Source organism: Protopterus annectens, chromosome 10.part0 (assembly GCF_019279795.1).
Source record: "Protopterus annectens isolate FY-2018-M chromosome 10.part0, PAN1.0, whole genome shotgun sequence".
Lineage (NCBI taxonomy): Eukaryota > Metazoa > Chordata > Ceratodontiformes > Protopteridae > Protopterus > Protopterus annectens.
The window spans coordinates 275,133,220-275,205,308 of record NC_056744.1 but is presented as its reverse complement, the minus strand read 5'-3'; positions in this window follow the sequence as shown (position 1 = coordinate 275,205,308).

Below are 72,089 nucleotides of genomic sequence, written 5' to 3'. Positions count from 1 at the left end.
TTGGTGACTTCAACTACCCAACCATAGACTGGGTAAACTATTCCTACACTAATGCACTCACCCAATGAATCCTTGATTTCACCAGTTCTAATGCACTAGACCAGATCGTCTCATCCCCCACAAGTGGAGAAAACATTCTGTACTTGTGACCATGATATTGCAATTTAAATCTATGTATATATGTATATAGTAACATCTTTTTTGTACATTACCTTTACTGTTTGTGTTATGCTCACTATGAGTATTGTATTTTTATTAACAACATATGTGTTGAGCTTGGACTGTTGCAACATTCTTTATTGTATTGTAAGTGTTGGAGCTTTTCTCCCCGGGCCTCTACTGAAAATGGACATGTATCCAGTTAGACTAGCCCGGTCAGCAAATGTAAACTAAATAAAAATAAATAAAATAAAATACTTGGTTCTCACCAACATGGGAGACCGTTGCACCACTTCCACAGTATGTTCTTCCTTGGTGAGATCAGACCATCGGACTGTCTCGTTCAAAGTTTCTATCTTACCCCCCCAGCTGTAATAAAGCTAAAAATCTTCTCAAAAGCTGACTACAACCTCCTAAGGGAGGGTATCTGTAGCTTCTCACCACCGGCTCCCTCAGAGGATGCAGACAACTATGCTGAGCAGCATGCTAATGCAGTATACAAGCTCCTGTACAACTGCATGGACTCAGCCATACACAGCAGAACTAAAACCTGCTCCACAAGGAAACACAAACCTGTTTGGTGGATATCCTCTATAAACAGGCTTTACAACAGAAGGAAGAAACTGCTGTCCAAGGGTAAAAAGGAATTCCAAACTGGAAAAACTCCCACCTTAGCCTCAACAAGCAAATTAGATCACTAGAGAAAATATCCAAAGCCAATTATGAATCAAAACTAGCCAACGAAACAAAGGGAAACCACAAAGCCTTCTTCAGTTACATCAGGAACCTTCATGGCAAAACCCAGGCTTGTTCTGAATTAGTACTTAACAGTTTAACTTACACTGATCCTGTTGACTTAGCCAACCTGCTAGCAGATATGTTCAGTGCAAACTTCACCCCACTATCCCCCACAAAAGCCCTTTCAACATCCCTGATACTTGTCCTGCACCTCACATCTCCATAAATCAAGTGTTAAAGGCCCTATCCAAGCCCAAGAGCACATCTTCCATGGGACCTGATAGTATCCTAGTCTGTATTCTTCACCATCTCCAGCAAGAACTGGCTTCACCATTGAGCACCCTATTCAACCACAGCCTAAGTTTAGGCTTCATTCCAGCAGAGTGGAGATCAGCCATTGTCATCCCCTTGCACAATGGTGGTGGCACTACTTACCCTGGAAAATTTCACCCTATTAGCTTGACAAGTCTGGTCTGTAAAGCCATGGAGCATATTATTATGGATCTCATAAACAAGGACATAGGCAATCTCCAAGCACTTGACCCCACCCAGTTTGGATTCATCAAGGGCAGATCTTGCCTTTTGAACCTGGTTGACTTCTTTGAGATTGTCCCCAAGGCTCTGGATGAGGGAAAGTCAGTACATACAGCTTACCTTGACTTGGCCAAGGACTTTGACACACTCTCCCACTCAGGTATCATTGAAAATCTAACACAACTTGGTGTAAATCTCTATCTCATCAGGTGACTGGCTAACTGGCTCACTGACAAAACCCTCAAGGTCAAAATAGGTGCCTCCACCTCCAATAGAAGACCTGTCACTAGTGGAGTTCCCCAGGGATCTGTCCTGGGATGCCTACTGTTTGGAATCTACTTTTCAGAGGTCCAAGTAAAGACAAATGGCCTGTGGCTGACCAAGTTTGCAGATGACTGTAAGTTGTGTGCTGTCATTGACTCCTCCGGTTATGTTAACATACTGAAAGAGGGTGTGACAGCATGTAATGACAGATTCCAAAGTCAAGACCTCAAGCTAAATGCAAAAAAATGTTTCATCATACCATTCGGCAAAAACACGGCCCCTACTGATTACCACATCAACAACAACCCCCTAAATACACAACCTGTGGTGAGAGACCTGGCTACTCAGGTTGATAACAATTTCACATTTGACCATCATGTATAGCGGCAAAGGTCAGAAAAGCCTTTTACTTGGTTCGTCTCATAAGTAAAGAGATTGCATCCAGGAAAAAAAAAGAGGTTATTACCACTGTATACTCCTCCCTCATTAGACGAATAATTGAGTATAACGCCCCATTTGGTATGCACCTCTTCAAACATCTGCACCACCTGGAAAGCCCACTGAAATACCTCACAAAGAGAATCCATGGTCTCCAACACCTGTCCAATGTGGACAGGTTCAAACACTATAACTACACTCAGAGGTGATCTGTGTCTCACCAACACGGCAATCTCAGACCCTGCCCTACTAGAGATGCTCCATAACCGTAAGTCTAACTCCTCATCCATTACCTGCTCAAAAGGCCTGAATCTAATATGTGTATCAACAAAACCTGCTGGAGAGACAGGTTTGTCTCCCAGAGACTGTCCCATCTCTGAAATAGACTTCCCATACACGTCAAACAGAGTACCTCACTGACCCTTTTCAAGCACAACCTTGATGAGTGGATGGGAAACCACAAATTTGTCCCAGGGGTTCCACCTGTGTCCCTCGCTTGACAGGGGTGACAGGTGCTTACTGAGGTTTCTTTTTGGGGATAGACTCTTGGCTAGGCTTGTAAGGGCCCCAGGGCCATTAGCTTATTAACCTCCTATGATACTATGATCCTATGTGTGAGGACCATTTATTCCTTGCTAAATTACACATTACTAGGAAAATAGATACATCGACCCTGTTCTTCATTTCAGCTGTTAGTCTGCTCATCCTAGTCCCTCAAAAATTGAGGATTATGTTGTTCTACTATTGACTTCAATACTTCATGAGAAAACAGACCTTCATAGCATTTTTGAAAAGTATACAATATTAATCAAAAAATGTCACAGATATATAACAAGATTTAGCAAGATGTCCTACCCCCACACTTGAATAGCTGATGTTCATGGAATGTCATGGATTATGAATATACTAGTAGGAATTTAAGGAATAACTGTTATTTGCAACTTTGCTCAAAATATGTGTTAATATTAATAAGTGTAATATGCTTCTATAAATAAATAGCATGGGTATATTAAAGCAAGATAACAGTTTCAGATATATGTGTCAGTGTCTGATTTGAACACACAACACAACACAAATAAATGATAGACATGTTGGCCTGGTCCTTTACCAGCTGAGCAAACAGTCACTATATGCAACTCTTAAACAAACAAGTGCTGCTCTCCAGACAGTGTTGGTCAACAGATGATGTTATCAGAACATCACTGATTAAAGTCATATTTGTACAAATTCAAATACTTTATCAGTGAGTCATTACCATGCACACCATAAACATTACTATACAGTATTGCAATATGGTTCTTGCAAAAAGTGCTATGGGTGAAGTTAACCAAGATAACAGGTACAGATATATGTTTCCCCTATGTGGTTTGGAACCCAGAACAAGCCAATATTTAGACATGTTGGCCAACTGCTTTACAGGCAGAGATAGCTGTCAGCATGTAATTCTTAAACAAACAGGAACTGCTCTACAAAACCCATTATTAGAAAGCTGATGTTATCAGAACATTACTGATCATGGCCATATTCGTAGAAATTCAATGACTATATCAGTGAGTTATTACCATGCACATAAACATTAATATAAAATATTGTGATATGAAGTTGGAACAGACAAAAGTTGTCACAAGACATTTTAGGGGAGGGGGAGGGAGCTATGATTAAGTATAGTAGATAAGTTGGCAGGGTGTTTGAGAGGAGTGGTTAAGAAAGGGTTAAACAGTCTGATGGGTGGTGGAGGAAGTGAGGTAGGTGTGTGGATTGATCTTGCAGGCTTTTGGGGGGGATTAGTTGTTGGGAGTCACATTTGATGTGATCTTGTTGCCCTCCCAGCCCTCCCTCCTTTTACTGATAGGGCATTTTGGGTGGAGAAGAAGGACAGGCTTGCCCCTCTTCTGTTTGCCCTCTGGCTGTTGATGGATGGATTTGAAGAAAAAGCTTGATGGTGGAGATGTTTGAACTGATGGTTTGTGTTGGTGGTGTACTACTGAAGGTGAGTTGGAATGCTGCCTTGTTAGTTTAATGATAAGTGAGCAAGTGGGGGGATGCTGTTTATCCAAGGGTGAGTGGGTATACTGCCCTTATTGGTTATACATTGCATTTTCATTTACAACATGTTTCATTTACAAGGATTGATTTGTTATTGTGTTCAATAAAGTTGCATGTTTATGTATTAAGTTGTGCAATAAAGGTCGTCAAAGGTCTTTGGGTGTTGTGAGTTTTATTAAAATGTAGAGTGGCAAATGGTTCTCTCAAAAAATGCTATGGGTGAAGTAATCCAAGGTAACAAGTACACTTATATGTTTCCCACTATGTTTGTTGAAACCCACAACATGCCAAAATTTAAACACACTGACCAGTTGCTTTATAGGCTGAGCAAACTTTTAGCCAGCATTTTGTTGTGGAAAGCAGGTACTACAGGCATTTATTAGAAATCCTGTTGAAAAAAAATATGGAAAATGCAAACACTTTCTGAACCTTTCATAAATAAATAAATAAATAACAACTACCCCCACATAACTAAAAGCATATGTTTAAGAAATAGGAGAGGTATTAATTTTTAATTTAAATAAACATGTCTGTGTAATTGTTTAGGAGGAATGATGCAATGAAGTTATATATGTGTTTGTATTCCAACTTGTAATAGTCTAATAGGTGATACAGTGGAACTATAATGCAAAATTATGAAATGTACAGTCATCCATGGCCTAGGCACTATAGGCATCTGTGATGCACGAGAACAGTGGCTATGTGAAATTATGTAGTCAGATGTTGTAAAACGTATATACATCCACAAAGGACATACTAATGGGTATTATACACATTATTAAATAAAGAAAATGGGCATCAAACCCATAGTTAGGAGGACAGAACTTACTAAGTCCACTTAACTATCTCCATGAGCTAATTATCACAGCAGCTAATATGTGGTTATAAAAACATGTATCTGATCTATGTGGTACAGAAACATATGAGTAAATGACTACAAATATGAGGCACACATATGGTCAGTGTGCATAACACTGGGCAGTTTAATTGTATGAGCTCAGTATATCACATGCAGTTTAACATGCATGTGTGCAACAGTACTTTACTATGCAAATACCATGAATGGGTCTCTCACATTTCTGAGACAACCATGTATATCATAGCTGTACTCACAAGTAAGACATGGATATGTACGACATCCCAGTATCTGAGCTAGCATTGTCATAGTCAGTATTGTTCAACACACGCTGCAGTAATAGTCATATGTGAGCCATCCTTTCCTGGGTGACTCAGGGGTCTGACCTCTGATCTATGTCACTGCCGACAGACCCAAATGCTATGGCCATAGGTTCTGATCAGCAGTATATCAGTACAGCAAGTCTTGTTGAGACAAATATGTTACAGTTACTATTTCCCATTCTTACATACCCCCCTACTGCAGTCCATTACATGCTTACTTGTTTGACATAGCTGTTTGTTTTATTCAAATGTAGGTGGTTATGTCTGTGATGATTGAGGAAAGATGGGTGAAGGCTGCCAGCCTAGTCAAATAGAATTTGATATATAATTCTGGCATTTGTAAATAAATGTAAACTACAGGCTCATTGCATTTTATTGTTCTGAGTTATTCATACTCAGTCCTTCATCTTTGTTCCTGTGTTGCTCAGTGCTTGGTGATTCTAAACTACAGGCATGTTTTCTTGTAAATAAATGTAAAATACAGGCATGTTTTCTTGAGTGTAAAATAACACTGTGAAATGTGGAACTGCAAAATATGTGATAGCATTGCACTCTACTGGCCCAGTGAAGCATGTTGTGACCCTTTCATATTAGAATTCGGCTCCAGTGCAGCTGGATAAAGGTTTCATGCCCATTGTTTTAAATTGCTCTATTTTCTTTTAGAATATATAAAGATTAATTAGGTATTTTTCTTTGAAATCAGACCTGTCCTTCTGTATTATTTTAGGTTTATGTGTGATCTCTGAACTCTTAGCTATCTCTGTGGTGTAGTAGTTTTGTCTTGTGTTTTAATTATTTATTATTAAATATTTTTAAAACCTTCTACCTGTGGCTGGTTTGTGTAGAGATGTTTATAGAGGTTATTGTAATAGGTCACTCTAAAGTAATCCTAGACTGAATAGTCACATTACCATTGGAATATAATATTGCACAGTAATAATTGGACACCCTTTTAAGGGCCTTTAAGTAGATGATATTATTAGTTGTTGGCAGCAGTAATTACTACTGTATAGTCTGGGTAAAGAATCTGTGTCAGCCTTTCCAAGATCTCAAAGTGTGTGTGTGGTTTGTCAGCTACTTGGCAAGGACACGAAGCACTGGTTGGACAGAGAGGGTACTGGAGGTTTTAGCTTGCCCAGCTATGCTGAGACCTGCTTAAGGGAAATTGTACTTTACTGTGTGTATTAGTTATCCTTTCCTCTCTTCTATGAGACGACCTCCCTGGTGTTACTGGTGAGGATTGAGGCTCCTTGATTGCTGGGCCAGGGCACAGTCGTTACAAGTGTTTGGCAGTGGCGGGATCTATTTCACATACTAATTGGCTTGTAGTGGTGTGGGGTAGAGTGAATTCCTGTAGCTTATGTACAGTGATCTCTGAAAGTGTTTTGTACTCTAAAAAAGCCATGCAGTGTATACTCAGAGTTCAGATCACAATTGTTTTATTTTTTTTGTTAGCTTAGTGTTAGTCAGGGTGAGCAGGCAGCATGTCAGTAGAAAAGTATGGAAAGCTGACAAGGAGCCAGCTGGTGGAGATGTGCCAGGCTAGGGGACTGGTGCATGGAAACCTGACCAAAACAGACCTGATTGCAGCCTTGGTTACAGCTGCATCAGAAAACAGCAGCCTGGAGGACAATCAGACTGACAGTGGAGATGCAATATCCTCAGAGAATGGAGAGCTCAGTCTTTCTGCAGTGGACATAAAATCCAGCTGGAGCTAAAGAGGCTTGAGTTGTAGGCTAGGCGTATGGAACTAGAAATAGACGAGAAAATGAGGAGTGTACAAGCTGAGGAAAATGCATGGCAGAGGAGGCATGAGAGGGAAATGCTGACTCTTCGTCAGAGTCATGGATGTAATGAGGAAGGGAGTAACCAGACCTCAGAAGCACAAAAGGTCAGTAAATTTCTTCCACAGTTTAAAGAGGGGGATAAAGTTGATAGCTTCATTCATATGTTTGAGCGGGTATGTAAACAGTATGAAGTTGACCAAGGGCTCTGGGTACGGTTCCTGCCCCCTTACTCCATGGTAAAGCTGTAACATCTTTAGCAAAAATGCATGACACTGACTGGTTTGATTATACTGCTGTAAAAAGACATTTATTAGAATGTTTTAGGCTAACACCGGAAATGTATAGGAAAAAGTTTTGTGAGCATAGACGCAAGACAGATGAAAATGTATGTGAATCTGTTGCTGAAGTGAGTACTTATTTTCATAGCTGGGTGAGTGGATGTCAGTTTACCACTTTTGAAGGGCTGGCAGACCTTTTGGTAAGGGAACAATTCCTTAGCACTTTGCCTGAGGACATGAGGATCTGGTTAGCTGATAGACAGTGTGCTACTTCAGAGGAGTTGGGGAAGAAGGGAGACCTATACCTGGCCAGCAGGGTAGCCCTGCACAGGAAGGGGACCCCCAGTACTGCTCATGGGTCTAAAGGAACCCATGGTGGGCAGCATAGACTGCCCCACCATAATCCGCCAGTAGCAGTGGAAGCTGCTAGTAGAGGTACATGTCCAGGAGCTAGGTTTAAATGTTTTGAATGCAACCAGTGGGCCCATGTGGCATACAGATGTCCACGGAGGCAAGGTGGGGAACTAAAGGTGAGGGAGCCAGTAAGTGGGAAAGAATGCCAACAGTGGGTTGTCTTGAGATAACAGGGGTATGGATCTACCATCCTGCAGATGTCCTGAGAGGGAAGGATTTGGATGAGGCAGTGCTATGTACTTATGCAGTAACATGCAGTGAGGCTAGGAGACAAGCATGTGGGTCTGGTAGCCTGGGGACACCCAGACAGACTGCATACTTGCAGCCAGGACTGCTGAGGTGGTTACTTCAGGGAGTGAGCTACGCTGTAGTAGTGAGACTGAATGCGAGCCACAGCTGTTTGTGGGTACTGATGTTCCCTTGGACAGGGTAACTGCAAAGGTAGAGGTGAGTAGTAGTACCCAGGCTGACAATGAGGCACCGCTGTCAGATGATGCCAAACTTCCTGTGGAAGGGGAGCTGGGAAGGATTACAATGAGAGACTTGAGACAGGCTCAGTTCTCAGACCCTACATTGCAAGGCCTGAGGTAGGTAGCTAAGGAGGCACCTGATTCTCAAGGGAAGGGGAATCTGTATACTGGAACAAAGGGTTACTTTACAGAGAGTGGATCCCCGAGGGAGGGCTAGAAGGTGAAAGAGTACAGCAGTTGGTAGTGCCTAGAGCTTACCGTCTGGCGCTTCTAGCCATAGCTCATGATATTCCCTTTGCAGGTCATATGGGCATAAAATGTACAAAGAGGTATATTATGCAAAACTTCTATTGGCCTGGAATTTCCAGAGAGGTAAAAAGGTACTGCAGGACCTTTGAGCAATGCCAAAAGGTAGGCAAGGCAGGAGACAAGGTGAGAGCTCCTTTGATGCCTTTGCCTGTGGTTGCAGAGCCATTTTAGAGGGTAGCTATGGATATTGTGGGTCATCTGAATACCCCAAGTTCCACAGGGAAAATGTATATCCTAGTAATTGTATATTATGCCACATGATACTCTGAGGCAGTGGCTTTGTCCTCCATTGCGGCAGAGAAGGTAGCAAATGCTTTGCTAGCAATTTTCAGCAGGGTAGGTTTCCCAAAGTAAATACTGTCTGATAGGGGCGCCAATTTTATGTCAGACCTGCTGGCTTGTCTGTGGAAGTCCTATGGGGTGAAACACATGAAGACCACCCCCTACCATCCCCAGACTAATGGTCTTGTTGAGAGGTTAAATCAAGTCCACGCTACGGGCATTTGCGGATCAGTTTAAAAGGGTGGGAGACAAATATTTGCACCATCTGTTGTTTGCTTACAGAGAGGTTCCCCAGGAATTCACAGGTTTTTCACCCTTTGAGTTGCTGTATGGGCATAGGGTGAGAGGACCTCTAGATTTAATTCAAGATGAGTGAGAAGGTGAGTGTGAGTCTCACAAGGAGTCAGTTGTGGCATATGTCCTGAACCTCAGGACAAGGCTCAGGGAACTCATGGGCCTTGCCCAGAAGAACCTGGCAGAAGCCCAACAACAGAAAAAGGTGTGGTATGACAGGAATGCTCGAGCTAGAGAGTATGTTGTAGGGCAGCAGGTGATGGTTCTCATTCCTGTCAGACACAACAAATTGCAGGCATCCTTGGGAGGGACCCTACAAGGTGGTAAGAAAGGTAAGTGATGTTAACTACATGGTGGAAGTGCTAGGCAAATGGCAGGGGCACAAACTGTACCATGTTAAAATGATGAAACCTTACCATAATAGGGAGGCCCTTGTGCTGAGCATTTGCAGTGGATTGCTGGAGGAGTCTGGGAGAGATCTTGTGACTGATCTCCTCAGTGATGCTTGGGCTGACACCTCGGTGGAAGGGGTAGCAATGTCCCAGCAACTATCTCCTACCCAGGTTTGAGAAATCCGAGCAGTGTTGCAGGAGTTTGGGGGCATGTTCACCGGGAAAACAGGGAGCACCCTCCTGGTGCAGCACCAGGTAGATACAGGACCTCAAAGGCCTATCAGACAGGCCCCTTATAGGGTGCCTTTGAGAGTCAAACAGACTCTGAGGGAAGAGGTACAGGAGATGTTGGAACTTGGGGTGATTCAGGAGTCCAACAGTCCCTGGTCCTCACCAGTGGTACTGGTGCCAAAGAAGAATGGCAGCACTAGGGTCTGTGTGGATTACAGGATATAAATAGTCTCACATAGTCGGATGCTTACCCCATGCCTAGGACAGTTGAGGCCCTAGAGCAGCTGGGTGGGGCTACGTATCTTACAACCATTGATCTTACCAAGGGTTACTGGCAGCAGCCCTTGACTCCCAGTGCTAGAGAGAAGTCAGACTTTGTGACTCCTTTTGGCTTGTATGAGTTCACAAAGATGTCCTTTGGGATGAAGAATGCCCCAGTGACTTTCCAGAGGCTGGTAGATAATATCCTAGCAGGAGAAGGAGGGTTTGCCCTTGCTTACATGGATGATATTGCTATCTACAACCATTCATGGAAAGAGCACCTTCAGCATGTCAGGGAGGTGCTGGGCAGACTACAGAGGGCAGGGTTGACCATTAAGCCAAGCAAATGTCAGGTGGGTATGTCAGAGGTCTCCTACCTAGGACATAGAGTTGGGAGTGGTAAGATAAGGCCAGAACCTGCCAAAGTGGAAGCCATTCAGGTATGGCCTGCAGCTGTTACAAAAAAGCAGGTGAGGGCATTCTTAAGGACAGCAGGGTACTACAGAAAGTCCGTTCCCAATTATAGAACCATAGCTGCTCCCCTCACAGACCTGACAAGGAAGAACAGGACAGATAAGGTAGTGTGGACCCCAGTATGTGAGCAGGCATTTCAGAAGCTTAAGGAAGCTTTGGGAGGACCCCCTGTGTTAGCCAGTCCAGACTATAGAAAATAATTTGTTGTGCAGGTGTATGCTTCAAACTATGGGGTGGGAGCTATACTTATCCAGATTTCTTCAGAGGGAGAAGAGCACTCAGTGGTTTATCTCAGTCATAGGCTCAAACTCAGGGAGGAATGCTATGCAGTGGTAGAAAAGGAATGTCTAGCCATAGTGTGTGCACTACAAAAACTTCAGTCTTATGTGTATGGAAGAAAATTCACTGTGATGACAGATTACAGCCCTCTAACATGGTTAAACAGAGCCAGTCAGCAAAATGCCAAGTTGCTAAGATGGAGCCTGGGGTTGCAAGCATATGATATGTCGGTGCAGCACCACAGTGGGAGTAGCAATGCCAATGCAGATGGGCTTTCAAGACAGGGAATGGGGTGAGGTGCACCTAGATAGACCTGACACTCTCAAGCAATGTTTCTCAAGGGGCACTTGAATAACTTGCTTGAGTTCCCCGAGGGGGAAAAGATGTGATGATTGGGGAGAGATGGGTGAAGGCTGCCAGCCTAGTCAAATATAATTTGATATATAATTCTGGCATTTGTAAATAAATGCAAAATACAGGCATGTTTGCTTTTAAAAAAATGTAAAATACAGGCATGTTTTCTTGAGTGTAAAAGAACACTGTGAAATGTGGAACTGCATAATATGTGACAACATTGCACTCTACTGGCCCAGTAAAGCATGGTGTGACCCTTTCATATTAGAATTTGGCTCCTGTGCGGCTGGATGAAGGTTTCATGCCCATTGTTTTAAGGCTAAAGTTTATGACCAGAATTTAGATGTGGATTGTGCTTTATTTCATTAATTTCTGTTAAAATATACATGTGAAATGTCTTCTATTGTTGCAAGTTTCTGTGCAGGTGTTAGATTGCTAAATAATGCAGTTGTGGCCTGAGAACTCATACCAGGTGTTAAGATGATGATATATGAATACTGGGAAAACCTAAGTGTCAAAAATGATGTAATTTGGGAGGGCCTTAGAGACATGTTTGTTAGTAATGTTTAAATACTATTTTTCACAAGAGACCAAGAGCATTTTGATCTTGATATCCAACTTATCAGCACTCTGCCTAAGCTCACATGTAAGTTTCTAGCACTGTGATTTCTTGTAGGAATAGTTAAAGTTAGTAAAGATTAATTAGATATTTTTCTTTGAAATCAGACCTGTGCTACTGTATTATTGTAAGTTTCTGTGTGATCTCTGAACTCTTAGATATCTCTGTGGTGTAGTAGTTTTGTCTTGTGTTTTAATTGTTTATTATTAAATATTTTTAAAACCTTCTACCTGTGGCTGGTTTGTGTAGAGATAAGCTCTAGAGTGCATTGCATATTTACAGAGTTATTGTAATAGGCCACTCTAAAGTAATCCTAGACTGAATAGTCACATTACCATTGGAATATAATATTGCACAGTAATAATTGGACACCCTTTTAAGGGCCTTTAAGTAGATGATATTATTAGTTGCGTGGTGGCAGTAATTAATCATGAAGCACTGGTTGGACAGAGAGGGTATTGGAGGTTTTAGTTTGCCCAGCTATGCTGAGACCTGGACCCTATAGCTGTGCCACTGGATAGTCTTATTGGGGACCTGGTGAGCAAGGTAACAACCAGCCCCAGACTGACTGTGATCTCTGTGTGCACTTAAAGGAAATTGTACTTTACTGTGTGTATTAGTTATCCTTTCCTCTCTTCTATGAGATGACCTCCCTGATGTTAGTGGTGATGATTGAGGCTCCTTGATTGCTGGGCCAGGGCACGGTTGTCACAATGTCCTGCTTGTTTTTTCTTTTTCTTTACACTGTTTTTCTCTCTCTCAAGGATGTAGGGTGCACATCTGCTTTGCAAAGGTAGCAGATTGCCTTTCATAGGTAATGTTCATGAGCAGGTGATGGCCTGTGCACCAGTTGGTGTCCCCCACTTGATAACTGCATGCAGGACAGCTGTGTCATTATTCATACAGCCAATGGCATGGCAACGCACTCCTATCGAGTACATCATGTGAGCACTGGTCCTTTTCCTTGCCAATGAGGAGGACTTCATGAAGGTCTGTGAACTACAGCATCACAGAGGTTATTTGGAAATACCTCTTACAACCAAAACTGTTGAGACAGGCCAACAGAATGGGGGAGAATGTTCCAGACATAGGGACAGAATGTAAGTATTGTTGTCATACATTTGGATTAATGCTAGTCTAACAGGGTTTATGTGGACATGGAGTTACTTGGTGATTTTAACTCTGACAGTGTTATGTGTTTGACATAACTCTCATCTGTAGGGATATATGCAGAATGACCAGAATTTCAACTGCTATGTTTGGTGTGTTCCTCAGACATTTTTTGTCTTTCCAAAATCAGTAGCATATTTTGGGGATTGCAGTCAGTAACTGCTAACATCAGTTTGTGTTTCTGACCTCATATCCATCAGAAAAGATATGTTACAACTAAACCTGTTACAACAGCAACATTCTCGGTTTATAACAGCAATATTTCACATATGACCCTGTTTTAGGGCATCTGTCCCACATTTATGTCAGGCGTTGTCCAGATGTCATGCCATAAGAGGTTGATAGGTATGCTAAATGATTTTTTAGTGGCTACATTCCTGACATTATCCCAGTGATGTATCAGACTGCCAAACGTTATGTGAAAGAGGTCTTATATATGAGGGGAACACCTGGACATTCTTTGGGACTCTGTACAGTTGAAAGGTCTGTGTATTTCTGGCATTTGTTGACAGACTTTCAGGACTGTGTAGCAGTGTATTGTGTCAATGTTATTTGGCCTGTGTAGGGAAGGGCATGGATGTATGTGTTATGGCTTCTTTTCTATCTGCCTGTGCATGGCTGCTCTTGTTTTGGCGGTCTATCAGCTGTATGCCTATAGTGGCAGTCTGAGACATGTCCCATACCACACTTAGGCATCATAGTACACTGTGAAGTGAGCCAGTATATGTGGGGATAGTGTGTGAGTGGCAAACATGTTGAGATATTTTTGTCCACACAGAACTTATGCTGTTCTGTTCCTTTGGCTTACTGGTATATCATTGTGACTGTGGTTGAATTGGTTGTGGGTATGCACTTTCACACTGTTGTCTGCTTTTCAGTGTTGTGACATCCCTGTAGTGCCTGATATATTTGCCAATACATATGTAATCCCCCCTAGCATATTTGGGCTAGTGCTGTGTCAGTCTGACTGTAGTTTGAACAGTGCTTGGGTACATGCTTAGCAGCTGAGTGCAGTTTCCCTAATGTGATGTTATATCCAGATATTTGTAGGATATAGTGTTGCCTGGCCTCCTTAAGTGTTGTATATTTCTGACACATCAGTAGGCTGATGTGCGGATTTTAGTCACTAACTAGTGGGAAGTAATTGAGTGTTGGACTTGTGCTATTTCAGTCAATATATGTTAGGACAGACATGAGAGTGTTACTGCATCAACTGTTTCCTCTCTACTCCAGTATTTCAGATATGTCCCTATTTCCATTGCTTACACCCCAACTTTGTCAGGCCTGGCCCAGGTTCATTGCACTACGGGGTTCTGAGCCTACCTCGGACTGTCTGGATTGTTGCAGTATGTCCAGGTTTATTGCTCATATTTCTGGTCTGTTCCACAGATGTGTTATTTTCATATCCTTGGTAAATCACTGTGAGGATCTGAAGATTTTTGACAGTAAATGATGACAAACATTTCAGTTTCAGAACTCACAACCTTCAAAGCATGCATGCTGAAACAAACCCTGTCACTCTGGCAACATTCTACATTTATAACAGCAATATTTGAAATATTTCCCTAGTTTTGTCCCATTGTCCACCCATTTATATGGGTCCCCTTCAAAACATCTAAAACCTATAACATCTAACACTACATGCCTGTAGTACAAATCACATGAAAATAACATCCCCTCCACATATGACACCAAACATACATTTTACTACGTTTCTGCGTGGTGGCTTGAAACAGTGTGTTAGGAAATTAACTTTTTCCCACTGTAGTATGATCTTGGAGTTGGTATATTTAATTTAAGGGGTGTGTGTGTGTGGGGAAGCCCCCAACATGGGGGGTGCAGGAGGCTTCCCCCCTGCTGAAAGGTAGTAAAAGAAGTGTTTGGTAGTTTGGTGTCATTATATGTGGAGAGGATGTTATTTTCTTGTGATTTGTAGTGTTAGATGTTATGAAATTCTATGTTATGGGTTTTAGATGTTTTGGGTTTTTGATGTTCTGGTCCCAATGCTATGAAATTAGATGTTATGGGTTTTAGATGTTTTGAAGTAGACCTATATATATATATATATATATATATATATATATATATATATATATATATATATATATATATATATATAAATAGGACTGTTGAACAAAATCTGAATCCACTATCACCCAACTCACTTTAGCAAAAGTGCTTTCACCAAAAAAGCGCTTTCACTAAGGTATGTTAAACAAAAAAAAACATTAAATTAACATTTTTGGGGCCAAGCCCCCCTGCACCCCCTACTTTAATATTCTCACTCCAAGATAGCACTACAGTGGGGAAAAAGGAATTTTCTGTTATCCGCACTGTAGTATGACCTCCGCAACAGGCATACTTATGCAAAGTGTTTCTTTGGTGATTCAGTGAAAATTTCATTCAGGGATTAGTATGAATCCCATATGTGTATATAGATATACATATATATATATATATATATATATATATATATATATATATATATATATATATATATACATCATATATATTTTATATGTAATGTGTATATTTTATATGTATATCACTATTTATATTATGTATATATTTGTCCATATATATGCATCTTCATACATATATACATGTGTATATGTATAAATACAAGGCCTGACTGATTCTAAAAAATCTTTTCCCTACTGCTGAATGAGCATATATTGGAAAAAGCATCAGCAATCCTTACAGCTCAAATGGCATAGTGGTACATTGCTCTGACTATGGTGTGCAGAGTCCTGGATTCAAAACCTGCTAGGGCTGGCAATTTTGTTACTCTTACTCCCACTTACTACCACTTTCTCACACTTACACCCACACTAATTTTTAACAGAAAAGAGAAAGGGGTGATAGGAAAGTGGTGGAAAAGAGGCACGCCGAGGGAAGAACAATATGGAAGATACCTGTGGATGTGCAGGATGGGTGTACAGAAGATCCATAGCTGTCCATTTCTTATACAGCAACAGCTGGGCATTTGTACAGACTTTGGAGGTGAATTTGGACACTCAACCCTCAGAGAGAGGGGTGAGGACAACAGAAATGTGTTGTTAAACCTGCTAAGCATTGCTGAGCATTGCTAACTTTTGCTCACAGTTCATTCTCATAATATACCACACTAATGACTAAATTTAGTAAGTGTATATGATTTCCCTTACATGTCATGGCTGTATGTGATTTCTTTAAAGTAGCAAGGGGTCTAACTATACTGTATGAGGCATGTGTATACATGGGTGTTTTCACATGTTATATGCACTCACAGATCCATTTTACACCAGCTACACTACCCTGGGTGACAAAAATAACTTACCGCATATTTTAATATGAACATAGCACTTTTAACACTGCTTTCGCATGTAAATTTGGATTGCTTGTTGTATTACTCAAATTGTGTACACCTGCATGCATAACTGGGACTCTGACCATTACACTATCTTGGTTTTGGGATTTGAGCCATATATATTTATTTATACCCTATTGAACATTAATATTATATTACTATATTAAATGGAGAGTATTGCTGTTTTCGGCCATGTCATTGAGGACTGCTATCATGACATTATGGCATACATTTCACTTTCAGACTTGTATCCTTCTGAACATTAATGCTAATGCATAACCTGTTTTCTATAAACTTTCTGTATGTCCTCTGTGCAGATGGAATGACACTGGTGCTCAAGCTGTGGGTGACTACACTGCAGAATGGGTCTGAGAGCCCAGGAATGGTATCAGGCCTATGGAGACTTCTATGTGTTGCCTTTGAGAGGGCATTACAGACCTGCTTCCTGATCATGATGGGAGGGGGGCAGGTGCTGTACGTGCACATGTGTGCTTATGGGGGGACAGGGGGGTGATGCTTACACTTCACCTCTCTGCAGTCTCTTGCCTATATCCATGGCATATGTCTATATGGTGTTATTAACCACCATTATAGAGCAGATATGTATGTTCCCTCTGGAATTGCAGGCACATGTCTGGAAGGCCTAGTGTTTGGCCTTGGTGGATGTCTCCAATTTGCACTCAAAGACAGCCTTAAGGTTCATCTCCTGTGACCTTATTTGCTTGTGCTGAACAAGGTGATATGGCTTCCAATGAGGCATATGTTCCTTCTTGGCCCATCCTGCAATTATTTCCACCTATGTTGGTAGTTGAGTACTGCTTCTGTCCACCACAGGTGTTCAGCCTACCTTAAGCGGGTTGATGTTGTCCTGTCAGGTATTGCTGAGACTATAAAGCTATGTAGGTGCCTACATAGTATTATGGTGTGAGCCTAGACACTGCTGCTAGTTCCAACATATGGGACACCCTTCATGTGGGGCTTGCCCATTTTCCTTGCCTGTGCAGGGGACATTATGGAGGTGTGGGGGCTGCAGCTTCACAGGCAGAAGGTGGAAATACATCACAGGACAGGACATGTGGAGACAAGCCAACAACATGGAGACAAAGCTCCAGAATTGGGTACAGATTGTATGTCATTACTGCTGTTATACACATGGAGGGTTGCTAGATTGACAGGCTTAGTCTGGACATGTATTTACTGGGTGGCATGACATCTGACAGTGATATGCCTCTGACATACCTCTCAACTGGCATGTTGTCCACAGACTGGCCAGAAGTTTGCCTGTTATGCTTGGTCTTTTCCTTGAACAACATCTGTTTTTGTGGGGTTGGTAGGATAATGTGAGGATTATAGTCAGTAACTGTTGACATCCATTGGTGTTCCAGATATCATATCCTTCAGGGATGTTATGTTGCAACAACACATGTAAAATCAGCTACTGTTTCAGTTTGTAACACCATTATGTGTGATATGTATCTCTTTCCAGCCCCCTGTCCCACAAGTACATCATGTGTTGTCCAGATGTCCTGCACTATGAGGTGCAAAGGTGTGGTATAGCATTAATTACCAACTGCACTCTAGTTATCATGCCAATGACCTGGCAGATTCCTGGCCATGGTATGCAGTGATGGCCAGGATTATGATTCCGCACCCTGGTAATTCTGTGGAAATCTGTACATATGACAGTTTGTCTGTCTGGCCATTGTGAACTGACTGCCATGATTGTGTAGCAGTGTTGTGTGTAGATGTTTGTTGGGCTGGGTAGGGAGAGTAGATGTGAGTGCCATACATCCTTTACCTATCTGACTCTGTATGTTGCTACAGCTGCTGGCAGTCTATCATGTCTGTATGCTTGTAGGGGTTGACTGTGAAATGTCCTTTAACACTTCAGGATTCCCAGTACAGTGTGAATTGGTGTAGTGTGTGACTGGCAATCAAGATATGTTTGTTCATATTTGATAATGCGTCTGTACAGCCCCAGAGCTGGACTTGGGTAGTGTTATGTCAGTCTGATTGTAGTTTGGACATTGGTCATTAGCTCAGTGTAGTTTCCCTACTGTTGTGTTATGCCCACATATTTGTAGGATGCCCAGGTGTCTGGCCAGTATCTTTGGTCTGGTCCCTATAACTGTTGTGTATTCCTGACACATCGATGGGATGATGTGAGGATTGAGGTCACTAACTAATGAGAAGCAATTAAGTCTTGAAACTGTGATATTTCAGTTGATATCTGTTAGAACATAGAGTGTTACTACATCAACTTTCTCAGCTTATCTACTGACGTACTTTGGATATGTCACTATTTTCATACCTTTGTCCTCCCACTTTGTCAGGCTTGGTCCAGATTCATTGCAATAAGAGGTTCTGAGCATACCTCTCTACTGCCAGGATTTTCACAGAATGTCCAGATGTTTGGCCCATACTTTTGTTCAGTTCCACAATTTATTTGTATTTGTCTGGTAAGTCACGATGATGATCCAAGGATTGATGTCAGTAAATAATTACATAAAATTTCAGTTTCCATCCTCATATCCTTCAGTCTTCATTTGTAACAGCAATATTTGAAATATGTCCCTATTTGTGGCCCATTCCCCCCACCTTACAGGCTTTGTACAGTTTTCTTATACTCAGAGGTTGAGAAGGATGGTTCTGAGGTATAACTGCACTGCGTGTTATATACATACATATATATCTATATATATTTTTTCCTTTATATTTTTATATATGTATATCTATATTATGACTCTACTTTTTCATATATATATATATATATATATATATATATATATATATATATATATATATATATATATATATAGATAGATAGATAGATAGATGTGTGTGTGTATATGTCTATATACAACACATGACTGGTTCCACAAAGCTTTCTCCCTAATATTGTATGCCTCTATTGCATGATACGTTTGAAAAAGCGACATCATTTCCTACAGCTCAGATGGTACATTCCTCTGACTATAGTGTTCAGGATCATGGGCTTGACACTTGGGACTATTGTTTTTTTTTTTTAATGTTAAATCACCAGAATGCATGATATGTTTGTTAAAGCACTAGAGTTTTTCACAGCTCAGATGGTGTAGTTGTATTTTGCTGTGATTGTAGAGGACAGCATCCCGGGTTTGAGACTTGGCAGGGCTGACTATTTTGTTGCTGGGCAGGACAAGGTCTGAATGATACATAGTGATTATGGCACATTTAAGCATATTATACTTATACATTTTTATTATAAAATAATATTTATATACACATTATAATTTTACATTTACCTTCCATGAATCCACCTATGTGCTTTCATTAAATTATATTCCAGTGTGACTATACTGTATGGGGCACTTGTGTTTATATGAGGGTGTCACATATTTTCTACAGTGACATCTCACTTTTGGAACTGCTACACTACCCTGGTTGACAAAAAGAAGTTGCTGCATAATTTGTTTTCACCTATTTGCATTTGGCTCCTATGGGATGTTTAAGCTATGCTAAGCAGACAGCCATAACGTGCACGCCCATTTAGATACACTTAAACATTTCTTAGGCTACTGGAAAAAAGTTATATATTATTATGATATTATTAGATTATAAGGGTGTGTATTGTGGTGTTCTGACAACAACTTTGGACTGCAATTGTGAAATACTGGCACTGATTTGGCTTTCAGGCTTTTATCCTTCAGGGACTCCTGCTAATACAAATCCTGTTATCTATAAACTTTCTAAGTGTGTGAGGGCATTTTTTAAGGCATGTCCCTAATGTAGTTCTATTCCCCCATCATTTGTGCCTTTGTTAATATGAACTGCTCTGAGGGAATGTTGATATATATTTGCTTTCAGACTTCTACCCTTATGTGATTCATGCTGCTGCATGACCTGTTCTTTATCAACTTTCTATGTTTGTTGGGATGTACTTGCGCTTTTTATCTTTTGGGGGATTTATCCCCCATTATGTATGCATTTGCACACATTTTCTGCTTTAGCAGGTTGCAAAAGTGTCATTCAGCACTTTTGCAATGCAGAGGGTGTGTCACAGAACCTGTAACACAGCCCCTGCATTGCTTTCTTATTGCCTTTTTATTTCAGTGTCCACGGACAATATGATAATTTTTTCATTTCAGTGTCTGCTGACACTGAAATACTGGCATAATATTAGATCAAAGCTCTAATATTATGCCAGTTTGGCTTAGAAGGTGCCATATGGCACTTTCTGAGTTCAGGGCAAGTGTTTAGTGTCCGTGCATTACTCGGACACACCTCCTGCACTCCTTCACAGTTTGTGTAGATTAAACAGCAGCATTCTTCATGCATATGCAAGGCACGCTGCTGTTCTAAATGGGCATGAACCGTTCTGTGCAAGAATACTCTTATTCTTGCATGAAGCTTCGTGAATCCAGCAGAGAGAGTGAGTTAGCTCTACCACTGGCAGCAGCAAAGAGGTATCTATACCTCAGGTCCCTTCAGCTGAAGAAATCTGGATAAAGCCTAAAACAAAAGGAGAACAAAGGCTCAGAAATAGGAACAGATTTAATTTACTGCCCTTACAAAATTACAAACTTGCTTAAATAAAAGGATTTGTGTTAGCATAAATTTTTTGAAGGAAATAAAATTCTGAAACTCAAATGTATGTCATTATTTAGTAACTTATGTCTCCAATGACTGGCAATAAACCAAACATTTTAGGAGTAAGGGACCAAAAAATAAAGTAAACACCTGGATTGTTTTTAAGTGTTATATTTTGGATGTAAAATTCTTCTTCCAACATCATTAACATATACTGCATCAAGTTTAAAACATTAGGCGGAACTATTTTACATAAAAAATATATATAAAAAATAATATAGTAATGAAAAACAAATAAGTAAAAATAAAGTAAATAAGTAAAATACAACATTTTTACAGAGAGCCCATTCTCTAAGCACAATAATGCTCTCCAGGATGTGTGTTAATGTGTAATTAATGCCCTTCCAGGGGCGTAGAGGCCCTCCACCTGCAGTGTTAGGCCTCATAACAGCCCTGGTTGGGCGTTAATTGCACATTAACACACAACCTGTCAGACATTATTGCTTGCATAAATCACCACAGCCAGACAGACCAGTGTACCAACCCATTCATCACAAGCACTAATCAAAGAACTTAAACTTCTATATAAAACTTCCACCTAAAAATATGTGACAAATATACCAAACCAATGGTTATTTAGTTTGTGGAGTGCATTTAAAAAGTGCATGCTGAAAAAAATGGCTCAGTGATGCACAAAATATCAACACTGTTAGACTTTGTTCACAGTTTTTAGCCCAGCTACCATGTGATGATTTCACTTACCTTACTTATGCATGATAGATATTCTTGCATTATAATCAATAATCATGTTATTGTGAAAAATGCAGGCCTGTAAACAACGGAAGATTCATTTTAGCTAATAAAATATATAAAATAATTAACATACCTCTCTTCCTCCACTGATTCTCAAGCCTGTGCACCTGCAATCTTTTGTCACCTAAAATCAAAAAATATAATGTATGAAAAATATATTTCTCAAATAACACTGATATAAATTTCTCAACACAGTTTGTAAACATTTATTTCTGAAAAGCATTATACAATCACAATACATAACTGACATTTTTACATTCAGGTGTTAACATCTTTCAGCACGTATTGGAGGACATGAAATTCAAACCTGGAAACACAATCTACATACAAACTTTAATCCTGAGAACTACCTGCCTACCTAACACATCTTAACTGAAAAAGAAGCATATTTTGCAGGCAGTAAAACAATTTTATGTTATGAAATTATCGTATTGGGGGATGATCTGCTGATACTGATCTTGGCTTAGGATTACAAAGTATGAACGTGTTGCTCATGTAGCTAAACAGTTGGAAAATACATTTATGTTATCACTGTGTTCAGATATATTAATAGCCATGCAGAGCATACATTCCTCAATAAGTGTGACGGTGTCAGGTAACATACAGCTTCTGGGAACAGAACCATACAAGTTGCTGTACATTATGCACACAGTATGGTATATGTGAGGACCATTCTTCCTTGCTAAATTGCACATCACTAGGAAAATACATACATCTTCCCTGTTCTTCATTTCAGCTATTAGTCTGCCCATTCTAGACCTTCAAAATTTGAGGATTATGTTGTTCTACTACTGACTTTAATATTTCATTAGAAACCAGATCTTCATAGCATTTTTACAAAGTATACAATATTAATCAAAGAATTTCTCAGATTTAGCTAGGCGCACAACCCCCACAGTTGAATAGCTGATGTTCATGGAATGTGATGGATTATGGATATACTAGTAGGAATTCAAGGAATAACTGCTATTTGCAACTAGGCTCAAAATATGTGTTAATATCGATAAGTGTAATATGCTTCTATAAATAAATACCATGGGTATATTAAAGCAAGATAACAGTTTTGGATATATGTGTCCTTTTCCAGATATGAACACAGAACACATCAAAATGGAAGACATGCTGGTCCTGTTCCTTACCAGCTGAGCAAACAGTCAATATACACACCTCTTAAACAAACTGGTACTGCTTTACAGATAGCGTTGGTCAACAGCTGATGCTATCAGAGCATTACAGATTAAAGTCATATTTGTACAAATTCAAAGAATTTATCAGTGAATCATTACCATGCACAACATAAACTTTGCAATATGGTTCTTGCAAAACATGGTATGGGTGAAGTTAACCAAGGCAACAGGTACAGATATATTTTTCCCCTATGTGGTTTAGAACCCACAACATGACTATTGCTTTACAGGCAGAGATAGCTGTCAGCATTTAATTCTTAAGCAAACAGGTATTGCTCTACAAACCCTACTATTAGAAAACCGATGCTATCAGAACATTACTGATCATGACCATATTCATAAAAATTCAAAGAACACATCAGTGAGTCATTACCATGCACATAAACATTAATATAAAATATTGTGATATGGTTCTCCCAAAAAATGCTATGGGTGAAGTTATCTAAGGTAACAAGTACACTTATGTGTTTCCCACTATGTTTGTTGGAACCCACAACATGCCAAAATTTAAGCACGCTGACCAGTTGCTTTACAGGCTGAGCAAACATTTAGTAAGCATTTTGTTGCAGAAAGTAGGCACTACAGGTGTTTATTAGAAATCCTGGAGAAAGCATACAGATATGGAAAATGAAAACAATTTGTGAACCTTTCATAATAAATAAATAAATAAATAAATAAATGAAAAGCAGCTACCAACACATAACTAAAACATATGTGTAAGCAACAGGACAGGCATTAATTTTTAATTTAAATAAACATGTCTGTGTAATTGTTTAGGAGGAATGATGCAATGAAGTTATATATGTGTTTGTATTCCAACTTGTAATAGTCTAATAGGTGATACAGTGGAAATATAATGCAAAATTATGAAATGTGCAGACATCCATGGCCTAGGCACTATAGGCATCTGTGATGCATGCAAACAGTGGCTATGTGAAATTATGTAGTTAGATGTTATAAAACATATGTACATCTACAAAGGACATACTAATGGGTATTATACACATAATTAAATACACAAAATGGGCATGAAACCCATAGTTAAGAGGACAGAACTTACCAAGTTCACTTAACTATCTCCATGAGCTAATTATCACAGCAACTATATGGTTATAAAAACATCTATCTGATATATATGGTACAGAGAAATATCTGCAAAATCTGTAGCAATGCCCAAGTGTACATTGAATATTGGTACTTACTGTAGGGATGTATGAGCTACCTCTACACTTCAGTGACCCTCCGTCATAGCTAAACCATGTGCTTCCAATATAGGTCATCATCGCTGTGACAAACTTGCACTCCAGTGTGGTAGATCCCCATCCTCTGTTGGTGCTCCATCACAATCCAGTTTGAAAAGTCAATCATGGTGAAGTTTCCTGGTATGGCTGTCATCCTCTTTTCCAATCTAACATACACAGTCAACATCTGAGTCATCTCCTTGTCTGTCCATTTGGGTACATGGGCATGTCCCAGTCTCCTTGAAGTAGCCATCACAATCCTGAAGATGAAGAAGTCTGGAAAATACAAAAACAGAGAAATGCTCATTGACATACCACTCAATTCAGAGTTAAATCAGTAAATGTATCAAAATCAATATCTAAAAGTGGTGCTGATATAATTTTATCAGATTATTTTAAGATAACAGGCATGTGTCATACATTTTTTAATACCTAGTGGGTGTTTACATGGTACACCTGGGTGTTTCAGCACATAACAGCAATTTATGCAAATGTGCATGAATGAGATTCCAAAAACTGAATTTTAATTAACCTCATTAATTACGTATGGCACAAATGGTACTTAAAGTTGATTGCACACTAGGTGCACTTTGATTCTGTGATTCAGATTAACAGGTACATTGGCAATTGGTAGCATCTCTTTTGTGGTGATTAGTAAATGTGTTAAAGTTAAAGTCATTATAAAAGGTATGCGTTTAAATGAATATTTACTCAAAATAAACATTTTAACAGAAGTTGTCATAAGTTACTGGAGTGATGTTGTCTTGAATCTTATGCATACCGGTGTTGTTCTTTGAAATAATTTATTGCAGCCCCATATGCAGTTGCACAGACAGACTCCTACTGCAAATGTTAACAGTATATGAAGGCTGATTTACAGATCATCTACAATTCTTACTGATAGTTCCTTTCATTCTGCGGTGTAAGTATGGAAAGCTATGGATTCTGGCACTCTCTTTTATGTGGTGTTGATATTATGGATATTTATTATCTCCTGTCGCCTAACAAGACTGTTATAAACATGTTGCTGTTGCTGTTAAGGATACCTCTTCAATGATGATTCTTAACAAAGGTGTTATCAGTACTGGTTCAATATACTAAGGATCCATACTGTCCGAGGTTTAGCTATAAATCCATAGGTTTACCCACATGTTCCGTAAGTTCTTTAGATTTGCAATATTTAAATATAGCATGTAAGCAGACCCATATGGCATAATACAGTTGTCTTTTGACTGCCATGCAATGTATATGTATGGGCAGGGTTCTACACCCACTAACGGCAGTAAATATTTTACATGTTTGTTGATTTTACCAATGTTATGTATGAAGGCATTGTTGTTACTTGTAATGTTCACATTAGTATTTATCACACACAGTGTTTTACAGATATTTTCACTGTACTGGGATGCATACTGTTTAAGGTGACATATGCTGTTCACAGAATAAAATGCATCAATGGACTCAAACATGAATATTATCATATGCATATCAATATCATTCAGATGGCCAGCTGTTCTAGGAGTGACAACTTCTCCCCAGTAAAATGACATCATAACTGATGCTCTCCATCAATATGGAAGGAGACTCCTAGTCTGTTCAGATGATACTGCTTGGAGAAATGAAATCTTGACAGATCTCACCAACATGATCAATGGAGTTGGAGGCCACAACTAATCCCACGAGATCTGTAGAAGGTGCTGCTCAGACATGATCCTTCGTGCAGCCAACAGATTGACAAATTTTGATAGACTGAGGGATACCACCAGTGGTGGACCATCAGTTACTCCCCCATGACATCATATTTGTGTTCTTACTGTATACAGCAAGAGGGAAGCCATGTATCCCTGATGGTGGGATTGAAGCTGGAGTAAAACCGAAGGGTATGTATGTATTTATTTCCATTATAGGGATAAGCATGGAGACAATTACTGCATATTGCTGTAATGTGCATATTTATGTACTGCTGTTTTTGATTTACAACTGCAGAGTTGAACCATGAACACACTTCCACACAGGTTGAGGAAGATTTGCGTAAGTCTAATTACATGTTTTGGTTCAATTGAATTACAGAGCAGTCCAAATAACATTTGTAATGCTGTTTGCATTAATATAAACAGGTCCATCTACTCCGGGATTAAAGCAGGGATTGGTGGGTAAGGGTCTCTACACAGTCACTGCTGTTTACTGTTATATTGTTGTTTCTCTACTATTGTACATTACAGCTGCATCCAGTGCAGGGTCAAGCCATGCATTTTCAAGTAGAGACAGACCAGATATATTACAGCAAAATGTCATAGCTTTCAACAATGTATAGCACATATGATCCCTGACATTGCTCACAATATTTGTCAATACAGGTCCATCTGGCGTACAGTTGCAATATCCGTCATGTGAGCATTTACAGCCAATATTACTGTTTTGTTTATGTGATGCTGTAAGCATTCTTTCTGCTAAATGCATGGCTCTGCTGTCTTTCTCTTTACTTTCCCACTGCAGGATCCACAGTGCAAAACTCAGCATCTACACAGCATCTACAAAGAACATACTAATGGGTACTATATACATTATTAATTAAATTAACAAAATGGGAATCGAACCCATAGTTAAGAAGACAGAACTTACCAAGTCTGCTTAATTAGCTCCATGAGCTAATTATAACAGCTAACATGTGGTTATAAAAATATCTGTCTGATATATATGGCACAGAGAAATATCTGCAAAATTATAGCAATGTCTGGGTATACATAGAATATTGATACTTACTGTAGGGATCTATGGGCTGCCTCCACACTTCAGTGACCTTCCTTCAAAGCTAATCAGTGGTATGATATTACGTATGTTTCATATCTGTCCTTGCTGTTAATCCTGCAGTTGACCTCCATTAACACTGTGTCCTTCTTAGCATTCCTCTGTTAGTCTGCATCAATGTCCTCATGTGCACATGAGTGGTATGTGTAGCTAAGAAACTAGGAAGGCACATAAACTAAGAAAACCAAAAAACGAGTGCAGCAACAGCCGACAAATTTATTACAGAAAATTAAAACAAGTCTTTGAAAGTGCTTTTTCGTCAGCGTTAATACCTGACTTCATCAGAAATGACATTCAATGAAGTAAAACCAACCATTTATAAATTCAAATTGAAAGCCTGTTATTACGTCAAATGCTGAACTTCAAACACATTTAAAGAGACATGCTCAGCTGTAAAACAAATCAATAAAATAATGATGATAAAACTAGACTTAAACTTAAACAAAAAACATTAAATATATATTAAATTGTAAAACAACAAGTTCAATAGATACAATAAATATGAACATTATCTTTTAAGACTTTTCAATTTCAAAAGACTGACAATAGAACAAGAGTCATTGATACCTGGATAGCTGTATGCATTAAGCCTAATTTGCCAAAGTAACTCAGCTTCCTCGAGTTTTAAAGGTCTAGGACCCCCCCTGCCGTCATAATTGACCTGATCTATAGCCATAAATTTGAAAACATGATTATGAAAAACTGAAATGTGTTTTGCTAGGGCATTATCAAGTTTAAGTTTTTTCATAGCATATGTATGTTCATAAATACGGTCTCTAAGCCTTCTTTCGGTCTTCCCGATGTAGAAGGCAGGACATGATGTACACCTAGCTAAATAAATGACAAAGGAAGAGTTACAATTCAATGTATGTCTTTTTTTGAAAGAAAAATCATTTAAATTAAAATAAGAAGCTTCTTCCACATGTCTACAGTAGTTACAATTGTAACACTTCCACATTCCAGCATTGTAAACTAACAGAGGTACACTACTTTCCAAAATAGATTTAATGTTCTTCCCCTTCTTATAAACAACCTTAGGTCTAGTGCCTAATTTTTCAAGAACTTTAGGATACAATTTAAAAAGTTCCCAATTCTTATTAATTGTGTCTATGCAAATGTTGCTACCTTTACTATATGTTGTAATAAATATAGTGGTTGCTGTATCTTCGACATGGTCTAAAGTGGGTTGCTCACTCTCTTGTACAGTATTAACATTAAGATCACATACATTGTACAGAGAACTAGGAAACCTTGTGACAGTCACAGGGAGCAATGGTTTCTATATATGCTGGCTCCTCTTGTTTGTTATTTCTTTTATTAAATTGTCCAAAAGACATTCAGGATATCCACGTAATGAAAACATTTTTTTTAAGTGCCATACATTCATCAGAAAAGTCGTCATCTAAACTGACCATCCTAGAAGCTCTAACTAGTTGGCCTTTGACTACGGACCTTTTCTGAGAAAAAGGGTGACAACTGGTGAAATGTAAGAAGGTATTAGAATATGTCTTCTTACGAAAAATCTTTGCACTGTAACAATTAAACTCAGTGTTTTTACTTAACAAAACATCAAGGTAAGCTATACTGTCAGTCGCAAAAGAATGTGTAAATTCTAAAAAATTAGTAGTATTGTTAAAGTAGTGTAAGACTAATTTACTAGTCAGCTCATCAGCATTAATCAAGATGAAAATATCGTCAAGAAACCTAGTATAAAAAAGAAACTTATCACGGTAGTGATTATTGTCAGAAAATACAAATTGGGATTCCCAGTGGGCCATAACCAAATTGGCTATGCTGCCACCACACGGGGAACCCATCGCGACTCCCACTTTCTGTAAGTAAAACTCACTAGAAGACATAAAGAAATTATAAGATAAAACAAGGTCACTAAGTAACAACACAAGGTAAATGTCTCTTTCAGAAGCATTATGTTTCTTTAACGCAAGACTTACCCATTCAAGTGCAATGTTATGTGGTATACTACTATACAGGTCCTTCACGTCAATAGTTAAAAAATTGTATTCGGCAGATCTAATGCTCTCCAGGAATGATCATGAGTCCCTACAGATCTGTTCTTCCTTAAGGACATACTTCTGAAGTATGCTATCAATGATCTTAGCACAAGAATAAGTAGGTATGCCCCTGCTGTCGACCAACAGTCTAAGTGGAGGGTTATCGATACTTTTGTGTATTTTTGGAATACCAAAAACACACGAGTATCTAGGAAAGGAAGTAGTTAAGTACGCATATGTTTTTAAGTCAATTCTACTTTCTATGAGTAGCTCCTCTATACAGTCTTTAATTATCTTATAAGCACTGTTAACTTCAGATCTTGAACTGTGTTCATAAGTGTCAGAATGTAATACTTCACTTAAACGAGCCTGATAATCAGATGTACTAAACACAACCAACCCACCTCCTTTGTCAGGTTTACAAAATCTTAAATTTGGGGATTTAAAATAGCATAAATACTCTTCCTCTGTTTTCGATACATTGAATGGTGTATTCTGAAAAGAGTTTTTAAACCATGAGTACCTATTGTCCAATTCACAACATTTTTCAAACAACTCTATGGCTGCGTGCAGTGGGGGGTTGTAAGTACTAGGTACATACAGCTGACCATATTCAGTATGTGTAGAGTTGTTACCCATTAACAAAGTAAAATTCAATTTTCTGGTAAAAAGCTTTATGTCCAAAATAGTGTCTACAATATTCAAAGACTTTGATGGAACAAATGTTAAACCCTTAGACAAAAATTCGACCATATCACTATCGAATTTAGTAGTACTAAAGTTATAAAGTTTAAAGTCCCCTGCTTTATTGCTGGCAACTTCAACATGTGTTGATTTCAAACTGTAGTCAGCATGAATAGAATCAAACTCATCTGGTTGCAATATGTCAGCAGTCACAACTTCATCCACAAGGCATTCAACAGCTGCAACCTCCACACAGGATGGAGAGTTGAAGGCAGAACTTAATAGTGACTTGTAGTGGTTTATTTGTTGTTCCTCCACTTCGTAGTTATCTGTGGTTGGTGGAAATTCCTGGTTTTCGGTCTCGCCCCCGTGAAGGGGCGCTGCTGAAAATTTGAGTGTTGGTTTGACAAGTTCTGATTGTTATGTCCACTTCTCAACCTTTCACTCCATGGTGTACCAATTGGTGCGCACACTCTCGAATCACTACCTGACGAGTCATCAATGTCCAAGTTGCACTGGGGTGAACCAACGTTAATAAGTGGAAAGTCCTGGGCCAAAGGGCTATGTTGCCCTACCCTGGTGGCAGTACACACATTAGGAGGAAGTATACCCTTTCTCCAAATTTGACCTAGTGGTGGACTAGGGTAAGCTGAACCTTGCTTGTCAGCATCAAAGTCCCTTAATAATTTCTTTGATTTTTGAGACTGTAACTTGATCATATGATCATCAATACTTACAAAAGTACATTCATATTCAAACTTGTACCTGTTGAACTCAAAATCATTGGTAATAGATTTGTCTAAATCAGTAATGTAATGGGACAATTCTTCTATCAAGAAGTTATAGTGTTTCACAATTAAAGCAATTAATTCCAAACCATGCTGGTCGAACAAGTTTACCAGTTCAATGTGAAACGCTGAACTGGCTTCAAGGCCGGTTGGATATGAAGAGCGTCTCAAACCTTTAGGAACTATCTTCAGCGAAAGACATTCATTGAAATATGCAACTTCAAGTTGCAACTTCTTTAAGTTAAGTAAACAAATGTCAGAAGTTTTTAATTTGGAAGAAATAGTGTTCAACCTATCGTTTAAACCATTGTTGTCAATAGGTGCAGTTCTGTTGTAACTACTACCAAACATAGGTTGTTTTGAAAAATTAAAACAGTTATTAATGTGGAGGTGCAATCAGTAATGTGTTATCAGAATTCACAGCATCCAATAGAGGCCAGTTGATTTGTGACATTGTGACTTTCGTGAAGTATACTTGTCAGCTGTCAACTTAATTAAAGGGCAGCACAACATTGTTAAGGGTTCAGAGCACATTGTACCTCCAGTTCACAATCTTGACGATGATGGTAAGACAACTGCGGAGTGTCTTTAATCTTCTGTTTCCACCGCCATTGATGCTAACATAGGACCAGTTCGGGAACACCCTTTGCCTATTGATGGAAGAGATCAGCAGCCGGGTAACACTCTTCTTATTACTGATGGACAAATCAACCAGCCTCTATTGGATGCTGTGAATTCTGATAAAACATTACCGATTGCACTTCCACGTTCAATTCACGGGAACGAAGGTAAAGATAGTAATACGAGTGTACCTGCTTGGCTTAATATCTGTTTTAATTTTTCAAAACAACCTATGTTTGGTACTAGTTACAACAGAACTGCACCTATTGACAACAATGGTTTAAACGATGGGTTGAACACTATTTCTTCCAAATTAAAAACTTTTGACATTTGTTTACTTAAATTAAAGAAGTTGCAACTTGAAGTTGCATACTTCAATGAATGTCTTTCGTTGAAGATAGTTCCTAAAGGTTTGAGACGCTCTTCGTATCCAACCGGCCTTGAAGCCGGTTCAGCGTTTCACATTGAACTGGTAAACTTGTTCGACCAGCATGGTTTGGAATTAATTGCTTTAATTGTGAAACACTATAACTTCTGGATAGAAGAATTGTCCCATTACATTACTGATTTAGACAAATCTATTACCAATGACTTTGAGTTCAACAGGTACAAGTTTGAATATGAACGTACTTTTGTAAGTATCGATGATCATATGATCAAGTTACAGTCTCAAAAATCAAAGAAATTATTAAGGGACTTTGATGCTTACAAGCAAGGTTCAGCTTACCCTAGTCCACCACTAGGTCAAATTTGGAGAAAGGGTATACTTCCTCCTAATGTGTGTACTGCCACCAGGGTAGGGCAACATAGCCCTTTGGCCCAGGACTTTCCACTTATTAATGTTGGTTCACCCCAGTGCAACTTGGACATTGATGACTCGTCAGGTAGTGATTCGAGAGTGTGTGCACCAATTGGTACACCATGGAGTGAAAGGTTGAGAAGTGGACATAACAATCAGAACTTGTCAAACCAACACTCAAATTTTCAGCAGCGCACCTTCACGGGGGCGAGATCGAAAACCAGGAATTTCCACCAGCCACAGATAACAACGAAGTGGAGGAACAACAAATAAACCACTACAAGTCACTATTAAGTTCTGCCTTCAACTCTCCATCCTGTGTGGAGGTTGCAGCTGTTGAATGCCTTGTGGATGAGGTTGTGACTGCTGACATATTGCAACCGGATGAGTTTGATTCTATTCATTATGACTACAGTTTGAAATCAACACATGTTGAAGTTGTCAGCAATAAAGCAGGGGACTTTAAACTTTATAACTTTAGTACTACTAAATCCGATAGTGATATGGTCGAATCTTTGTCTAAGGGTTTAACATTTGTTCCATCAAAGTCTCTGAATATTGTAGACACTATTTTGGACATAAAGCTTTTTACTAGAAAATTGAATTTTACTTTGTTAATGGGTAACAACTCTACACATATTGAATATGGGCAGCTGTATGTACCTAGTACTTACAACCCCCCACTGCACGCAGCCATAGAGTTGTTTGAAAAATGTTGCGAATTGGACATTAGGTACTCAAGGTTTAAAAACTCTTTTCAGAATACACCATTCAATGTATCGAAAACAGAGGAAGAGTATTTATGCTATTTTAAATCCCAAAATGTAAGACTTTGTAAACCTGACAAAGGAGGTGGGTTGGTTGTGTTTAGTACACCTGATTATCAGGCTCGTTTAAGTGAAGTATTACATTCTGACACTTATGAACACAGTTCAATATCTGAAGTTAACAGTGGTTATAAGATAATTAAAGACTGTATAGAAGAGCTACTCATAGAAAGTAGAATTAACTTAAAAACATATGCGTTTTTAACTACTGCCTTTCCTAGATACTCGTGTGTTTTTGGTATTCCAAAAATACACAAAAGCATCGATAACCCTCCACTTAGACTGTTGGTCGACAGCAGGGGCTCACCTACTTATTCTTGTGCTAAGATCATTGATAGTATACTTCAGAAGTATGTCCTTAAGGAAGACCAGATCTGTAGGGACTCATGATCATTCCTGGAGAGCATTAGATCTGCCGAATACAATGTCCACACGAATTTTTTAACTATTGACGTGAAGGACTTGTATAGTAGTATACCACATAACATTGCACTTGAATGGGTAAGTCTTGCGTTAAAGAAACATAATGCTTCTGACAGAGACATTTACCTTGTGACGTTACTTAGTGACCTTGTTTTATCTTATAATTTCTTTATGTCTTCTAGTGAGTTTTACTTACAGAAAGTGGGAGTCGCGATGGGTTCCCCGTGTGGTGGCAGCATAGCCAATTTGGTTATGGCCCACTGGGAATCCCAATTTGTATTTTCTGACAATAATCACTACCGTGACAAGTTTCTTTTTTATACTAGGTTTCTTGACGATATTTTCATCTTGATTAATGCTGATGAGCTGACTAGTAAATTGGTCTTACACTACTTCAACAATACTACTAATTTTTTAGAATTTACACATTCTTTTGCGACTGACAGTATAGCTTACCTTGATGTTTTGTTAAGTAAAAACACTGAGTTTAATTGTTACACTGCAAAGATTTTTCGTAAGAAGACATATTCTAATACCTTCTTACATTTCACCAGTTGTCACCCTTTTTCTCAGAAAAGGTCCGTAGTCAAAGGCCAACTAGTTAGAGCTTCTAGGATGGTCAGTTTAGACGACGACTTTTCTGATGAATGTATGGCACTTAAAAAAATGTTTTCATTACGTGGATATCCTGAATGTCTTTTGGACAATTTAATAAAAGAAATAACAAACAAGAGGAGCCAGCATATATACAAACCATTGCTCCCTGTGACTGTCACGAGGTTTCCTAGTTCTCTGTACAATGTATGTGATCTTAACGTTAATACTGTACAAGAGAGTGAGCAACCCACTTTAGACCATGTCGAAGATACAGCAACCACTATATTCATTACAACATATAGTAAAGGTAGCAACATTTGCATATACACAATTAATAAGAATTGGGAACTTTTTAAATTGTATCCTAACATTCTTGACAAATTAGGCACTAGACCTAAGGTTGTTTATAAGAAGGGGAAGAACATTAAATCTATTTTGGAAAGTAGTGTACCTCTGTCAGTTCACAATGCTGGAATGTGGAAGTGTTACAATTGTAACTACTGTAGACATGTGGAAGAAGCCTCTTATTTTAATTTATATGATTTTTCTTTCAAAAAAATACATAAATTGAATTGTAACTCTTCCTTTGTCATTTATTTAGCTAGGTGTACATCATGTCCTGCCTTCTACATCGGGAAGACCGAAAGAAGGCTTAGAGACCGTATTTATGAACATACATATGCTATGAAAAAACTTAAACTTGATAATTCCCTAGCAAAACACATTTCAGTTTTTCATAATCATGTTTTCAAATTTATGGCTATAGATCAGGTCAATTATGATGGCAGGGGGGGGGGGGTCCTAGACCTTTAAAACTCGAGGAAGCTGAGTTACTTTGGCAAATTAGGCTTAATGCATACAGCTATCCAGGTATCAATGACTCTTGTTCTATTGTCAGTCTTTTGAAATTGAAAAGTCTTAAAAGATAATGTTCATATTTATTGTATCTATTGAACTTGTTGTTTTACGTTTTAATATATATTTAATGTTTTTTGTTTAAGTTTAAGTCTAGTTTTATTATCATTATTTTATTGATTTGTTTTACAGCTGAGCATGTCTCTTTAAATGTGTTTGAAGTTCATCATTTGATGTATTAACAGGCTTTCAATTTGAATTTATAAATGGTTGGTTTTACTTCGTTGAATGTCATTTCTGATGAAGTCAGGTATTAACGCTGACGAAAAAGCGCTTTCAAAGACTTGTTTTAATTTTCTGTAATAAATTTGTCGGCTGTTGCTGCACTCATTTTTTGGTACGTGTAGCTCACAGTTTACTTTTAAAATGTCAACTGTACATAGTTAAATGGCCACACCACCAAAACATTTCTGCAAAACCCGAACCGAGGAAACTTCACAAATTCAAAAAAAACTCCAGCGCTGACATTTCCAACCATTCCACACCTACAAACAAGTGCTAACATGGTTCAAAAATATGGCGAGATTTTGCAGTTCAGAAGATCTGCATTCAAGGTTTTAAGAAGGTACAGTTCGGAGTTCACAGAAGTGGATTCAACATTCCAACCATCAACATTTTGAAGGTAAGTCGTATCTCACACATTCTGTATGTTTAACTGTGTTCACCTGGTTAATGGTGTAAACAATGTGATCAGTATATTTTTTTCCTACAGTAATTGATTTCATCCCTGTTCAACACCACCATCTTCCCATGAGCATTAGCCAGGTTTGTATTTTTTTTTTTTTTATGCATCACATATTTCATGTATGTTGGCCAGGTAAACAGATCATGTGCTTATTTTATGTACATTCCTTGAAACATACATACAGTAGACTGCAAGTGAAGTCATTAGTATATGTAACATTTCAGTGAAATATATATGCCATATGACTTTGGTGATATCTATCTTGTGATATAGGCACATTGTCCTGATCTGTGTCTTTATATCTTGTAGAACATCAGCTGTCAGTATAATCCAACAGCACATCCAATGATCATGATGTTGTTCATGATCTGTCTCAGCATGGCATGACCCTGTCACAGAAGATCTTGGGTTGTTTGGAGAGTCCAGTTATGAAGTTGACAGTGATATTGCAATAGATGTAACTTCAGATGTGGAGGTCCACTTGTCTAGACATTCAGAGGATGCTGCCACATTGGATGTTGAACTAGATGAGGCTGTTGACCAACATATCACAGCTGAGAGCACTGCTGCTGGCAGTTCCACACAACAATCAGTTACAGGGCATCAAGGTAGACATAGATGAGCAGATATTATGCATGGCCAGATGTCAGAGGGTGTCTGCTTCCTGCTGCAGGCAAATAAATGGTCACAGCAATGTCATTGGTCAGATGCCCGTGCACTTGCCTGTGCCATAGATCATGTGGCACACCAGCTATGTGTCACAAATGAAGAACAAGAGTGCAGACATGGTGAGATTATGGCTGCATTGGCTGCCCAGAAACAGAGTCTGCTAGCTGTGGTACAGTTGGTGGAAACTCTGCCCTCTACAGTACTGCAGCAGTGTCATACTACCAGCATGATTCTGCATTCCATGACTGGATCACCAGATTGCAACCTGCGAGAAGGCTACATGTCCACAGAACCACCACTGGCCATCTAGAATCACGGTTTGTGGTCAAACCTGCACAGAGTTCAACTGCTGGCTCATCTGCTGAGTTCCTGCCAGTCACAAGGCCTTCAACTTGCAGTTCATGTTCGTTCATCTCAACATGTCTGCATTATGCCCCTCGTGATTTCTTTTTTTTTCATGTTATTATATTAATATATTTATTTATTTATTTATTTATTTATTTACTTTTGTTAACCGGGATAGTCTGGCTGGGTGTTATCTCATTTAAAGTGGAGTCTCAGGAGGAAAAGCCCCAAAAATATAAAAAAAGAACAATACAAAAAGTTAGCACAATATATACACCTAAGGTAAACTAAATTTAGAGAAAAAAGAAAAAAGATGCACAGTATTTATGATAATAAATGAGAAAATAAGAGTATACTAGCAAAATAATAATTATATAATATATATAATGATATGTAGACATATGTAACATATGTATGTGTAGTACTGATGTATGTCCCTTATAGTTTACCCTACAGTGATACAACAATCTGAGTGCGTATGCATACCTGTGTCAATAGTGCCCTGAGCTGATGATGTATATTTTGACACATTTGCATATGTTCATCTTGGAATATGTTATGAGTATGTTATGCATGATGCTTAGGTGTACATCTAGTGGGCACTTGCCATTAGATGAGATCTGTGTTGTTGAGGTGAGGCAACGCCTGAACATCAATGTTCGATCTGTGTACTCATGTACATGTGGCTTGTCAGGACTTAACTATCTGGGTCAGATGCTGCCGTATTGACTGAGTCTGCACTTGTGGTCACACCCTACATTACTTACTCATGTGTCTTCTGCCCCCTATATTCTCCTGGTCCTGCTCCACCTCTAATACCGGTGAGATGTAATTTTCAGAAATCTGGGGTTCTTGGGGTAGTTCATCCACACCTATAGCTGGAAGATTGCCATGTGCTCTAGTTAGCATGTTGTGTAGTATGGCACACACTGTCATCATCTTTGCTGCCTTTTCAGGTCTGTATGGCAGTGCACCCCCAGATGTGTCCAGACATCTGAACCTTCCTTTCAGTACACCAAGCACATGCTCTATGGTGTTTCTGGTTGTTGTGTGTGCTCTATTGTAGGCCTCCTGTGCAGGGTTTGATGGTTCATGGTAGAGGGTCATTAGCCAATGCTCATGTGGATAACCACAGTCATCTGTTGTGAGGAATTAAAATATTTTTGGTTATAATGGATATTGTTGAGAGAAGTATCCTTAAATTGTATACTAGCTGTGTTTCTGTACTTACCCAATAGCAGTCCATCAGGTATTTCACCTATGTGGAATGCAGCCGTCAGTCCATTTTGCCTCCAAATGGCAGCATCATAGACACTTCCAGGGTGTGTTGTCATGATGTTTGTTGTGCTTCCATCTGCTGCACACACAACGTGCCAGTTGATGGATGGCCATCCCTTTTTGTTTATGTAACAGTCTGCTTGTGGAGGCACTGGTGTCTTGATAGGTATGTGTGTACAATCTATTACATCGAGTACATGTGGGAGGTTTGGTATGTTATAGAACCCCAGCATTACAGTTCTCCACTCCATGGGGGTGGATGGAAAGATTATATAGTCATCTACCTTGCTGCACATTTCTTCCAAGAATTTTGCCAGGATATGACTGGCAGATTTCTGTGGTACTCCCATAGCATCCCCCCACGTGTCTTCGGAATGCATCAGATGCAAGTAAACCCAGGCTGAGACACACTTTGTTTTCATGGGGATGCCATTTCCTGACAGGGTCTGCACAAACCTGTGGGGCACAGATGTTGCAAACAGCCTGCAACAGCTGTCTGTCTAGATGGTATCTGTCAATTATTTGCTGGTCTGATAACTGGTTTAGTTGCAGCCTTGCTCTGACTCTAGCTGGCTGCCTTCTAGGATGCACAGTCACAACGTCATTTATGGCTTGCATTATGGCAGCCTGTTACAGTATATTAACAGCAGGTTGCATTTTTATATATTTTTTTCCAGTTTTTTCCTTTGGATTTTAGTATATTCTGCAGTAATCAAAATCCTTAGCAACTGGAAAGCATGCTCTGAAGCCTTTAGAAATGTAGTCAAAGTGACGGTTTTGTGTGCGCACGATGTATTTTGAAATCAAGCACAGCATCCCTAATTATCCTACTCTGAATACTTAAGTACTCAATCTACCTTAGGTGTGACTTCTGGAATCGCGTCTACAGCAGGTGTGCTGAAGTCTACCTTCAGCGTGCTGTGCTGTCTGCAAACCGCTTCTGTGAATTTTACAGAATCCTGCTCAAACATTTTATCTCATGACATATTTTGAAATGAGTGACAGAATGTTGATATAGTGGTTAAACCTGTTCAACAACTACTATGTTGCCTGGAAAGAATCCCTCACCAGAGTTTCTTCCCAGCATTCCTGCAACACTTTTCTTCATATTTTCAATTCAATCATGTTAAATGTGATACATTAAATATCAGAGTCTCTTTTTGGCCAGTGTTAACAAATCTTCTGTTGCTGGTTCAAAAAAGTAATTATTGCTTCCAAATATGCTTGCAGCCAAAATTTGTGTAAATGATTCTTTTTAATATTCACATGGGAACTTTCATTCTAAGTTGCTTAGCATATACATGACTTCTTGCCATAAGATGGACAAGTGCTTTCTTTGATTCTGTAAAATGCTGAATGTGCTCTACTGGGGCTATATTATGTGGAGAAGGGAACAGCAGTTTTAATGAATGCAGCTGTCTTTTTATTAGCTTGGTGGCTCAGATTCTGCATAATAAATGTTATTTCTTAGCCAGCAGATTGTCTATGGCTAACATGTGAATATGAAAATATTATCCCCAAATCAAGCCAAAGTTACAAAGCTGAAGAACAATATTCCCTATTGATTATGTTCAGCATTTTGTATTTTAAACTGTATTTTCAGCACAGCAGTGAAATGGAAGTGAGAGGATGTTACATACAACTAGTGTCCCCAAATAAACTTCATTAGTATTTTTCCTCTAATGCACAGATATTTTCTTCTTGACCATACATCTACTATTAATGATCAGAGGGTTTAAGGTTCTCAGTGGTTGTTTTTCTTGTTTTTTTTTTGTTTTTTTTTTGCAGAAGTCACTGGCAGGTTAAAGTATGTTCATTCTGCCTGGTATTATGCATACATCATTTTAAAATGTTATGCACACATTTGCCTAAATTAATGTTATTCTTAAACATACATGCCTAGTTACCTTCTAAAATATTCTTTCCCTACAGTGCTACAGAATTCTTTCTGTTCAACACAGGCTCATGCTATAACTCAAAACTAAGTACCATTTTGGGAGTATATGATATGTTATTCATAGTTCCTCAGTGGGTGGGCTGATGGATAATCTTGGCAAGTGACTGATTTTATGGGGTACTTGTTTGTAGAAGGAAGTTATGCTTTGTGAGGACCATTGGGTGAGTACTGGTATCATAAATTTACTGTAAACACTCCCCAGGTAAACTGTTCTGAGAATAGGAGATTAGCACAGGTTAGTGAAATGTAGGACTTTCAGGAAAAAGTGATTGTGCTTTAGGACTAGTTGTCCTGATAAAATATATCATCAATCTGCATATTTCCATCAATTCTATTTATAAGAGGGCTAGTATCCACTTAATTCATTGTTAGCTAGATCTAAAGCAGGTGCAGGAGGGGAATAACTGGGGTTATAATCCTCCTTATAACTGAAATTAATGGAAATTCAATCTGCAGCTATGTAATGCAGCATCACATAACATAAACTTCTTAAGTTTTGCTATTTATTTTTTCAGGGGTAGGTATAGTAAAATAATACCCTACTGGTAGCTGCTCATATCATTGGGTATTAGCTGTATCAGTAGGAACAAGCAAGCACTCCTTGGAATTGTTCCATTAGCTTCTAAATGGAGGGAAGTGCTTTCTTTTGAGGGAAAGTGAAATAAGTCATGCTAGTTGTCTGACAATATTTTGTTTTCCTTTTAGACTATTTCTTATTAGTAAGAAATAGGTCTATATTACAAAATCGACTGCTTAGCTTGTCGAACACCCAAACATCGACAGCTAAACAAAGAAATCTTAAAACGGTGAATGGCCACTTCGATGAAGATTTTCATAGGGAAAAACTTGACTTGGCCATCGGACACAAAAACAAACTTTTAAACCCTAATGGGGCCATCCATCCATCCACAACCCCTTTTTCAGAATTTTGCACATGGGATCAGGGTTGTCACTTCAACAGTGACAATATCTATCATCTCTCTCTAGCTCTCTCTCTCTCTCTCTCTCTCTGCAAATATTTTATATATATATATATATATATATATATATATAGATATGAGTCTACCTGACCTCACCTCAGGAAATGACCAGATCGTCGTATCCATTCCCATGGTAAGTAACCTGTTGGCCAACAAGGTGGATTTTGCCATTTTCCCAACTGAAGTGCGATCTTGGAATTGATATATTTAGTTAAGGGGTGAGTGTGAGGTGCGGTCCCACACATTGGGGATACATGGGGCATAGTCCCCCCACCTTCATTGGTTGGGAATGCTATGGTTTTGTTTTCATTAGTTGTGGTACAAGTGGTTACTTACCCTGAGAATTGAATATTTGATGCTTTCGTCTCAACAATTTGGTCTTCGATATTTTGGGCTTTTGATCTTTTGAAGTAGACCTACGTGTGTGTGTGTGTGTGTGTGTGTGTGTGTGTGTGTGTGTGTGTGTGTGTGTGTGTGTGTGTGTGTGTGTGTGTGTGTGTGTGTGTGTGTGTGTGTGTGTGTGTGCATATACACACACACACACACACACACACAAATAAATAGGAATGGAAAGGAGTGTGCAGTCACATAGTTGGTATATATAATTAGTAGGAGGTGTGAGGGGAGGCAGTTTTCTATAAATGATAACATTTGAGTCCAAGCCTTTTGTTGTTGATGTTATTGATATCAATATATGCATGTTTTGATGCAATAAATATATATATATATATATATATATATATATATATATATATATATATATCTATATATATATAATATATATATATATATATATATATATATATATATATATATATATATATATATGTGTGTGTGTGTGTGTGTGTGTGTGTGTGTGTGTGTATATATATATATATATATATATATATGTAGTGTGTATAAATATGTGTGTGTGGTGTATGTTTTGTGTATACATAGAAGAACTGGAAGATTGCTGAACCTCAGAGAACGTGGAATAGTTTGAGATATAACATATTTGAACTTAGTAAACATTTCCTGGCATTCACACTTTCAGATCACAGTGACTCTCCTTCACATTTCAACATATACCTGTTATTACTAGACGTAGATCCTTTAGCATACTGCATTGGGAGACTAACTCCATTTATGGGCATTACAATTAGTTATGGAAAAAAACATCATAAAGCAACATTCATTTCAGATTATGTCATTTTAGTATTAACTAATCTGTAAACTACTTTTAATTCAAATATCAGTGATGACATTTTCTGCAATCATTCTAGTCTTTCTATTAATAAAATCAAATAGGTTCATAGGTTTATAAGTACTTACAATAGAATCATTATACCACTGGACTTGGACACTATACGTTTACTGTAGATATAAGCTGTGTGATGAAAAAGGACTTCTTTATACAAGTGGAAATGTCGTGATCAAAGGACAGTTATTGTTCACATCCTTTCTCAGATCTTTCATTATGGGATCAGCTTTCAGTATGTGTTGTCAATGTGATAGTTACAAGCAAAGTACATTTCTTGACATTTAATTTTAGTCCATGGTTTTGACACCAGTTATTTGTTTAGGAAAGGTCTTCTTGGAGGATTTTGATGTTCTCTGAATAGTTTATGACTGCACCAAATTTACAGTCATCTGCAATCATGGTCATCTTTAAATCCTTAACAAGTTTTTTGATAGCCTAGAAATAAATGCCAAAGAGAAGTGGCCCAAGGACTGAACCCTGGGGGACACTACTAGAGACAGTTCTTGTGGAGGAGGTAGAACCACTGACTCTAAGTTCCTGGGTCTTGTTAGAAATTCAGTTTGTTATCCAATGAGTTGTATATGGATTTGTATTTACCTTTTTTAATTTCTCCAAGTCTTTTGGGTTTGTAATACCATGATGGGAATGGACCCCATTCCTAAGTCAAAGTACGATTAAAGTTCATGAAATTAGTATAGGTTCACTCTTTGATGTCAGCCAGTAGTGCTCTTCACAGCACCCACAATGTCCCCAGTGATGACTCCTTTTGCAGTTCATATGGAGTTACATGTATTGGTGGCATATCTAAATACGATTGTAAATTCTTTTTTTATAACACCCATTGCTCCTACTACTACTGGAACTGTCTGGGTATCTTTCTTCTACATTGCTCTCATTTCTGCTTGTAGATCCTGATATTTTATGACTTTGTGTCTCTCTGTACGCAAGACACTGTAGTCACTGGGTGTGCAATTTCAATGATCAATGCTTCCTTTGTCGTTTTTTCTTGAACCACTATATACAGTTTTCTAACATCTATCTTTTGAAATGTTGGCAATGGATAATCCCATGTTATGTAGACTTCCTCATTTTCTATAATGCTTTGTGGCTCATGTTTCCATTGTTTTTGGCCACTTCAATGCCATTATGTTTTCACAATCCCCAGTGCAACAGTCTTGCCACATTATTATGCCTTTACAGTCCTTCTGCCATTAGTATGCTGCAACCAGCAATGATATGTGCAACTGTTTCCAATTTGGTTTTACAAAACCTACATTTGTCTGTTTCTCCATGTTTAATGGACTTTATAAACCAACGTGTATGCGCCCACTATCTTGGGCCACCAATATTAACCTTTCATCTCTTGTTTTAAATTCGCCTCTCCTTAACCATTCCTGTGTTTGTTCTTGATCAACACGGGGTTCTTCCAGAAGTTTTCTGTACTTGAAATTATATTTATGCTTTTTCCACATTTCTTGCCTTCTCATCTGATCCTTCACCTTATACTCTTTCTTTTTTTTTTTTGGCACATTCGGTTGCTGCCTGATTTTTATCTACTTCTGGTTTGATTTCCATTCCTGCTTGACACTGGTAAGGTTCTGCTAGATTAAGCAGAGAAGTCATCTTAGATTTATTCTCCTCATGTTTCAAAACTTTCACTATGTTTGGGTCTTGTGAGGTCAGCAGATATGTGTGGAGTCCCACGATTGCAGATCTATACATATAATAAATTTCAAGGAGGCCCATCCCTCCTTCATAACAGGGAATATATAATCTTGCTATGCACTGATTTTTATACATAATTTGGTGCACATGAAGCATCCTCCTTATCTTCCTAACTAATTTATCCAACACATTTTGGAGCCAGTCATTCACTCCAAAACTGTAAGTTAGAACAGAAAGAGCAAATTGGTTTATAGCTTGGATTTTGTTCCTAGACATATTTACCTGGGAGAGTTTATCAACGATACCCGAGAGTGAGATGGTGTTGAGTGTTTTTTGAGGTCTAGATATACGGTGTGCACTGATTTTCCCCTCATCCATTGCTTTTGCTGACTTCTTGAAGAAGACAACCAGGTAAGGTGGGCAGGATATGCCTTTGAAGAATCCAAACTGGCTTGAGTCAGAAGTTTACCTATGTCTTAATTTATTAATTTGTTAATCATCATTTCCATAGCCTTATGGATGAAGCTTTCCAGACCTAAGGATCCATAATAACATGGGTCCATTGACACCCTCCCTCTGTGCAAGAGGATTCTTGTTGGTGTCTTCCATTCATCCAACCAAAAGCCTGTTTGGAAGCTGGTATTCAATAACCTATGTAGCTGGTCTGACAAATCATGTTTCAGACTGACCAGTAAGTAACTTGGTTGGTTATCTGGCCTCATGGAAATATTTTTTGGTCCTGTGGAGTGCATCAAGGACTAATTCCTGAGAGATTTGAGGGTGGTGTTGATATAGTTATTTGATATGAGAACAGAGGAGAGGCTGTGGGGGGGTGAAGTTTGAACTACATTTGTGTACTAGTAGATTGGCTAGGGCCTCTTGGCCTGATTATGGGATATCCTTTAATATTAGTTTTGCACATTGTTGAGCATTTTTTTCTGAGATTTCCAGGATAGTTAAAGGCTCTTTTTTTCTATCTTTCATTTCTGTTGAACCTTTTCAAGAACTTTTAAAATTCCAAGAAAAAATGCTTTAAGGTAAAACAAAGTTTAAAATTAAACCACAATAAGTGCACACAAAGATAAATAAAATAAAAATAAAAACTAGTGGAAGAATCTAATTTTTACCTCGTATCTAGCTTTGTTTAATTTGATTAGAGTCCGGAGTTCCTAAGTTTAGGAAGAGTGCTATTGGCATCTTCAAGATTTCAGCTTATTTTTGTGTGCAATGATTTTTTTTTTCTTTTATTATAGAATCTGTTTATGTTAGGGTTCCTCCACAGTGGCTTATTTTTAAATTTGGTGTTGTATTTACTTCTGAGATGAGCAGCTGCATCTATGCACCTGTTTACATGAACATACAATTTGGCAGTAAAGGCTTCTGCATAAGAGCGGGATTGTTAGGATGGAAGAGTCTTTTGAATTTATTCAGGTCATCAATGAATTTTAGTAGATTAGCTTTGGCATAATCTCTGAATAACAAGGTATTGGGAGATGCTTATGGCTACTTCAATGTTAAGGTGAATGTGACTGATCTCTGGCCCAATTTGACCAGGGAGGATGTAACAACTGGTGAACAGCGAAACGTCTCCTTATTGGTAAGGACTGAGTACAGGATTTCATTTTGTCTCTGTTTGATGTGTGGATTAACTGGTCCACAGATTTTGTACTGATGAAGACAAAAAAATTATGTGCATACATGCCTGAGGATGTATAGCTCTCCCAGTTATTGGTGGAGTAATTGAAGTCTTGTAGGCGAATGTTGTTTGGCATAATGCATTGGGATTCCTTACTGATTAGGTAGGATGTATAGGCTGAGGGGTACACAGAGAGGTATAGTTAGCTGTGATATGATAAGGGCTTTTGTTAGTAAAAGGTTGGAGATGTCATCTTGTCTAATGAGTCTGGAGTAAAATTTAATTTAGGAATGTTTTATTTTGTTTATTTATCCTTTGTCAACTAAGTCAGTCCCGCAAGGCTATTAGCCTTTTTTAATGGAGACCCGAGGTGGTATTTATTCTATTAGTAGTAATTTGGCCAGGACATTGGGAAACTTTCCCTACTTTTTTTGATAGGTGCCATGAAATCTTTTATATCCACTTGAGCTACCACCAACTCAAGTTGATAAGACCTCAGTTTAACATCTCATCTAAAAAAATGACAAGTTCAGGAGTATCAATACCCCCTTTAATTCTGTACTGCATTATCAGCATTCTGTCTACATGGTGTGGGAATAGAATCCGCAACCTTCTGCACCAAATATGCTACCACCTTTAGTTACTTCATCTGATATGGTGGGCCTCATCATGTCATAGCATTGAAACCCTGAACTGATGGGGAGGTCTCACTGGTCTTGAACCAGATGCCTGTGATGATGTATATATTTTCCAGTGTAAGAAGTGCTTGTAGGAAATGGACTTTTTGTTTATCTTCCAAGTGCTGGGCGGCAATACCCTTATGTCATTCAGATTGGGTTTCATTATTTTAGAAGCTTTAGAAAAGTGATGGTGCTTTAGAGTAGCTCTATGAGGTTTGATAAGGATTTAGCCAATATACCAAAGCCTTGGGGGGATATCTGCAGGCCATCCTCGGAAAAACAGTTAGTACTGTATACCACCCCCTTTCATGGTGATATATATTGTACTCCCTTAGAATGAAAGTAATGGATACATGTGGTGAAGTGTGGTACTGCCAACCTGCACAGGTTCATAGGCTCATAGGTGTTTATTAGGCTAATGACCATAGGGAACTTTTTAAGCCTAGCCATGAATCCCAAATCTCTGACAAGTTTTCACATGCTTGATAAATGTAAGCAGGGGCTTGGGAGATGAAACATCTACAAGCAGGAGCCAGAGAGGTGAACCATTTACAGGTTGTCTGTGTCCATAAGAGACATAGGTGCAAAACCAGAGATGAATTTTCTGTTCCCCATCCAATTGTACAGGTTAAATTTAAATTGGGTTAGGGAGGAACTCTGCTTTACATGGGCTGGGAGCTTGTTCTAGAGAAGTGATAGCCTCTGAAATATATACCTATCTCTCCAGCAGTACCTATATATACATATACATACATACACACATATATATATATATATATATATATATATATATATATATATATATATATATATATATATATATATATATATATATATACATACATACATACACACACACACACACACACACACACACACATATATATATATATATATATATATATATATATATATATATATATATATATATATATATATATATATATATATATATATATATATATATATATATATATATATATATATATATATATATATATATATATATATATATATATATATATGTGTGTGTGTGTGTATCACAGGCAAGGGTTAAATGTTTAGAACAGGTAATGTTGATGCTGATTGTTTTGCAGATATGCAGGAGGTCCATCAGGGTGGGGTCTGACAATGCCTTTTATGCCAGGCCTAGATTTCCCCTCAACAGCCTGTAGGAGACAGAATACAGGTATAGGGCCTTGAGGTGGTCTGCAAAGGTCATTTTACTTATTCTCTGTATTCTTTTAGTGAGGAACCTCTGTGGGTGTTCTAATTGTTGGATATGCCTGGTTACATACATACCAGAGGAGGTATTGGACTCAATAACAGGTCTGATGAATGCTGAATACAGTCAACCAATGACTTTCTTGGATGTTGATGCCATACATTTGTTTATAAGTTACACAACATAGAATGATTTCATCAATACTGTAGAAGCATAATAGTCAAAGGCTAGATTACTGTCTATGTATGTCCCCAAATCCCTGACTACTGGGACAGCTCTTAGGGGTGTGTTGTCAATATTCTAGTTACCAGGAGTGTATGACTTCCCAAAGGATACTATTATACATTTCTTGGCATTTAGATTTAGTCCATGGCTCTGACAAAAGTTATCCGTCTGTTTCAGCCCTTTATGGAAACATTTGAGTGAGTGGAGGATTCTATGACCACTCCTAATTTGCAATCATCTACATATTTAGTCAGCTAGAGGCCATTGATATTCGCCTTTACTTCAGATAAGTAAATGAGAAAAAAGGAGTTGTCACAGGACCGATCCCTGAGATGCTCCACTTGTGACTGGCCTCTTTGTAGACATGGACTCCCCAATTTTAAGTTCCTGGGTTCTGTCTGTCTTTAATCCAGCCGGCTATCCATTGGGTGACATAAGGGTTAATATCTAACCTCTTAAGTGGGGTATTGTGTCAAAAGCCTCAGCCAGGTAAAGTTAGGCAGTGTGAACCATTTTGTTCTCATCCATTGCTTTAATGATCTTCTCAAAGAAGTCCACACCAGATTGAGTAGGCATGACCCGCCCTTGACAAAACCATATTGGCTTGAGTCCAGTGTCTAGAGGTTTACTATGTCATTATTGATAATTTCCATGATAATTCTTTTGATGCCTTTGCATATGAAACTAGTGAGACTTATGGGTCTGTAGTTTCCAGAGTTTGTAAATGGCCCATATTTGTGCAGAGGTATGACTGCTACTGTTCTCCATTCATGAGGCACAAAGCCTCTTTGGAGGGTACAGTTAAAAAGCAGTTCCAGAGGACATGATAGGTCATGTTTCATATTATTTAGAAAGCATCCTGGGTTATTGACAGGGACCATTGATGCGGTGTTCTTGGCCTCAGAGAGAGCATTAAGGACCTGTTCACTAGTGATAACAGGAGGAGTTATATTTGATAGTATTTCCTGAGGGACGGTTGAGGAGGAGAGAGGGGTAAATTTGGAGCTGCATTTGTTGGCCAGTTGCAGACATTGCTAAAGAATGCCTCGTGGTTGCCCTTGGTTTGGGAGGCCAACTTTACCTCACATTTGGCTTTGATAGACTTTATTTGTCCTCTGCATTGTTTGTTTAGATTGATGAGAGTGCTTTTATCCTGCTGGGTGCTGCTCCTCCTAATTTTTGCCACAGTTGTCTTCCTTCTATTATACAGACTATTGATGTTAAGATTCCACAATGGTGGCTTGTTTTCTGAGTTAGTTCTGTACTTCCTGGTGGGTACAGCTGACTGTATGCAGCTATTAACATGCTTGTATAGGGTTTCTGTGAACAGTTCCACTTAGGAAGCAGTGTTCTTAGATTTTATGGGGACTTGATATTTTGCCAAGTTATCATTTAATAGTAGGAAGTTAGCCTTATAGTACTTCCTGAATATTGCAGGGTTAGCCAGAGTTCCAGATTGTATTTTTACTTCAAAGTAGATTATTTTGTGGTCTGACTTTACCAGATAATTTATTTCACCGGGAGATATGCAGCACTCTCCCATATTAGTGTGGACCAGATCCTGCATATTTGTCCCCCTTTTTGGTGTATTGACAATCTGGTCCAGGGAGTTTATGTTTACAAAATCTAGGAATCTCTGTACCTGTAAGTTTGGTATCATATGTAATTCCCAGTTAATAATGAGGTAATTAAAGTCAACCATGACTATGGTATTAGATTGGATGGTGAGTGTTTCCAATAAGTTTAAATGCAGGTTATGGATTTCCTGGGTCATAGAGGGGGACCTAAAGCTTGCAAGGAAGTGGTATGTGAATTTGCCTATTGTGATTTCTACTTGGAGAACCTCAAGTGCATTATCTTGTTAGACCAGTAATGAAGTATATTTATTGTTGATGTAAATCAAGACACCTTCAACTTTAGTCCCTGTCTGTGTAGTAACTGGTCTAAATATGTGGAAGGCATTAAAGCCATGCACTGCTGGTGTGCTCTCCATGGCTATAAACCTTATCTCAGTGACTGCCCAGACATCAGCATTCTCTAGGGTGAAGAGGGCTTGTAGGGAATGGAGATTTTTGTTTAAACACCTAGCACTGAGCAGGAAAAACCTTTAGATTTTCTTGGTTTTGTTTTGCTATGCCGGAAGTACTTTCAGTCTGGCATTTCCTAAAAAAGGCACTATGGGGAGGATGATGTTTTAGGTAATATTTGAAAGCCTAGAGGGGAGAGGTGGAGACCATCTCTGGCAAAGCAGTGTCATCTGTTGACCATTTCCTTCCCTGCTAACAAATATTGCACCCCTTAGAATGAGTATTGCACCCCCTTAGAATGGCATATTATTTGTTGCGACTTCATGTGAAATCTTTGCCCCAGTAACATTACATAACTACCTGTCTTGCACCCTGTGTCAGTTTGTTTAAGTAGTATGTGGTTCTCAGTAAACATGATACAGTTGCTACACTGTCTCAAGATGACCACTTTGACCAAACTGGTTACTGGCATGACTGAAAAGTACATATTCATGGTTTCTGGTACTTACTAATGTGGGTCCAAAGGGGCACTAGCACCTACTAAGCTTGGAGTTGATTACTTGAGGTGCTATCTGTCTGATAGTGGAGACAGTGGTGGTCTCAACATAGCTGCATGCAGCTAGGAATCAATGATCCTTTGCTCATCAGGCAAATGAATAACTCCAAGTTGCTTCCTGAGATGTAGTATTAACCAAGATGTTGTTGTGTTCAGTACACTTGCTTTATGCTGTTTTCTGGTAGATCCCTCTGTAAAACCTGCAGCAGCTGAAGGCATCAGAACACTAAGCTACATAAACAACTGAAGAGTTTCTCATTAAAACTGTAATCATACCAATCAGACTCACAAGCTGACTCCTAAAAAACAATTTTCAGTGTTTCCATTGATTAATCATCTTTAGAAAAGCTAGGTAATAATGTCCTTGGTTCCTTTTCTCACCACGAGTGAAAACAAAAGAACTGCTCCTTTTTTCACCAGGAATAAAAACAGAAGAGCTAATTCCAAGCAGATTCCAAAGAAGCAGTTCCTAAGCTGTCCATAAATGGTAGTTTAGTCCCAGATGTTACAATTATAATACTAAAAAAGAATAATACTTTGAAAATCACAGTGTACACTAAGTAAGTGGAATAATATGAAACCGAGGCTAACTCGGAGTGTAAGAGGACTGACTTACAGTTAGATCGTTCAGTGCTCCATAGAATGAGCAGATGAGATGAGAATGGGAGGAGTTTACAAAGTCAGATTTACAATGGGAGGGGGACAGCTCTAAAGCCACCAATTAAAAAGCACAACAGAAATTGAGTGGGCAGGTGGCAACAGTACAATGCAGTGATATGCCAGACGTAGTCTCACAGCACTTGCAAATAAATAAGAATTCAGTTAAATATTGTAAATAAGAAATTCTGCTTCTCAACTTCTACCATTAATTAGCTAGATTTAATTAATTTTCTAGTAGTGACTGGAAAAGGATTTTTAAAAACTGACCTTATCCAAGAACTTTTCAAATTCCATGGGGAAAAAACGTTTTAAAATAAAATAAAGTTTAAACCACAATAAGGGCACAAAAAAGATAAGTAAAGTTAAAATAAAACTAGTGGAAAAATCTAACCCTTAATTGAAGAAATCAATTAAAAATCCCACACAGTCGCATACAGTCATAGTCCAACAACACATGCAGCTTAAAGTAAAAGGTGTCAACCCCTCAGCTGGTTTGTTTATGGGCTATCATCAAAATTTTCTTTTTCTTCTTTACCAGGATTTAGACACAGTTGATAGATGGAATAATGCATTTCATTGGGACAATAATCATGTCAAACCACAAAAACGGCACAGACATTTATCAAATTTTGATAATTCAGTTTAAACAATTAATAAAGCAGGGATGAACCCATCTATTTGTCTATATGTACCTAACTGGTTATTAATCAGTCTGTATAAATATAACACCACTTAGGTTCATAGGTTCATAGGTTCATACTAGGCTATCTGCCCGAGGGCATTTACAAGCCTAGCCCATAGTTTTGTGGCTTACGCCACCCCTTTAGTATGGGGAACTATACCCATTATTTTGCTGTGCCTCTGTTGAGCAGTGACACTGAGGTAATCATCTCCCATCCATTGGTCAAGATTTCTCTTGAACAAGGCCAGAGTCTTTGGGTGATGAATCTATCCTCTCCAGCTGCCCTATTAATAGCCGTGGTCGAGGTTTAAGTCTCCCGCCTTGTGGCTCTGACGGATCTAGATTTTTGAGGTGAAGCATATTCATCAAATCTGGGTTTGACATGGCCTTGTATGTTAGGCAAAGGTCACCTCTGAGCAATGGCGACTGAATAGAGCTGGAGTTCTTTCAGTCGGGCAGCATAGGACAGATGTTTGAGACCCTTTATCCTTTTGGTGAGGAACTTTTGTGGCCTCTCCAGCTGCTGCAAGTGTCGCGTCAGATACATTCGAATGCGGCATTGTACTCAATCATTGGTCTGATGAGTGATGAGTTGATCTAGATGAGAATCCCTTCATGATAAGGTGGGCAATGTAGAAGGTCTTCCTAACTACTTTAGCTACATGGGTGTCGAATGACAGACTACTATCAACCTGGGTCCCCAGGTCCCTGATAACTTCTTCTATGCTCAGTGGATTGCCACCTATTTGTATGACTATGCATTTTTGGCATTTAACTTTAGGCCATGGCTCTGGCACCAGTTATCCGTTCTGTGAGACCCTTCTGAAGGATATCTGTGTCAGATGTGTTTGCAGTCATCTGCAAACTTTGTCAGCCATAACCCTCCTGTGTTTGCTTGACAGGCTTTGAGTCTGACATGGCGCCAGCAACTCTGACCCTGTGGGTTCTGTCACTCAGCCAGTTTGCAACCCATCTTGTGATGTATGGGTTAACATTTAAGCTGATGAGTTTTTCAATGATACCCGAGTGGGGTATTGTATCAAGGCCTTTGCCAGATCGAGGTAGGCTGTATGGACTGCCTTTCCTCATCAATGGCTTTGGTGACTGTTTCAAAAAGTCAACCAAGTTTAGAAGGCATGATCTGCCTTTGACAAAGCCAAACTGGGATGGATCCAAAGTCTGCAAATTCCTATGTCTTTATTTATGAGGTCCATTATGATCCTCTCCATGGCTTTGCAGATAAGGCTTGTCAAGCTAATGCGCCGGTAATTTCCAGGGTCGGTGGAGGCACCGCGAAGTGGGACCACAGTTGCAGTGCGCCACTCCTGATCCAGAGGTAAGAGTATGGTTCAACGGCTGTCCGAGCTGTGGGTTTAATTCCTCGTTGAGGTCGTGGAGCACACAGCCGGGGACACCATCAGGCCCCGTGGATGCTGTGTTTGTGGCTGTGGAGAGAGCAGTTCTGACTTGGGCGTTGGAGATGTTTGGGGGCTGCAAGGTATAGATATCTCTCCTTTGGGGAGGGGAGAAGTTTGCACTGAACCTGTCAGCCAGTATGTTGGCAATGTCTGTAGGATCAGTAATCTTCACATCATTTTGAACTAGTTCTGAGCATATCTGGGAGGTTCCTCCCAGGTTTCTAACATAGCTAAAGAAGGCCTTATGATTGTCTTTTGAGTCTTTAGCTATTTTTCTCTCAAAATTTGCTTTGGATGATTTTATGAGAGCTCTTAGTTTTTACTTATAGTGATCAAGGGTGTCTTACCTTTTAAGGATTTTGCTCTATCTTGTAGTAGCTTCCTCCTTTTGTTGTAGAGTTTGTTTATGGCTGGGGTCCACCAGACTGGGTACAAAGAGTCTTTGTTTTGCTTGGGATTGCCTTATCCATGCAGTCCTGCAGGTGCTGGTAGAAGGCATTTGTAAGTGATTCAGCGGCTTGAGTACTGTTTTCCGCTGGCTCGGGGGCCTTAAAGGAGACCACACTAGTCTTTAGAAGTAGAAGTTCTTTACTGTGGTCTTTTTTATTTCAGGTGGGGGTGGGATGAGGACCTCCAGCGAGATTAGTTTGTGATCTGATCTCACCAGTGAGGGGTATACTTCCAGTGTTGAACATTGTGCTCCCATGTTCGTGTACTTAACATCATCAGATCTTGTACTTAACACAAGTAACATCAGCAGAGCCTAACCCCTCAAGCCTTGCAATTTACACAAACAACATCAGGAGAACCACTGCATATTTTTATCAGAATATGGCATTATTTTCTACCGTCCCTTTGAATTCAGGTTGTTTCTGATGGGTTTCTCAACATTCCCTGTACTCTAGTTGTGCTGATAAAAGGAAATGCATACTTTAACATACTATATTATTGGTACAATGTTTACAGTTTCACTAAGCCATGCACACATTATCCATTTGTTTTGATTTAGAACAATTATACTCATTAAAATATTTTGTTAATACAATGGGGTATTTTTAAATATTTTCTTGGCAATACAAGTTGTTTTGTTAAGTAGTAAATGGATTCTAATAAATCAGCCATTACTAAAGGGTCTAACCATTGCACCAATATATTCCCATAAGGGTCATGATCATCTTATTTATTTTATTTTATTTTATTTTATTTATTTATTTACATTTGTTGACCCGGAGTGTCTGACTAGACGTAGGTCCATTTTCAACAGAGGCCCGGGGAGAAAAGCTCCACAGTTAAAATAAACAGACAGTAGTTACATTGGATTACATAGCAATTAACAATTTAACATAGCAATTAATTACAAACATATTTACAGATGAAGAACATAGTACATCAGTAGACAACTAGAATCTTTATCTGTGAAGTATATAATAGACATTAACAAATGTTACAATAAGGAGTTCCTGCTGTATAATAAGTACTAGGCTTATGAGCATCTGAGCTTGCTATAATGAAGGTAGTTAGTTGGGTGGAAGGTAGTGGTTGGATGGGGTGGGTGATATTAGAGTGGGAGATGCAAGGGCATATCCAGCATGTTTTTACGTGCGCTTTTAGTAAAGTTTTGAAGTGGGTGCATGATGGTACAGAGGTAATTGTGGGTGGGAGGGAGTTTCATAATTTGGCTATGGTGCAAGACAATAGTGCTTCACCAGCAGAGTTATTGGCTTTAGTGATCTGCAAGTGATTTTTGTTGCTGGATCTTAGTGGTCTGGTGGTGTGATAGGGTTGGAGTAGATTCTGGAGGGATGGGACATTTAGTGGATGGTTTACTAGTTTGTGGGCGAGTGACACCTGATACCATTGAAGGAGGTGAGGGAGTTCAAGCCAGCCCAGTTCAGCAAGTGAGAGACATTGGTGACTACGGTAGGATGCCCCTGTGGCGAATTTGGCGATTTTGTTGGAGCAGGTCTCTAGCTTGTTTAGATCGCATTGCCTTAGGTTGGTATATATTGGAGAGGCATAAAGTAGGGTGGAGATAAGGTAGGAATTTGCTATTGAAATCTTTGCTGCTTTGGTGAGAAGTTGCTTATTTCTGTATAATGCTCATAGTTTTTTGTGGACCTTTTTTATGGTCATGGATATGTGAATGTCAAATTTTAGTTTATTGTCTACTTCCACTCCTAGCAATTTGGTGTGTTCAGTTGGGTATATAGTGGCATTGTCTTTTGCTGTGATGTTAAAGTGAGAGTTGTTTTGAGTATGTTTGGTGGGTTGGAAGATGAGTAGTTTAGTTTTGTTTGGGTTGAGTATTAATTGGGCATCGGATAACCAAGTTTCAACAGAGGAAAAGGCTTCCTGTGTGACTTTTTGCAGTTTGGGTAGGGACTGGGCTGAGCAGATGATGGTTGAGTCATCTGTGTATTGTATGAGTGTGCCATGTTTGGTGGCAGAAGCTAGATTATTGGTGAAAACAGAGAAGAGTAGGGGTCCAAGGATGGATCCTTGGGGAACCCTTATGGAGACAGGTAGTTGGGGAGATATGTCATTCTGCCATACAACGGATTGTTGGCGGTTAGACAGGTAACTCTGAAGCCAGTTGGTGACTGACTTGAGAGAAGGATAGGTTATTGAGGACAGAGATGAGTTGTTTGTGTGGGACCATGTCAAATGCTTTATATAGGTCTAGGAAAGTAGCAGAGGAGAGATAGCCATTATTTTTATGCTGAAGGAAAGTGTTAGTAAAGGAGATTAAGGCAATGGTGGTGCTATGGTTTGGACAGAAACCATGCTGAGTATTGCAAAGGAGGTTGTTAGTAAGGAGGTAGTCTGTGACTTGAGAATGTATGCATCTCTCTAGTATTTTGGAGAGTGGAGAGAGAATAGCTATGGAGCGGTAATTGGTTAGTTCTGTGGAGGGGTCGCCCTTGTGGAGGGGAATTATATGTGATACTTTCCACAGTGTGGGAACATAACTTTCTGACAGAGATTGGTTAATCAAGATGGATACTGGGTATTTTTATATTCATAATTAAACTTGAGTTATCATTTTTCAGCCATGGGTAATGCCAGGGTAAAGACATTATCTATAAAATATCCTAAATGTGAGGCCAAATGAGTCAGAATATATTTTTTGCCTTTGCCTTTTTTTGTTTACCTGCAGTGAGTATTATCATCCTAAAAAGGGGACACTTTGCCTAATCACATGTAATAGGTCAGGAGCATTTTCTGATAGCATAGAAATGATGGGACCTTCTTGTAATGTAGCAAACAAGAATAAAAGGGTGTTCTTAAAAAAAGAATAAAAGATCAGTAGAATATAATGGCTATACAAACTTTTTAAGACACAAGTGGTATTCCATTCAAGGAAAAACAGGTGATGTGTTTAAACGAACCTTGTTTTCTGTTATGCTGAAAAAAATGGATTATGACACATTCTCCTAGCAATGATGATGCCATGCGTACTGGGACTTGGGAGGGGTTATGCTATAAAACTGCACGACATAGCAGTTGAAAAAGTTGTTTCTTTTAAGCCTGTCTTTGAAACCATCCCATCTGTGAGTAATTAGCTATTTCAGGAGCAGTATTCATGAAGCAAGCTAGCTAGGGAACATAGATATCTGGAACTAATGTTTTGCTATATGCATCCAATCGTTACATATATCTTTTAACTGACATTGACTATTAACCTGCTAAATATTTTACTCTGTATCTGCACTATTTTCCTTTATTTTTTATTATTTAAAAGCAATTTGTTTAATTTCAAGCTCTTGTAGCAGCTATTTATCTATCTATGATAAAAGTATTTGTGCACTGTTGCTAATCTGAAAAAAGGTTAATTATTATTTACATTGCAGGTTAGCAAATAGGGTACTTGTCTATTACTGCTTCAGCAATTACCAGCAAAAGGCGTACAAATTGGTGATATAAGAATGGCAGATAACTGGAAGTCTCTGAGTTGTTTCAAATCGTGGTAGCTCTATTATGCCAGGACGAAAGCTATAGAGAACTAGAGTTCTGGCAGCATTCCTTGGGATATGTGTGTGCACGTGTGAGTGAAAATATTACTTTTGTGAAAGGCAGTAACCATGAACAAAGGGGAAGAGAAAATAGTGAGGCTATGTAAATGAAGAGTGTACCAATATCCAAGGCAAAAGCTCACATCCCCATCACATTTCTGCAACCAGGCTGTGTTTTAAGGATTAATCATTGAAACATACGTGTATGCATATTCTTGTTGTTACTCTACCAGTGGGGCCATGTCATCTTTTGCAACAGGTGACATTGCTGATACCCATCCTTCACATTTGGTGGCAGAGGTCATTATGTCTTTCCTCATTTGGTATCATTGATGGGGATACTATAACTGAAGTTAATAACCCTAAAACAGCTTTGTTACCAGAGGTGTGTGTGTGTGTGTGTGTGTGTGTGTGTGTGTGTGTGTGTGTGTGTGTGTGTGTGTGTGTGAGAGAGAGAGAGAGAGACTTTTAAAAATTGCAGAAAGGACACAAGGTATGTTTTTCCTAGTCATACTAGTTAGGGAAAGTCAGAAAAATTAGCTCTTCTGAAAAATGTGATGATAGTCAGAAGAGTGCAGCAGGTTAATATGACCAGAGAGGAGATGGAGGCAGCTTTCTACACTTAAGTGCAAGAGAGAGAGAGATAGCCCAAACACAAATCCAAAATGACAAAAGGAATGCTGAGCTGCAATGGTTACTTACAAAAAGACAAACTTGATAGTATTCATCTTACCTAACAGGAGCACTTCAACATATATCCACATTTGCTAAGTGTTCACTGAAATACCATTTAAAATTAACATGATCAATGAAACATCCATTAAAAATACATGCTCTTAAAGGTTCCTGCACATCCTGAAATTCTTAAAAAGACATTCAAGAAATATATCCTAAAAGAAACAATATATATATATATATATATATATATATATATATATATATATATATATATATATACATATGTACCTTAAAAACAGTAGAAATGAAATAACCATAAAAATCATATGAGTCAACCTATAATCAATCCTGCAACCTTATCTTTCTGTGCTTTTAATTTTAAAGGGGGGGGGGGGGTTGATAGACGTTTGTTCATTCAGCCCTGGCCAGTTATATACGTTCCAATAAATTTGCCAGTATAGCTCAGTTAATTCTAGTAATACCAAATACCAGTCATGGATCCCCTCTGGATGTGGTTTCAGCCACTCCAATACTGAAAATTTAAAAGTATGCTCTGGGACATCCTTAATATGTTTAAAAAGGGTATTAGTGGTCTTTCCTTTTCTATTTTCATAGGAATGTTCATATATATGTTCTCAGAGTTTGCACTGTGTTTTTCCCTATATAGAACCCTTGACAGAACTGACATAATGCCACATATACTATGCTTGAAATCTCACAATCAAATTTCTCCTTTACGTAAAATGTTTTCCCCTGGATCTCAAAGGGGGTTCCTGTGAAGATGAGAGGCAAAATCAAGGAGGCGGTAGATATTTGTGACTTTTTCATTTTGTTTTCGCCTCGAGATTTTTGTGACTTTTTCATTTTGTTTTCACCTCTAGATTTTTGTGACTTTTCCTGTGAAGATGAATTTGCAGTAGTTACATCTCTCACATTTATTCATAGAGGACTTTGTTGTACTGATTTTAATCTTACTCTCGAAAATATTTTTCAAACTTGTACCCACCTTATAAACAATTATGGGTCCCTCCCCCACTTTCTCTCTAATGAGGCTATTTTTTCAATATCCAATTTTTATTTAGAATCCATCTGACCAAACACTTTCTATAAAATAAGTAGTAAAGAAGGAATTGCGATAATCCTTTTGATGGGTGTCATCCCTAGTCAAGTTATCATGTACTGCTCCATCATCCTCATCTATTAAATTATTTAACAAGAGTACAAAATACAATCCATTCCTTTTACTGTTAATGTCACAGATTATCTCATCAATCAGATCTTCACAGTATCCACTTTTCAGAAACATATCTTTTAAAATGTCACATTCATCAAACAAAATATACTCCCTTGTAGTCATACATGCATCTCTGATGAGTTCCCTTTAACAACAGCTATTTTATTGGAAAAGTGGTTCAAACCCGGGAAATGTAGAAGTGTATTAGGGTATGTGAGCTTTCTGTTGTATGAGACGTGTATCACTAATTTTTTACATCCTTATTCTGTAGTACATCCAGATATGCTAGACTAGTTTCACTAATTTGATACATAAATGATAGAAAACCAGTGCTGTTATTAATATATTCAATAAATTTAGGTATCTTATCTTTGGTACCTCACCATATTTTGAATATGTCATCTAAATAGCATAAATACAACCTAAAATCATTTTTAAATTCACTGCTATGTAGGAACTGATGTTCCCATTCTAGCATTACTACAGGACTATCAGGATGACTTTGCAGCCAAGCTGAAATTACATAGACTATCACTGATAATAAAGCCTGTAGAACTCAAGCAGTGGAACCAATGCAACATCTGGAAACACTGGAGGTTGAAAAACAAAGCCAACATGAAAAGGAGATGATCATCATGTGCCAGAAACATGCAAGTCATGCAGAGGGGAAAAGTCTCACACTGGAAAAACAGCTCAGTATAGAACTTTTCCCTATAAGAGGAGACAGTAGGACACATTTTCTTTATACTTTTGTGGATTAATAATTGAAACTGACTTGTGTGTAACTCTTTGCTATCAGTCCACACTTTTTGGAGGCAGTAGTGTGGACCTTCATCCAAATTGGGTGGTAATGTTTACAGTGGCTCTCAACAATCACAAAATGACTGCTATTTGCTAATCAGATTGTGCCATTATTGACATTTCATGGTGCAGTTATTTCCTGATCAAAGTAACCCTATCATTCTAAAGTATCTTTATATGTTGACGAGAAAGCAAGCTGGCTTCTTCTAGTCCTTAGGCATTTAACACTGCTGTTCAAAGAAATTAAATGTACAGAATTCTCCCTAAATTAAAAACTTTTTTCAGCCTGTTCCAAGCATGAATCAAAGCAATATGGTCATACTGCTCTAAATATGTCACTCTACACTCACTGTATATCACCTTCTATGAAAGACAGAGGTTCAGTGTGGATAGCAGAAATCAGTATAAAGAGGTAGCTATAAACACATTCTTCCTCAAGCCTATATAAGTGCCTTCATATTGGGAATCTGTTTTTTTAATTCCACTTAAAAAGTATATATATATATATATATATATATATATATATATATATATATATATATATATATATTGATATAGATATAGATATATGGATCAATGTGGTATTGTCAAAAGTTGGATTAGTCAGTTATGTTCACTAGTTGGTAGAATGCATGTTAGGATTGTCAAAGGAAATGTCTGTCAATCTGTGGATTGTTTTGAATGTGGGAATATGGTATCTACAGGTAAAGAGGTAAGTCTTCTAATGTCAAATGTTTTGGATTTATTTAAAGGTTCAACTTTGGGGGTAGAAGTGTGCATGCGTGATCATTTAAAGGTTAAGATAAGGTAAAGGGTAAAGCGATAGAATTAATGATGTGGTTGAGTAGAGTTAGGAGTATATGCAATCATCTGCAAGTTACAGACAGAGTAAGGGTTAGGAAAGGGGATACTATGAGTGTTATGGGTGCTTTTGGTTTATTTTATGCAAGATATGGAGAGGTTTGAAAGCTCTGAATTGTGGGTTACCTATTGAAATGTTGACACTTGAAATGCTGAGTGCTGTAAAGCCAAAAAAAAAAAAACAGACAAAAACCTTGACAAGAGCAAATTTCAAAACTTCTTTTTTTTGGGGGGGGGCGCCCACAGACACACACAACTTAAATATGCAGACTTCATGATTGCCATACTTTGGATAAGAGGGAATATTCTTAGAAGTGGCATCTTGGATTTAATATATGTAAGTTTGTTCTTTTGGCAATTCAGTCTCCACATTTTGGGACTCATTCTGAGAGGTTCTGACATTTCAAATGGTTACTAAATTGTGACTAACAAGCTTTTCATCAAAAAGGAAAGATATTTATTTCATCTTTTCCAAAAAGACATGTTTTAGTTTGTCCCTGATAATTTACAGCACCCCTGTTACCTTCTACATTTATCACACTAGGCATGTGAACATTATTTCTTTCTTTCTTTTTCTTTCTTTCTTTCTTTCTTTCTTTCTTTCTTTCTTTCTTTCTGTTTTCAGTATATTATGACAGTCCCATCTACCAGTCCTTAATCCTCTGTTATCATGCACTTTGCTAATGTCCATAACTTCGTGGTAAAGATTGCTTAAATGCCTCTTCAGAGTCTCTTTTTCAAATTCAGTTTGAAATTGAACATGTATTTTATTTTTTTTCTCTCTATGGAATGTTTTAACCACATAAGAATTCAATGCATTATAGTTCTCTTTGTTTTTATACTTACCAAAAAAAAAAAAAAAAAAAAACATTCCAGAACAGAACCAGTCTCAAAAATTGTCACAAAATGTCTCTTTATGAATAAGGATAAAGGTCTTACTCCAAATGGGACTGTTACATTATCCTAAATGTCATGCCTGCCCTTCTTTTTCTTCTTTGTCTGAACTCTTACCATAAATTTCCTTTGGTTGTTGACATTTCATTTCCTCTGTTCATTTTTTTCACTTTCCCTCAGATTACTTAAAAGTCTTGGCATATGATTTCTTTTACTGGCAATCTTCTTTCAAAATGGCTTCTGATTCATTTCATTGGATTCTGTCTGTAATTTCACCCCATGAAACATCTTACCACTCTCTGGCTTGCTCTGCAACAAGAGTTCACCCTAAATATCATTGTGAAACTCTCCTAACTGGAGGGTTGTAATAAAACATCCATCATTATTTTGAAAGTTTGCTTGCAATGAAACAAATACATTTTGCTGAAACAGCTCCACAGAATCCTGTAGGGCATCAAACATCACACCGATGTTCTTCTCTCTGCTATATGCCATCTTGGATCTCCTCGAATGCTGGTCTCCTGGCTGCTGCTACACTAGGATTAGAATTTATACAATTCAATAATAACTTCATAAAAACAATAAAAAAAAACAAAACAAAAATATATCAAGTTTAAAAACATCAAATAACATGAAATAAATACTTAGATATTTTAATAAACTTGTTAAAGAAATAGTCTCATTTAAGCCTAGAAAAACACCTGCCAGTAAAATAAATAAATAAATAAATAAATAAATAAAATAAAAAAGAAAACAACTTGTCATTTAAGCTGTAGTAAATTAAGGTAGTTTTAAATTGACTAGGAATTAACTTAGAGTCATTTTTTTTAACTAAAAAAGAATTATTAAATTGAAGACATGTTCGACTATGCCTAGCAAGGGCATTGTTACTAGCCATGTTTTTAATTTTATTTTTTTTGTAGTTCAAAAAGTTGACCCAAAGTATTTAGTTCATGTTATTTGATGTTTTTGAACTTGATATATTTTTGTTTTTTGATTGTGATTTTTACTGGTCACCTTACATTTTAGAAGTATTTAAATATTATACTTTAACAACTAAATTGGTGTTTATTAAGTCAAGAAAATGATTGGTTTAGGTCATGTATGATGTTATTATAGAATTGTATAAATTGAATTGCATAGTATCACTGTTTTATTCTGATGAAGTTCTTTAAGTAAAAGAATATAAGCGCTTTTGTGCTTTTTATTATTACGACTATAGTTTTAGATATAGCAATATGGCTACAGCACATTTGGTATTAGGGTTTGTTTCCTTAGTATAATTTCATCTAGTCTTTCATTCTATATAAACCGCATGAGAGAAAATAACTTTATATCTATCCCTTTAACATATTCTTTACTTCTGTGCTTATAATATCCATATTTATTCATATCCATGTTTATTTTATCCACTTCATTTATATCTTCAAAAAATAATCTTTACATAGATTTCCCCATAACTTTTTAACTCTTTTTCTTTTCAAATACACATCCTCAGTAGTTTTGTATTCTTGACAATGTAAACATATTCTATTACTTTTTTATATGGCATATTTCCTCTTACTAACAATTTATCTATTAAAAGTCAGTACAAAAATATTGACATTCTACTTTCTGAATACAGCATTTGCTTCTTATGTTTAAAGCTTTACATCTCTCTTATGTTAGATTTTCACATGATTTTACATAGAAATGTATCATTAATTTCTTATACCATACTTTTCTGCATTTTATTATATGATCATTTTTTTATTTTCCACAAAAAATATTTTCTTCATGTTATTTTATTTCTTTAGGTACTCTTTTTCTCTTTTACTCTTTTTTGCCATATCCCACAAAATATATCATACTTATATTTATACAGTTTTACTACTAATCTCTCATCTTTTTTATTCATCCACTTTAACATTTTGTACAAATTTAATGAAGCTGTGTATACCACTGAATTAATTAACCCTAAACCTCCTTCTTTTTTTAATTTACATACAAAACTCCATTTTTTGGGGTTTAATCTAGAACTCCATATAAATTAAACAAATTATCTGAAAATTGTCTGTAATAATTCCTTTTCAAATACTGTTGGCAACATAAATACACTTGCTAATTATGCTGTTTTCGAATCAGTACTTAATTTATCTAAAACGCCTTTTTCCTGAATATTAATTTACATGTTCTCCAGAAATCATGTTTGTTTTATTTCTTCTATTGTTCTTCCCATTCAATTCTACTTCTATCTTTATTCACAGATTTTACATCTAACACATACATTTCATTTACTGTAAAATGTATATCAGATTTTTACTACATCACCTAAACCTTTACTTTTCTCTTTATTTAAAGCCACCCCAATCATCTCTAGACATTCAGTAGTATAAATTATTGCTTCTTTTATCCAGTTTTTTTGCAATTATTATAATGTCTTCAGCATATGTTAATAGAACCAGAAGTCTTAACGTTCAGGTGTTATATACCCCACTCCCATCATTTTGTAATTTATTTTACAAACTATCAAATTCATAACAAATGCAAAGAGTATACAACTTGTTGGACGTCCGTGTCTTATACCACCCTTTATATGTACCTCTTGTCTTAACCAGCCATTCACAAATATTTTTACTTTATTATTACTATATGCTGACATACATAATTTCCTAACTTTCTCACTGATATTATATCCTTTCAGTATTACCCATAAGATTTCTTGTTCAATTGTGTCAAATGCCTTATTAATGCCTTCTGTCATGATTTTTGCTTCTTCTTTTCTGTTCATAGCATCCATAATTTCTCTATCACTAATAATTCTTGACAACACTTCCCCTTTATAATATATATGCTATCATCCAGCTTTTAATTGTCTTGTATATTCATCCTTCCATAGGAATTTAAGCATGCCACTACATAATTCATTAGGTTCATAGGTTCATAGGTTCATAGGTTCATACTAGGCTATCTGCCCTAGGGCATTTATAAGCCTAGCCAGAGTGTGTGTGGCTTTCACCACCCCTTAGGATGAGAATACTATACCCATTAGTTTGCTGTGCCTCTGTCCAGCAGTGATACAGAGATGATTCCCGGGGTAAACCTACGATCTCCCATCCACTCGTCAAGATTTCTCTTGAACAGAGTCAGTGAGGGGCTCTGCCTCACATGGACTGGGATTCTGTTCCATAGTGTAGGGAGTCTCTGGGTACACATAAAAGTTCATTTAGACATTCATTCAAAATCTTTAATAATATTTTTTGCCAATCCCTTACATTTTTATACATTTCATACCCTGTTCCATCTAGACATGCAGCCACGTCTGTATTTATTTGTACTAATACTATATCAACTCATTTAAATAAATCTCTTTTTCCAACTCTTTATTCTCTTTTTCTGGTAACTTTTTTTAATTTCCATGTTTTTTTTTTCACTACCTTCTTTTCTCTTTACATTTCTTGTACATATTGTACTATACTGTTCATAAAATTTTCCCGAGTTCTTTCTATTTTTCCTTTTATTTTTTATTTCTGTCATTACACTACTATCTTCCATTACAAATCTGCTTAAGTAACTAGACATTTCCTCTCTTTTTCCTTGTAAAAACATCTTTGCTTATGTAAAATTCTTTTATCCTTTTATTTCTTTCAAATAATTTTTTCTTTGTCAAAGTACTTTCTATCTTATGTTCTAAATCTTCCAATGCATCACTATATGTTTTTTTGTATTCTTCTTTCTCAACTTTTCTCACATCATATTGCCACTGTAAAAAAAACTTTTTATATATAGTTTCCTCAACTACTGTCAACCATTCAGACCAACTGAAAAGACAACAAAGGCAAGGGTATACTCCAAAATCAAACTTTATAAATTGATAAACGTTAGCACTTTTGGACACTGCCAATACGTGACCTTCTTCAGACAAATATTTACCTCAAAATGGTAAAAATTTATAACAGCTCCTCCAGTGACATCATAACACCAAATTAAATAATAAAGGCACATGTATATCAAAATGTGAAATATAAAATACATACAAATACAAAAAATATCTAAATAAAATAGTAATTAAAACCAACCTGGGAGATTATCTGCCAAGAGATTTTCTTTTTAAAACACATTTAATACCACAAAAATCATTCAATCCTGGAAAGGCAAAGACATTAAGCCTCAACTGTCAATAAAGTTCTTTCTCCTCAAGAAGTATTTGCCATGGCCCAACACGGGGTGTCTGTTTTACTTGTTCAATGATAAAATACCAAAAACAGTGTCCAGGGTTTATGAGCACATGTTTAGCTAATGTGTTGCTCTCATTACATTTAGTAATGCTATATTGGCGCTCATAAATTCACTGTTTAGAATGTCTCTCAGTTTTACCAATGTAAAACCCTGGACACGCTTGGCACTTTGAGACATAGACAAACCCATAGGTATTACAATTGAACTTACCTTTGATTTTATAATTTTTATCATTCAAAAAAAAAAGAGATAGTCTCAGAAACAAACTTACAAAAGTTGCAACTCCCACATTTCCACATTCCGGAATTATAAGGGGTAGTGGATGGTTTATGTTCTAACATATTCTTTAAATTCCTACCCCTTTTAAAAACCATTCCTAACTTGTCAGGTAACTTTGACAGGATTACTTGGTCTTCACCCAAAACAAAACAAAAATTCTTCAAAATGTCTTTCAGATGGTAAGAATCTAGGGAAAATGTGGTAATAAACTTTAAAGCATGAGTCTCCGGTTCACTATTTATACATACTGAGGATTCAATATCAAAATTCTCATCCATCATGTCTGTCTGATTTGTTTGGTTTAAGATAGGTTTAAACCATCCACGATTTCTCTTATGTACTACTTCTCCAATAATTTAATCCAACAAGGCAATAGGGTAATCCTTCTTAATAAACATGTCTCTTAGTGTTTCACATTCATCCCAAAAGTCCAGATCCAAACTAACAATTCTCACAACCCTCACTATCTGTCCTTTAACAATCCCCCTTTTACATAAAATGGATGTAAACTGCTAAAGTGTAGAAATGAATTTGAATATATGAGTTTACGAAAAATCTTAGCTATATAACATTTTCCTACAATATCTTTCCTTAAACATACATCCTAATAAGAAATTGTCTCAGTATTAAAGTCAAAAGTGAAACTTAAAAAGGTTGACAAGGCAGACATATATTCTAACAGGTTTAAAGCTGTGTTCTGCACAACCATTCAGACCAGTTTTTATAAAATATTCTCATAATAATATGATCTTTCCACAACTGTATTACTAATTTCTTTCCTTCTTCATTCCATGCTTTCTTTTTTATCCTTTTTAGCCCTTTGCCTATTTTTAAATATTCCTTGTTTTCCTTTATCGGTAGTCATATTGCAAGATGATCAGAAAATCCTATTTTAACTACCACACCTTCTCCTATAACTAAACTTTTGGCTACTATAAAATTATCTATTTCAGTTCTACACATAACCCTTTTGTAAGTCCATGAACTTTTGTCCCAACATTTTAACTTACCACAACTTATAACTTATAACATTTTTCTTATATCATTTCCTTTCTTGCCTTTTTAAATCTCAGTTAAAGTCTCATGCTCTTATAAAATTCATATTTATCATTACATAGTCTAAAATCTAATGAAATAATCTTTCCCTTTCTTTACAATTAGTATAAGCATATAATGTTAGAATTTTATGTAGTTGTTCTTTCCATTTTAAATGTAAATGGTGAATCTTCCCATTTTGCCAAAGTTGCATTTACTATCTTCACCATTTTTATACAGATTATGGCTATTCCAGAATGTCTCTTATTTCTCAAATTTCAGATTATCTTTCCTCCCCATAGTATCTCTGCAATCTTTCTTCATTTGTTAAAAATATTGTCTCTTCCACTATAATTACATCAACATCATATGTAATACACCATTCCAAAATTCATATTTTTCCTGCTATATTCTTAATACTATATACATTTACTGAAAACACTCTAAAAGTTTTATTTTCCATTTTACTTAGAGTCATGGTTTCTTAAGTTCATAGCCAATTATGAGACCAGCTTTCTTAATAGTCAAGTCTAAACCTAAACAATTTCCTTCCCAAATGAGGGAATCGAACACTGCAACTTGTGTCTGTGAGTCAAACACCTTAAACATATCAATCCCCAGTCTTTAGTTGTATATATTCATCATCCATTTCCTTTATTTTTCTTTTCTACGTATCCCTTTAAATTTTCAATTTCTGTATTTTATCCTTTTATCAATAGAATTATTTTTTTTTCCTTTTACTACCTCCCAGTTTATAGCTTCTTTGCCACTTATTTCATAACCTTCTTCTATGTCCTCTTTATTATTTTTTCTCATCTAGTTTTTCTTCTATTTTTACTATTTTTAAAATGTATTCTTTGTTCGTTTTCTTCTCTTTTTCTATTTCCTTACTCAAATTATTTTCATTTTTGGAATCCATCCATAAATATCCAAATATGTTGCACTTATAGCATTTCAGTTCATATTTTTTGGATCATGTCCCATTAACCCACAAATATAACATTTTCTTTTGTCACAGTTACTTATGAAATGTCCTTCTTTTCCAAAAAAAAAATACTTTTTGTGTTGTCCCCAGTATTGTTGTACATCCCAGTTCCCATCCATATTTATCACACTTGGTATATGTATAGATTTTATCTCTTTCTATTTTAATACAATATTCCAGTCCCAGTCACAAGTCCATAAATCCCTTTTGTCATAAACCTTTGCAATGTGGAATAAATTTGTCAAATGTTCCTTCAAAATCTCTCATTCTTCATCTGTTTGAAATTGCAAATGAATCTTTTTTTGTTTCCCCATTAAATGCTTTAATCACAAAGACTCCATGGGTTACAGACGTTCTTAATTCATACAATCCAAGAATATTTTCCATTGAAGAAACAGTCTCAAATATAATGTCACAAAATTTCTCTTTAATAATAAGAATAAATGCTCCTACCTCACATGATTTTATACTCAAAGGAGCTATTAAACCATGTCACACTTCATACCTGTCCATTTCTTTGTTTTCTTTACTTTGAATCCTTTCAACGTACTTGTGTTTTTCATTTTCATCTGTCTTCTTTTCTGCTGCTCCACTTTTGCCTTCTTTTACTTTCTCTGTATATTCTTTCTTTTACATCAAACCATTATTCTTTAGGATTGTCTCTGTATCATCCTTTTGTATTTTCTCCATAATCTCCCCCCAGGAAACACCTCATTCATTTTCTGGTTTACTCTGTACCACAGTTTCTTTAAGTAAATCTTCTCGTAACCCTCCTGACTGGAGGGTTGTAATTATACATCCATCTTTTGCCAACTCTTCTCCATCAAACAGGTTTCTTTGAAATATTTCCTCAGAATCCTGCACACATTTTCTGGTATTGAGATTTGCTTTCCCTGCCATTTCTTTCAGCAGTCCTTCATCTCATTCTCTCTCCATATGCTTCCCTGTTTTCCAAGCCACCTCTTCACCTAGAATGGAAACAGGAATTGCTCCTCTAAAATGGGCTGCATTCACAACAATGATGAGTCATTTTTGTATTTGTAAATACTCATACATTTCTAATATTTACAGTTATACATATTCATATATTTATATGAATACATCGCTCAATACATCCTTAACTTCTTTTGAAGTATTTCCCTCCCCCCATTTTCCACAGCCAAACCCATATTTTCTCCAATATTTTTGTCAGTGTCCATTTTCCATTGTATTTGATCTCATTAAGTTACTCAATCCATATTGTCCATGTTAGATACACTATAATTCTGTCCATTTTCTTTGCCTTTTCATTTAATCTGTTCCATAATAACCATATTCTTTCATGTCCATATTTAACATTTCAAATTTCAAGTAATCTTTAACCAAATCATGTTTACATACTTCTTTCCACAACTCTTGAATTCTTTCACATTTTAAAAATGCACGTTTTGTAGTTTCAAACTCTTTGCACATATTAAATATTGTATCCTGGTTACTTTTGTATGCCATATTTGCTTTTACTGGTAATTTACTTATGGAGAACCTTCACAAAAAATCATTACATTCTTTAATTCTTTTATAATTTGTATATCTCATCATTATTGCTTTTTTCTTGCTTATTTCTAACTCTTTCCATGGATCAACAAAATAAAAATATTTCATAATATTAACTTTCCTTTCTGTTATTTTCTATTACATTCTTTTTTAGTTTCCATAACACAATCTTACAATGAAATTCATTCATTTCTCCATTAATAACACTTTTACTGCTTTTCTACATTCCCATTTCTTCCCAAAGTTCCTTGTATTTACCATATATTATTGGGTCTATCAAATTTGTATCTTTCCTAACTCATTGTAAATGCTATATACATATTTAAAGAACTGCATATACAATTGGATTTATCAATTCCAGCCCCCCGTTCTTCTTTCATATATAAAATTCCTCTCTTTACAGGGTTTAATCTCAACCCCCAGATAGATGAAAATATTATCATCATAATTTCTTTTTTATACTTCACTGGTATCATGTAAATGTTTGCAATATAACTTATTTTTCCAATATTATAGCGATTATCGGTTGTATTTTCTTTCGATATGAAAATCTATATGTTTTCCAGAAAACAATCATATCTTTGATTCATTTAATAATTTGTCCCATTGCTCATGTTTATATTCACTTCTACCAGATATTATACTCAATTTATCTATACACTTTTCATTATATTCTATGCCTACTATTATACCTTCATAACCAAATCCTTTACTTTTCCTCTTTATTTATACTTAAACCAATTTTCTTTAATATTATAATTAATTTTGCATTCATTCTTCCGTCCATAATTTATTTTTAGCAATTATTCAATGTCATCAGTATAAATATGCATTATTAGTATCTGTATCTCCTTCATCATTTTATATCCTCCATTACTTGTCATTTTATTTCTTTCTGTAACTACCATATTCATAACTAATGAAAATATGACACTGTGGCTGGACATCATTGTTTTATTCCACACTCTATTTTCACATCTTTCCCAATCCAACCATTTATGTTTAATTTCACATATTATTTTCATATATTGATTTAATAATTTGCAATATGTTGTCACTTATGTTATATGCCTGCAAAATTCTCCATAATGCTTCATATTGTAAATTATCATATGGCTTTCTTACATCACCAATGATAACCTTTACTTCTACCTTTTTATTAACAATATCATCAATTACATCTTGTAACCACAAAATATCCTGACTTCCCTTTCCCTTTCTTCCAGATTTTTATCATATAGCCTCTCCATTTTACATTGTACTCTTTTTGTTATTATTCCCATAAAAATGTTATAGTCTGTATTATTTAACATTATAGATCTGCAATTTTTTATCTCATCTTTCTTTTCTTAAACATGAATTTTAAAACCCCAATACAAATTTCTTTGTACTTAATCCCTGTTTCCATCCATTCATTCATAACTTGAATAATACCATTTTTGCAAGTCTTCCATTTCTTTATTCATATTATATTCAATCCTATCTAATCTTTTGGCTGAATTTATGTTAATATCGTTCATAATCTCATTCAACTCATTTATATTTATTTTTTCTCTAACTATTCATTGTCTTCTTTATTAAATCTCTCACCATTATAAATTTGTTCTATGCATACTTTTCTTTTTGCCATATAAATCTAGTACATAATTCTTAATTGTTTCATATATTCCTTCTTGCTTCTTAACTTGTTTCCCTTCATTGTTCTTTAATTCTCTATTATTTTTTTTTCAGTATTTCACATAACTATGGTGCTATTTCCTCTTTTCTACCTTGTAAATAATATTTTTGCTTATATAACAAATTCTTTTTTCCTTGATTCCTTTTTCGGTGACCTTCTCACTCATTGTTTTAGTTTGTTGTTTGGGATATTTTTGCAGCGACCCTAATGATAATGGACATCAGCTGGGTATAACAGCGTTTCTAATGCTTAGTCAACCACTCTGCTTGTGCTGTGCTGGCAGGTCATAACAAGGCTGAAATATGCATATCCACAGCTATTGGGGTATGGCTTTATTGACCTGAAATTGTCCAGTAAAATGATGAAACAAGTCATGGGCATTCAGAATCGCCAATGAGCTTAAACACCTGATATTCATAAGGATCATTTGCATATATCCCATGTGCCTCTGATACAAATGGTTTGGGAGGTCACTCACTGGAAGTTCTCGCATTGCTGGAGTTTTCATTTTGTTTTTACTGATTGTTTTTTTGGTGACCTTCTCACTCATTGTTTTAGTTTGTTGTTTGGGATATTTTTACAGTGACCCTAATGATAATGGACATCAGCTGGGTATAACAGCTCTGTGTTTCTAATGCTTAGTCAAACACTCTGCTTGTGCTGTGCTGATGAGGTCATAACAAGGCTGAAATATGCATATCCACTGCTAGTTGGGTTTGGCTTTATTGGCTTGAAATTGTCTAGTAAAATGGCAAAACAAGTCATGGGCATTCAGAAGTAAGCAATGATCTGAAACACCTCATGTTCATAAGGATCATTTGCATATATCCCATGTGCCTCTGATATAAGAGGTTTGGGAGGTCACTCAATAGAAGTTCTAGCTTTGCTGGAGTTTTTTTGTTTTTACTGATTGGTTTTTCAGTGACCTTCTCATTCATTGTTTTGATTTCCTTTTTATATCTCTCTTTCTTTTTTATACAATATCTTATATTTTTCTACTAAACCATTAAAAAGGTCTTTACTTAATACTCTGTATTGCATTTTTCCCATTTTTCTCTTTTCTTCCACACATTCTAAAAATGGCTTTTTATATTTTATTTTTAAAATGTATCCACCAAATAGTCCAATTTTCATAGAAACATCTCATGCTAATACATTGTTTCCATAATTCTATAAGGTGTTTTTCTCTTCAATATCTAATTCTTTTTCTTTAATTCTTTTTATTCCTTTTTCTATTTTAATATATTCCTCATTCTCCTGATTCTTTATCCAAATGGCAACATGATCCACAAATCCAGTATATTTTATTTTGTTTTGAGTATTTTTTAAATTTTATGATATTAA